At 40.3% G+C, this 72,089-nt stretch overlaps 2 protein-coding genes across 2 annotated transcripts; one reads left to right on the top strand and one right to left on the bottom strand.

Annotated features, from left to right (window-relative positions):
- The first annotated feature begins 5,811 nt into the window (after positions 1-5,811).
- LOC141910099 (tetratricopeptide repeat protein 39C-like) lies at positions 5,812-15,290 on the top strand. The gene is made up of 13 exons (XM_074800813.1): positions 5,812-6,085; positions 6,837-6,885; positions 7,293-7,421; positions 8,092-8,795; positions 9,196-9,266; positions 9,339-9,436; positions 10,394-10,595; positions 11,209-11,318; positions 11,703-11,826; positions 12,656-12,858; positions 13,609-13,647; positions 13,806-13,914; positions 15,152-15,290. Coding segments are annotated over exons 1-13 (2,016 nt in total). The 5' UTR covers positions 5,812-5,909; the 3' UTR covers positions 15,154-15,290.
- A 7,254-nt stretch (positions 15,291-22,544) lies between these two features.
- LOC141909621 (uncharacterized) lies at positions 22,545-27,189 on the bottom strand. The gene is made up of 4 exons (XM_074800135.1): positions 27,053-27,189; positions 26,676-26,833; positions 25,939-26,369; positions 22,545-24,931 (listed from the first exon to the last, which is right to left on the bottom strand). Exons 2-4 carry the CDS (start codon positions 26,818-26,820, stop codon positions 22,547-22,549), a joined length of 2,961 nt encoding a protein of 986 aa, XP_074656236.1. The 5' UTR covers positions 26,821-26,833; positions 27,053-27,189; the 3' UTR covers positions 22,545-22,546.
- Positions 27,190-72,089: the final 44,900 nt, after the last annotated feature.

The following is a 72,089-nucleotide window of genomic DNA, read 5'->3' on the forward strand; positions in this document are numbered from 1 at the left end:
TTCGCTATAAACTGTCGGTTCATACCAAATTCTCTCCAATCGCAAGTTCGCTTTCAGCGCTTTTTCGTTGAGGACATCCATAAATCCAACATGGTTTCCGTAACTAAAAACAGCCCTCCCGCCCGGGCGCAGGTGGCCGTGTGCTTCGGTTATGAAACGACAGATAGCCTCGTAACCGGGATCAGTAATACTACGGTCCAGTATGTTCAACTGTCCAGCCTTTTCGATTGGTTGATAAAGATTAGGAGTATGCCAGAAAATCAAATCAAACTTTTCATCTTCGCGAATATTTTCGTAAACGTCGGAATATCGCACGTCTCCCGGGACGGCGTAACGCTCAAAATTCACTTTAGTATTCTCTAAAGCTTGTCGGTTGATGTCGGTCGCCAACACGTAACTGAGCTTCGATTTATTGCGTAAATAATGTACGACGCTCATGCAACCAGTTCCGCATCCGATTTCTAACATTCTAGCGCCCTCTACTGTCTCTTGCGGTAGATTCAGCGCCATCGAATTTACACCGCTGCGATGGTACACGTTTTGAAAATTAACGAATTTCTCACCACAATATTCAAACTCACGTCGACCTCCGTTGTCTGCAATCAACTTCTGTTTCGATTCTTGCAGACGCTTGTATTCTGCGAAAATCGTGTTAGTTTTGTCCAATTTTTCTTGACCCGAAGGAGTCGCCATTTTCTTCGTCAACAATTTCTCTCAGCAGCGAATTGCACTATCATAGACGGTATGCACGCTATTAGAGAAAAGACCACGAAACACAGAAAAAAAACTTTTAGAGGATTTTGACGACGTTTCAGATCAAATGTTACATATAAGCCGTTACAATTGCTATAAGCCGTTACAATTGCTATAAGCCGTTACAATTGCTACATATAAGCCGTTACAATTGCTATAAGCCGTTACAATTGATACAAGCCGTTACAATTGCTACACATAACCATTTATTAATGACGTGTTACTAAGTAACGAATGATGCAGGGTCAATTACTGGACCCGATTCAACTTGCTGTCCCGTGAGGGAACCCGGTTCAAGATGCTGTCCCGTGATAGGACCCGATTCAACTTACTGCCCCTTAAGAGTACCCGATTTTAAATACTTTGAGAGGACCTAATTTTAAATACTTTGAGAAGACCTGATTTTTAACACTGTCTCGTGAGAGGACCCAATTTTTAATACTGTCCCGTGAGAGGCTATCGGTATGACTCTCCTCAAAGCATAAACAAATCGTATATTATGTGAAATGATGTTCAGTTATTTATTTATCAAAATCTGTAAACCATATTACATTCGAAGACTATTATTCATATTTGAACATAAACAAGATACGTTGGAATTCGAAATTATTAATTGAGCATTTTAGATTACTAAATCTTTGTCACCAAACTAAAATATTACCTATCATTTGATTATTAATTATCACTTTACACGGTAAAAAAGGTTATCATCTTTCAACTCTTTCATATTTCCCCTTTTACACTTCTGCAGTATTACAATGTCAATCCAATGATGTATATGTTGAACATTAAGGATCAATAAAGTTATTTTGAATTTGAGTATAATCTTTGAACCAAAAATTATCGATTTCCTATTGGATGACAGAAAACGCCTTGTCTGTAAAGACACTTTAGAAAAAAAAAACATTTAACACGGAGTAATGGACATACACAAGATAAGACACCGACAACAAACACAGGTAGATAAAACGATCCACTAATCGACTACAATTTACAAAACCATCGCGGCCCAGGCTGGGATCTTTCAACCATCATTCATAACGTCTGAAACATCATTGCAAACAACTTCTATAGGCTACTACACACATCTATTAGAATACTGGACAGCATTTCAACTATTCAAACATCCATGTGACAATCTGATTCCGCTAGATTCAGCCACAGCACGAACCCAAGCCGCAATGGTCGTGGCCCACAGGTACATGCGCAGGTTTGCCGCAAGAAATCTTGCCGCAGCGATCAGTTTGCCCGATGAATGATCACCGGTAAAATATAAAACGAAAACCAGAATATTTTGCTATTTCTCGGAAAACCGGTCAGTCCACGTCGATGTCCCACTGCACAGTAGCTACATCTGATAGATCCTCACTTGCCTGCCACGAGTGGAATCATAACTAGCCGCAGTAGCTGATGTCCACATGCACACTAGCTTCATCTGATAGATCCTCACTTGCCACGAGTGGGATCATAACTAGCCGCAGTAGCTGATGTCCACATGCACACTAGCTTCATTTGATAGATCCTCACTTGCCACGAGTGGAATCATTACTTGCCGCAATAGCCGATGTCTAAATGCGCACTAGCTTCATCTGATAGATCCTCACTTGCCACTGGTGGAATCATCACTTGCCGCAATAGCCGATGTCTCCATTCGCACTAGCTTCGTCTGATAGATCCTCACTTGCCACTGGTGGAATCATCACTTGCCGCAATGTCTACATGCACACTAGCTTCGTCTGATAGATCCTCACTTGCCACTGGTGGAATCATCACTTGCCGCAATAGCCGATGTCTACATGCGCACTAGCTTCGTCTGATAGATCCTCACTTGCCACTGGTGGAATCATCACTTGCCGCAATAGCCGATGTCTACATGCGCACTAGCTTCGTCTGATAGATCCTCACTTGCCACTGGTGGAATCATCACTTGCCGCAATAGCCGATGTCTACATGCGCACTAGCTTCATCTGATAGATCCTCACTCGCCACTGGTGGAATCATCACTTGCCGCAATAGCCGATGTCTACATGTACACTAGCTTCATCTGATAGATCCTCACTTGCCACTGGTGGAATCATCACTTGCCGCAATAGCTGATGTCTAAATGCGCACTAGCATCTGATAGATCCTCACTTGCCACTTGTGGAATCATCACTTGCCGCAAAAGCCGATGTCTACATGCACACTAGCTTCGTCTGGAAGATCCTCACTTGCCACTCGAGGGGAATCCTCGATTCAGAATGTTATACGTACCGGCAACCGTTGATCGTACTTCTAACTGTAATACTAGAACAGATATCAAACAGACACATAAAATCTAGAGATATAAACCAAACTTTTAGAAATATCAAACTTTCATATTCCAACGCTCGTGATTGTTAAGGGCCTTTATACCTCGGGGTAAAACAAAATATACACTAGCGCGCAGTCGCTTTACAAATCACTACCTGCTACTGAAAATTGGTGTGTGCTGACGCCGGGAGGTTTAGGCGGATGATATTTCAGAGTCGAGTTGAATTGGGCGTGAGGAGCCGCTAGACGAATGATGAACGATTCAAACACTTCGACCGTTCTGTCAACTACTGTTACTACCACCACAAAACCAGTCTATCATGGAGTTTGCGATTGGGCCAAGGCCAACATGCCGATCCGCTGGGAATATAAAATCAGCGTTTATCTGTACATTTTCTTTTACGGACCCGTCACGATATTGGGCATCACTTTGAATGTCATCACGATTTTAGTCTTGAAAAAGATGAACAAAGATGTTTACTATTTACTCAAAGTTCTCGCTATTTTCGACATATGTTATTCAATAAGTGTGTTCGCCATGTACCCTCTACGCGCCATTCACCTCTTTGTACATTTAGGGGAAACAGTCTTGCGTATGGATGACTGGTATTTTGGCTGGGAATTTATAGTTGTCGCGATAGGACCGTTTTACATGTTTCAACAGACCAGAAACTGGTGCGTTGTTCTTATCAGTTTAGAAAGACTCGTAATTACAATTTTCCCGTTAAAATCGAGATTGTTCTGGACGCGAAAAGTAGTGAATTGTATCATATTATTGTTAAATGTTTTCAGTTTTTTATTTTTCCTTCCGATATTCATTCCGGACCGAGCTCTTGTTCCGACAAGATGTTCGCTCAACTACTCTCCGACTTTTGAACGAGGCAGGGCATTTGGTCTCATAGGGCCAATTCTCTCTCATTGGAAGGGTCTCGCAGACGGCTGGGAGAGCACTGTATTAAGTGTCGTCGCTCCTATGATCGCGCTGTTTGTCGTGAACGTCATTTTGATTTTGGCGTTGATTGTGATCAAATTTTCACGAATTGGTAAAAGTCGTTCAGCAATAAAGAATCAAACTTCCAACACGTTAGAGTTACGCGCATTGAGAATGTCGTTTGCTCTTGTTGCTGTTTTCATCGGGTGTGAATCATTGATATTCATAGAAAGGATGCAGCGAGCTGGATTTCCTATTCCAGTCACTCTTATAGGTAATTTAAACCATTATGAGACGCGGATGGTTCAGCGAAAGATCGCTATCGGTTTAACTGTAGTTGATTCGTGTATGAACTTTTTAGTCTATTGTTTGTCAAACAGTAAATTCAGACTCGCTGTTGTTCAAGTGAGCACACAGAAATGCAAACCCTGCCAGAAACGAACATTCGGCGAATAATAATAGGAAAGCACATCTTTACGATTCATCGTATGATCGTATGGTCGTTATCTATAATCGCATGATATTTTCGTATCATCGTAAAGTTGTGCTGTGGCATCCGGCACCGATTTCATCGCAACATCGCAACATCGCAACATCGCAACAAATCAAACAAGTTTGATATATTCATGCGAAAATTAAACGTGCGCGGACTATACGCTGCGGATATTCTGAACGAAAATTTTCAGTGGCTAGGATGAAACAGCCATTTCAGACATGAACTATCTGAAGATGCAACCGAACTTTTGATGGTGATATAAGGTGGCGTCGCTGAATAAACCGCCATTTTCATCCATATCCCGTCCTTGCTCGTTCTGAAAACTATAATTGTTTGATTCGGATTTACAGTTGTTGATGTGATGTCACACATGCACAGACTAGCGGCACCTAGATGGATACTCACTTGCCACGAGTCGGAATCCTCATCTGATACTACTGAAAATGGGAATGTACCCCACTTACCCACTGGTCATGCCACTGGTTCAAATACACACTAACTGTTATGACCGGCGACCCACGTAACGTGGTCAAATATCAAATTTATGAATATTTACTTTTTCATTTCAAATATTTCTTTCATTCAGTGTCATTGCCGAAGCAAGTGACAGTTCCTTGGCGGATATTCAATTACTGGCCGATTTATCAGGTAAACCTGAAGTGGTCAATTTGGCCGCTGGGCACCAAAGACAAACTCATAAAAAGCTAAAAACCCACTATCTACAGATTAAATGAATTTAAAAACACAAGGATTTATTTATTCAATCTAAAATGTATAGAATACTCGACGTTTCAATCTATCATCGCAGTGTCACGGGCGCGGGATATATTTTACATTTCGCATATTTTATTTGCAAATATTCTCTATTCCTATGTTATCCATTATAAAAGCGATTTTAAATGTATGTCCACTCTTTTACTGTTTTCCTTGTCTTTTGATGTTAATATTTTATTGCATGTCATTTCCTATTGAACTTGTGTATTATATGGAGCAATAAAATTAAAGTTCAAGTTCAAGGTTGCCTCGATGTGGATATTATCGGAGCTACCCATTTCTCGTATATTAGCGTCCCTGGCAATCGAAGACAAATCTCGTTGGTCAAACTGTATAGAAATTTATCCAAAAAAAATTGTAAAAACTCCTTGAATAAATCTTTAAAAAAATTAAAGTGATCTTTAAATTAAATGTTATTTTAAGATATTTCATGTGTTTAGTTTTCAAATGAAATAGTAGAGACAGTTTCTAATAATACGATATAAAAATATTTAATATAGTGAGATATATTGCTATATTGAGACCAATTATTCCAATATGGAGTCAGTTTGACATATTTTTTGACATAGACATGTACTTTCTTGTTGTGAATTAATCTCTAGTTCTCAGCCACGAATCGTCCACAATCGATCAGAAAACTTTAAAACAGCAAAAAGGGATAAAATGTCATCAGCTGCAACCGCTTCGAAATCGGCATCTTTTACATCTTCATCGTGTGAAGAGGATGAAGAGATGACGATGATAGCGGGTGAAGATGCCAGTCAGTTGGCGTTCACTGCGATTAGTATGATGCTCAATAATAACATGAATGAAGCAGAAAAACTGTTCGAAAAATACAAGTAAGTTTAGAAATGGATTAGCCATATTTTTGATGTCACAATTAGATAGTGCGTTTGAGAGTAGTTAGTTACCTAATCGTTGGTGGTAAGCTTTTTATTTAGTTAGTTACCTAATCGTTGGTGGTGGTAAGCTTTTTATAATCGGATGGGCTTATACCAACGTGGTTTGTGAAAATATCCGATCGTGAAACTAAACCACAGACAGGTTACTGACTAGTTTGAGAGGGGCCCGAAATGGAGGTATCGTCGGGCGGTTGGGCCGGGGCGGGGTCCATCGATCAGCGGGCTGCTTTCTTGAGAAATAAATTTGGGTAAAAGTGCAGATCCGCACCTCTCGTGATTGAAGCAATCTGCTACTACAATCTTTCTACTCTCTCTAGTGAAGATAGCTTAAAATTAGCCAATGGCAATGTACTGAATTGCTGATGAAATTTTGAATCTGAAACAATGATATTTAATGTAATTGATTGAACCGTTTACGCGGAGAAGTGCGGATCTGCACTTTTACCTAAATTTGAACTTCAACTCGAACCTCCTCCTCGAACCTCCTCTACTAGCCAGGGCTATTATGGGTCCAGAGAGCATAACCCTTTCAATGCTGACAAACTAATACCCAAAAGTTCTGGAGTTACTGAATTTTAGGCATTACCCCAGCATGGTGTATCATTAGTAACTAATGATTTTAACCGTGTTTGGTTGGTGCTGCCATCTTTCATTAGAGATGAAAACAAATTGTTTGTTTCGCTTTCAGAGATAAAAGTCCTCTGATGAGCGCTGGTAGCAGTTTCGTCGCTTTCATGGTAAGAAATGGCGCCATCTCTCCTCCTACTCTTTATTTCCCTTCCTCTCTACTTCCCTTGTACCATCATAGTTCTAATTGTGGGCTGCGTTGCCGCTTATGAGGACCAAGAAAGTAGAGAACACGTCTTTACTCATCATTCAGCATCACCTAACTTCATTTTCTCATGAACTACACTTAATGGGAGTCAAAACATGATAATTACACAGATCCATCGTCTTGACAGCTACAATTAAGAAAAATACTTCTGGGCCCAGTTTCACGAAAAAGTTTAAGCCTAAAACGGTTAAGTTTGAATTGCTGTCCTCATTGAAAACATGAAGTTACCAATGGCATTTTTATTCTGGGCCCAGCTGTTGCCGACACGAATGCATATTTTCAGAAAAAAATTCATTTTGATTTTTCTAGCAAGCGGTGATGTCGTTCGAGGACGAGAAACTCGCCGAGGCGATGCTGCGCTTACAAGAGACTGAAAACCGTTGCAGCAGCAAGGGAGGATGGTTTAAATCATTTAAAACTAAATTCAAACGCAAAGAGGTTTGTATTAAACTAGTGACACCTGGTGGATCCTCACTCGCCACATATGGAATCCTATATTGCCGCAGTAGTTGATATCCTACTGCACACTAGTGACACCTGGTGGATCCTCACTTGACACAAGTGGAATCCTCTATTGCCGCAGTAGCTGATGTCCTACTGCACACTAGCAACACTGTTGGATCCTCTCTTGCCACTAGTGGGATGCTCTTTTGCCACAGTAGTTGATGTCCTACTGCACACTAGCGACACCTGGTGGATCCTCACTCGCCACAAGTGGAATCCTCTGTTGTTGCAGTTGATGTCCTACTTCATACTAGGGACACCAGGTGAATCCTCACTTGCCAGTGGACTCCTCTATTGACGCAGTATTTATAATCCTATGCACAAGCGACACCTGGTGGATGCTCACTTGCCACATAAGCATCGGTGTATCCACATATTGTAAAATCCCTGGACCCAGTTCCACAGTCATGAGTTAGAGTTAACTCTGAGTTAAAGTTGGTTCATTTTCAATGAGGCTCAGAGATAAATCTTAACTCAGAACTGTGGAACTGGGTCCTTAGTTCTAGATAACTCTTGGGTTAGAGTTAGTTCATTTTCAATGAGTTAACTCCGAGTCAAATCTTAACTCACAACTGTGGAACTGGACCCTGATTTTTAATTTCAGAATTGTGATGAGAATTTAGAACAGAGACTTCAATGTCAGATAATTGTAGCCGACAGTCAGTTGTATCAGGCGGTTCTAACGTTTATCAATCAGGATGTCGCTAGTTATATTAAAGGCGGTTGGATTCTACGCAAGGCGTGGAAAATCTACGATAAAACGTACCACGAAATCAAACAGCTTTACGACAACATCGTCCATGACAACCAGTCGACTAATGGTCGACGTAAGTCGTCGACCGGTTTGAAACCGGTCGACGCGACCGTTAACTCGAACCGCGGTTCGCAATCTTTGAACGATATTAAGAATTTCGATGGTAATTCCGTCTGTTCGGACTACGGCGCGGACGCGATGACCGGCAGACGAGATTCGGACTACGGCAGACGCGATTCGAACGTGAGTTTAAATTCGCAATCGTCGACCGATTCTCAACCGAGGCGATTACCGAGGATAAACTCGTTGCCGCACGGCGACGACCTGCCGGTGATTGTTGATGAACTCGGTAACGCTCTGACGGAAGATACGGTCGCTAGGTTGATGGGAGCGGTTAGTTTCGGTTACGGTACGTTTCAGCTGTGTTTGTCGCTGATTCCGCCGAAGATTCTACGCATTATTGAATTTCTCGGGTTCGAAGGCGATCGAGATATCGGACTGCGAGCGATGGAATTCTCCAGTCACAGCAAGGATATGAAAGCTCCTTTATCCACGTAAGAGATTTATTATAGATTTATTTTCTCACCTTTTACAGGGTCCCTACGACTTCTTGATTCTTTAAAAACTCCTAAACAAGAAACATTTTGAAGGTCCTTTGAAACTCCTTTAAAAACTCCTTCAGTTTATAAGAAATTGAGAATTTGAATTACCTGTAGTTGTACATTAAGCTATGCCTAAATCGATTAGAAACTAAGTTTAGTAAAGACTGAGATAAACAGTACCGATTTAGGAGAAGTCTACAGCTATTGCGGTATGAAAGTTCACGCTTTAAAGAAATTTTGAATTTTCTCCTTGAAAACTCCTTATATCCAAGGATGACCGATCTGTTTTAGTGTTATAGAGGTTTTTGAAAAAAAATCTCTATCAATATTTTCTTTATTTTTCTATCGATAGTTTGGGATTGTTATGGTATCATACAGTGATACGACCATTTTTCTCAATAGATGGCGACGCTGTAGATGCGGGTAAGATTCGAACCGCGACATCGATGATATTCGGGGTTTGAACCCTCTCTCATCTCTCGCTCTATTTTATAGGTGTTTCTGCTGCCGACGCTATTATCAAACGATGTGAAAGGGAATACCCAGACAGCGCCCTCTTTCTTTTCTTTAAAGGACGATCGCAGAGACTACAGGTAAAAATATTGTTAGATTCGAATCCTGGATAATTAGGGAGGTCAGAGGATGGGACTACTACGAACGGGGCACAGGGACTCATTTTTTTGTGAAAAGTGCCAAGAAGAGAGATACCAGTTATTCTGATCCATGGCGCCACTAACCAGGAAGACCTGGAAAACTCAGGGAAAACTGCGGGAATTCTGAAAAAAATAACTAGGAAACTCTTTATCAATACGTGATTCTATGAAAAATGAATGAAATGTATCGAGAAATTTCTCTGATTCACTCGGGGAATGTTGTGCAATCACATCGAAAAATCTGCCAGGGAAGTAGTAAATTGGCTGAAAGTGGCGACACTGTGTGTTTAACCCTTTCACTGCTGACTAATTAATACCCTATAGTGCTGAAGATAATTTGAAAATTCTGAAAAGTTCCACCCTAGTGTGTTGAATAACGGGAATACCACTACAGTGCGTCTACACCGCGGTGCAGTCTACCGTTAGTTACTGATATTTCACTATGTTTGACAGGTGCTGCCATCTTTCAATAGAGATAATTGCTAATTACACCAATACACCGTGGTGCGGTGTACTAGTAAAATCCATCACTGATTTTTACCCCGAAATGCGGTGTAGACGCTCTGAATGGGTTAAAGAAGTTGTTTCGTAATATTTTTGTTCTCAGACTCACATCGAGGAATCATTAGTAATGTACGAATGCGCCGCGGTGCGGTGTACTAGCAAAATCCATCACTGATTTTTACCCCGAAATGCGGTGTAGACGCACTGAAAGGGTTAAAGAAGTTGTTTTGTAATATTTTCATTCTCAGACTCACATCGAGGAATCATTAGTAACGTACGAATGCGCCGCGGTGCGGTGTACTAGCAAAATCCATCACTGATTTTTACCCCGAAATGCGGTGTAGAGGCACTGAAAGGGTTAAAGAAGTTGTTTTGTAATATTTTCATTCTCAGACTCACATCGAGGAATCATTAGTAACGTACGAATGCGCTCTGGAAGCGTCGCACGAACAACGAGAGATTCAACTGATTTGTTTATACGAGATCGGCTGGAGTAACATGATTAAACTTAACTGGAAATCATCGGCGGAATGTTTCCTCAGATTGAAGGAAGAGTCTCGCTGGTCGAAGGCTTACTACGCTTATCTTACTGCACGTTAGTGTTCATAGATTGATCACTTCTAGTTTATGATTGATACAGCCTGCAATCACCCCTCGCCAGCCTGGAACCTGCTGCACCCATTTAGACAATCTGCATCCTGTAACCTGCAGCCCTTCAGACAATCTACAGCCTGTAACCTGCACCCCTTCAGATAATCTGCAGCCTGTAACCTGCAGCCCTTCAGATAATCTGCAGCCTGTAACCAGCAGCCCTTCAGATAATCTGCAGCCTGTAACCTGCAGCCCTTCAGATAATCTGCAGCCTGTAACCAGCAGCCCTTCAGATAATCTGCAGCCTGTAACCAGCAGCCCTTCAGATAATCTGCAGCCTGTATCCTGCAGCCCTTCAGATAATCTGAAGCCTGTAACCTGCAGCCCTTCAGACAATCTGCAGCCTGTAACCAGCAGCCCTTCAGATAATCTGCAGCCTGTAATCTGCACCCCTTCAGATTATCTGCAGCCTGTAACCAGCAGCCCTTCAGGTAATCTGCAGCCTGTAACCTGCAGCCCTTCAGATTGTCTGCAGCCCGTAACCTGCACCCCTTCAGTCAATCTATAGGGGGTGATGTTACTACTGCATCTAACATGTATATTGTACTGTGTTATAGTGTGTTTCGGAGCGAATGGAGACCTGAATGAATCGTACAATTTAATGAAACAAGTTCCCGGTTTAGTGAAACGCAAAAACAATCAAATTGAAGCTTTCGTCGCGCGTCGGGTGAGTAGAACCTTGACCTTTCAAACAGTTTAACGAGTCTCAGTTGAAGTAAGACCGATAAATGGTCTCTCATTGTTACTAGGGTGATTGTCACCTGAATTGACTTCTAGGGATACAATGGTCTATGAAACCAGGCCCAGGTTACGGATTTACCCCTAAGGGTAACTTAAATACCCGGTCTATAAAACCAGGCCCAGGTTACGGATTTACCCCTAAGGGTAACTTAAATACGTGGTACCCGGTCTATAAAACCAAACCCAGGTTTAGGATTTATCCCTAGGGGTAACTTTGACACTAAGTTTATGGAACCGGGCCTAGATTGAGCATTACCCCCCCCCCGGTAGTTAAATCTTCTAAATCACTGCGTGTTTTCTTCTTTAAAAGGCGGAAAAGTTTCGAAAAGTTGAACCGACTCAGGATCAGTTGGTGATACACGTGTTGGAAGTTTTATATTTGTGGAACACACTACCGTCGTGTAAAACAGAACACATCACAGCCATGCAGAAAGGTATCATCCTCCCCCGGCAGGGATTCGAACCTGATGGCATCGAGATTGCCACGGCACGAAACCCTGCCATAATCGACTGTGTGCGCAGATACATGCGCAGTTCAGATGATGTGATTTTTAGCCAATCAGAAATCCCGTTTTATTTTATCCCGGGTTTTCCCATTTATAGTTCTTCCTTGAAATTTGCCTCAACGATTATACAACGAGCAATCTGATTGGTGCCGCCAGTTTTCGTTCGGAAAGCTGCGCATGTACCTGCGCACCCGGTCTACTGATGCAGGGGTTCGTGCCGTGGCTGAGTGTTGCGATGCCATCAGGTTCGAGTCCCTGCAGAGGGAGGATGAAAGGTATATTCAATTGTAAACTGGGATCTTTGTTAAAACCGTTGGAGACAAATACTTATGTCATTTTAATGGGATACCGGCAACACCAGATGGCGCAGCAACAAAACACCCGGGTTATTCGTAGTGAAAATCAGTTCAATTTTTCGATGAAATTTGAACTTGATTTTGCTTTTAGAAGTACAGTGGACTTAAGTCATAGGTCAATGTCGGGTGGAATTTTTCACGTGTGATTTTCCAAAAGGGTACTTGGTCAGAAAAGGGGGGAGGGGTTCCGCAACTGGATCCGCAACTGGGTGGGTATATTGGTTGCCGGTAACACCAGATGGCACAACAAAACACTGGGTTATTCGTAGTGAAAATCAGTTAAATGAAATTTGAACTTGATTTTTATGCGTCCAAATCCAAAAATTAGCAGTTAAGCCAAATTTAAGGACACGTTTATTTTCATGTATCTCGTATTTCAAAGATTTCATTCCGTTTTGCAGAATGTGAATCGTTGAACGATCGAAGTTTGTTTCATCTGCGTAGTCTAATCGAAGGCGCCCTCTGGCGTGAAGCGGGTGAAGTAGATTTAGCGATCCAGTGTTTCGAGGAAGCTATTGCTCGTCACAGTGGATGCAAAGATGATCAACACGTTCCGGCTTATGCTTCATTCGAACTCGGTACCATATATGCTAAACATCCTGAGGTGAGTTCATGTTCTAGCCACTTGGGGGCGTTGGATGAGTTTTATGTTTAGGGACGTGGGGTTAGTGTGTGTACTAGCCACTGATAATCACCTTAATTTCCAGTAAGGCCTCTTACACGCATTGTAAAAGACTAATTCCTAAACACACATTCCATGCACACGCGCAACCGAGCTCGGTATCCCTTCCCTGTACCATCAATTTTTTCTAACCCCAAAAAGTCCAAGTCCACATATCTAACAGCCATTTGGGGGCGTCGGATGAGTTTTATGTTTATACGTTAAGGGACGTGGGGTTAGTGTGTGTACTAGCCACTTGGGGGCGTCGGATGAGTTTTAAGTTTATACGTTAAGGGACGTGGGATTAGTGTGTGTACTAGCCACTTGGGGGCGTTGGATGAGTTTTATGTTTATAGGGTAAAGGGACGTGGGGTTAGTGTGTGTACTAGCCACTTGGGGGCGTCGGATGAGTTTTAAGTTTATACGTTAAGGGACGTGGGATTAGTGTTTGTACTAGCCACTAGGGGGTGTTAGGTTAGTTTTGATATTCTATCAACGTGGGGACATTGACTCCATATGGTTTTATGTGCTCGGTGACCTGCTGACCTGCTTACATTGTGCGGGTAACACTTGAAACGCTGCGGTCCTATCGTGTGGTTAAATGAACAATCAAATAAAGATCTGAACAACTTAAAGCAAGATAAACTAGAAGACTTTCTACCGGCTAGTTGTATGTTTCATTTCATTTTTTAGACGAGAACGAAAGGTAAAGAATTGTTGAACAAGGCTAAGGTAAGAATGATTAGATACCTCTTTAACTCTCTCTCTCTCGCTCTCAACTCAAATTAACATGTTTCCACTCTTAATAACTGTAACCCACACGTGCTATTAGCATTAGAGCCGGCTGTGGCAGGTGAGTCTAACTGACGAATGCTTTTTCTCCGCTACAGGATCTTTACGAAGGTTACGATTTCGAAAATCGTCTGCACGCGCGGATAATGTCACGGCAACGGCTTTACTTCAAACACCCGACTGCAGCTAACAATACCAATAACAAATGTACGTTAATAATTAAACTATCTGTCGTCTATAACTCGATCCAGTTTTGTAGATTTGTGACGTGCAGGGGCAACATATTTACAGTTAAATATTCAAAAAATTTGTCAGAAATAACCATAGTGTCTCTTACCAGGTAGTTCTGGACTTAGTTCCAGACTTTTGGACTCAGTTCCACAGTTCAGGATCCAGTCCCACAGTTTTGGACTCAGTTCCATAGTGCTGGACTCAGTTCCACAGTTCTGGACTCAGTTCCACACTTCTGAATCCAGTTCCACAGTTCAGGATCCAGTCCCACAGTTCTGGACTCAGTTCCATAGTGCTGGACTCAGTTCCACAGTTCTGGACTCAGTTCCACACTTCTGAATCCAGTTCCACAGTTCAGGATCCAGTCCCACAGTTCTAGACTCAGTTCCATAGTGCTGGACTCAGTTCCACAGTTCTGGACTCAGTTCCACACTTCTGAATCCAGTTCCACAGTTCAGGATCCAGTCCCACAGTTCTAGACTCAGTTCCATAGTGCTGGACTCAGTTCCACAGTTCTGGACTCAGTTCCACACTTCTGAATCCAGTCCCATGGTTCTGGACTCAGTTACACAGTTCTGGACTCAGTTCCGCAGTTCTGGACTCAGTTCCACTGGACTCTTTGAGCGGCAACTATGAAACCAGATCCTGCAGGGTAGGGTCTACACTGCTGGTAACTTTGATCTGCTGTCTATACAACTGCCCCAGTTACCCCAGTGTTTATATCTTTTCTATAGAACCAGATCCCGCAGTTTTCTGTCTCATGATTTTTTCCTTTTTCCTTATAGACTAGAAAATGATACTGATGTTTTTTGTATGGAATCATTCATTTATTAGATACACTTGAATTTTTCAACTCCCTCCCCTGTACACAAAATCAGCCATTGTTTCATATACATTACTTGCACTTAACCCTCCCCCCTCCTCTAATGCGTACGTAATAAATGAATGACCCCTATCCTTAATATTCATATAGATCTATTTTCTGTATGGGGTCGTTAGTTTCTTACATCACGGGAAGTGAAGGGGTTAGTGCAATTGCGTGGTATCGAGTCCAGGAAAAAAATACCCGATTTTGCGTACAAGAGGGGCACGGGAAATTGAAAGAATTCAAATTTTGTGTACGATATCCGAACGGGATTTAGAGTGAATCAAATTTGGTTTTTTCGCTTGTCGCGACACGAGTTTGAAAATGGTTTACGATTTTACTTTCCAGGATCGCTACAAAGATTGTAATTTCGACAATCGGTTGAACATACGTATACGTACGTACAAGCAATATCTAACGATGCTAGATGGCGCCACCGGTAGGAATAATGCGACGACGACGACGACGACTTATCGTTATGTTCCCCCGGATTACATCGAAGCAAACGGATCTTCAATTCAAATCTGAAAAATTGTTATACGATAATATTTACATAGCTCAAGGTCACTCTTTGCAAGGTCACCTCCAGGTTATCGAAGCGAGCTTCTTAAGAGGTCACTTAAAGGTCACGTTAGAGTTAACTCGAGCTCCGCAGTTGTGAGTTAAGAGTAAACTCTTGATTTAAATCGGTTTAATACGTGAAGTCATAATTCTTTTGAGTCGATCTTAACTCATGATTGTGGAACCAGCTCCTTAGTGATAATCACTTATATAGGTCACCTTATGAAGGTCGTTTAATATGGTGACCTCGTAGACGTCATTAAGGCAAAGGGCTTTTTTGACGTGGGAGGGAATTTTCGGGGCTCATTTCTTTAATGTTCTCTTCATCTCTGGGTTCATTAGATCCTCCCCGGCAGGTTCATTATATTGATGCTGATTTAAGTGCCTACAATACAACCAAAGAACCATATATAATGCTGTAAACAATATGTATATTTATTATATTATTTATTATATTATATGTTATTTATTTTTTGTTGAATTTATTCTAACCAGGGACCCCCCGCATGCAGTTCCACAGTTGTGAGATACAGTTGAAATCGCTTCACTTTCGAGTCAAATCTCAACTCGCGCAACTGCGGAATGTGGTTCGTGGGTACCGGGTATATGTTGTCTGTTGACCGGAGATTAGCGCCCCCTAGTGACATTATACGTTGTACTTATCATGACGATTTATAATCGAGTTTTTTACAAATTCACGTGCTGTCGTAAATTGTTCGTAGAATAATTAGAATGCCTATCTAACATATACTCGCACCTACCGTACATATCAGCTACATCCGGGAAACCGACCGTCCGGTAGTGGTCGGATAACATATTGTATTACGTTGGAACCACGTTACAACGAAGCTCAGTCCCGAGTTATATGGATTAACCGAGGTTGACTGTAGTTCTATATATAGCGGAACCTCGTTACGACGAACTTCAGGGCATCGGAAAATCTGTTAGTTATAACTGATAGTTCTATATACAGCGGAACCTCTTTACAACGAACTTCAGAAAACCAAAAAATCTGTTAGTTATAACTGATAGTTCTATATACAGCGGAACCTCGTTACAACGAACTTCAGAAAACCAAAAAATCTGTTAGTTATAACTGATAGTTCTATATACAGCGGAAGCTCGTTACAACGAACTTCAGGACACTAAAAAATCTGTTCGTTATAACCGATAGTTCTATATACAGTGGAACCTTGTTACAACGAACTTCAGGGGATCAGAAAATCTGTTAGTTATAACCGATAGTTCTATATACAGCGGAACCTCGTTACAAGGAACTTCAGGGCATCGGAAAATCTGTTAATACCGATAGTTTGTTATATCCAGTATAAAATCATCGAAATTGTCTTATTTGTAACGAAATTCTTGATTCGTAATAACCAATAATAAATCGTCACGAGGTTTTATTGTAAAACATTGGAAATGATGTGATTTTAACTTTAGGTTGAGGTCTAACTTTACTGAGAACTGCTAGAACTAGATCCAGCAAACTCGAACATAATGTTATCAAGTCTTCGTAATTCTGAAACGTGATCAAGTAAACATTTGGAGATCATGCGAACAGCGATTTGTGTAAAATGATATTTCTAAAGCGGGGTCTAAAAGATGCAGGCATCCATTGGGTAAAGCAGTCATGTCAAAGCCCACTAGTGAGGTAGTGGAACCTTGTTATAGCGTCCTCAGATATAACCATTTGTCAGTTATTTCAAACCTAGAATTTTGTCCCACTTTCATACTGGGATATAAAGAACGATGGGTTACAACGAACATATTTTCTGGTCCGTGAAGTTTGTTGTAACGAGGTTCCACTGTATATAACTATACCATCTATGTAGGTTTAGATATAAGGTACAATCCGAGAGGATGAATGTCAAATTTATAGGTTTTGATCTTGGTCTTGACATAAAGGGCAACCTTGATAGGAATGCAGGGGTAAGCATCTGCGAATCCACCCAATTGTATGATCTTGCCCTATTGATCAAAATCGCGATCATTTTGAATCATAATGACCTCGAAACTTTCTCCACAATTCATGGATTGTGATTTTATTTACTATTTATTGACGAATAAAAAATAAATTTTATATGAAAGTTATAAATAAAATCATTTATTTTTTTTCTCTTTATTGTCTTCGGTTTCACCAGACACCACAGTCGTGTAAGGTTTGAAATCCTCCTCTAAATGACAGTAGGGCATCATACCGATCCTCAAATCCATGAGCCCATGAGGGTAGGGGAGTGCCTACGTACAGATAGTGATACAGACCCAATGTGCAGGGATGGATCCAGACGCGTGTCATTTTCCCAAAATGAAGCGAGGCTCTAGAGGTCAACGTTTCGATTTTTCCACCATTTTGAAAATCCACAATTTTTCCTCTAACATCCGGTCATTTTCCATTGCGAAAACAATCCACGCGAAGATCTGAACATTCCAATAATTTCATGATAGTTTATTGTTTAGTATAATGCATAATACCATCAATTCACATTTCAAGTTTTTTTTACAGAAATTCCTATGATACAAAGATATCATCATAGTCTCAGTTCTTAGATAAATATAGTTAACAAAATCATGCATGACTCCGATGAAAGTGACTCTAAGAGTCATTATCAGTCCTTATGTAGCTGTTTAGCCTTATACTATGGAGCATAAATAGTGAGAATAAAATAATTCTGGCTTAAATCCTAACAACTATGGCAGTGACTCTGGAATCTTGAGAAGTCATATAATGATACAGTGGAGTCATAAATTGTGACTAAGTGACCAACCATTTAATACGTACGCACAATAGGGGGGAGGGGAGGCCTGAAAATGCTTATATTATAAGCGTACGTGGCTCTGTGGCGTAGAGGGGATGGAGGGAGGGAGGGGGTGGGTACATGGCTCTGTGGCGTAGAGGGGATGGAGGGAGGGAGGGGGTGGGTACGTGGCTCTGTGGCGTAGAGGGGATGGAGGGAGGGAGGGGGTGGGTACGTGGCTCTGTGGCGTAGAGGGGATGGAGGGAGGGAGGGGGTGGGTATGTGGCTCTATGGCGTACAGGGGATGGAGGGAGGGGGGAGGTACGTGGCTCTGTGGCGTACAGGGGATGGATGGAGGAAGGGGGTGGGTACGTGGCTCTGTGGCGTACAGGGGATGGAGGGAGGGGGGAGGTACGTGGCTCTGTGGCGTACAGGGGATGGAGGGAGGGAGGGGGTGGGTACGTGGCTCTGAGGCGTACAGGGGATTGAGGGGGATTGAGGGAAGGGTAACACACCTAATAATCATTTTGCACTCTATTATTGACCATTCATTTTATTGAGTTTTGCGTACAGACTAAATGGAGGTCCCTAAAGAGTCTCGAGGAACCAGGTCTAATATTGATAGTTGTGTTGTTTACTGAGCGGTGGAGTAGGTGACCGAACGACCATCATCTGCTGCTGCTGCTGCTGTTGATTTTGCTCGTCGAGATTCCGTCTCAAACGTCCCGTTAAATTCAACAGATCGATTGTCGCCGAGTGACTCTCCACGATTTCCATCGTCAACAAATCATCGACGGTCGTCGTCGTGGTTACCGTTTCCATGCCGATATCGGTGTCGTTGTAAGCGATGTTGTTGTACCCGTCGTTTGGTTGTTTTCCGACGTCTAAACGATAGTTGCTATTGACGAGATATTGACTGTGTTGTTCGCGGCAGTGTTTGCGCACGAGACCCTCGGTGTCGAACGAGACGAGACGCCCGGTGAGCTGGTAACACACGCAGCACGAGAACAGCTGCGTCGCGTGGTGCGTCGAGATGTGTCGAACCATCGCCGTCTGCGAGTTACACGAGAACGGCATCTCCAGATTCTCGTTAATACACAACGTGCATAGCAACGGTTCCTCCTGGTTGCTAACCGCGTACAATCTAATTTCGGCGGGCGTCGTATCGGGGACGTGTATCTCCGTGGCGACATCCTCGACGGCGGCCACCTCCGACGGCGTAGTGGCCGTCTCGGGATGAACGGCGACCGCCGGCGTCGTGATCACGTGAGCGGCTGCCGATTCGATGATTCGTTTGCGATTCTTACTGCGATCGCGACACGAACGTATACGCGTGCGTAATTGTTGCTTCGTCATGGCGATACCGGTGTAATTGTTACGTTTCATCAGATGCGCGTATTTCTTATAAATCTGTTTCGACGAAGCGGCCTGCGACACGACCAGCCGGTCGAGGTCGTCTTTAAACGACTGCGACAGACGTTTAGTCGGCTGCACCGCCTCCTCCTGGTGGTAGTTCGCGTTATTAACGCCCTCGTACATCTTCCATTTTTTCATGTCGCTGAAATCGATAATGAGAAACATCGACCAGGCACATTCGAAATGCTCGTGGTAGAAATTCACTTTCATTTTTTTCGTTTTCTCCATATACGCCGGACGTTGGCGCTTGTATTTACAGTAGTAGTTATGACACGAATTGCAGACTTTGTGCCCGAATAATTTATACCAGTGTCGCGTGTTCGTCGCGCGGCAGTTCGTACACGCTACGTCACCGCGTTGAAGATCGAGCCCGCAGCCCGAACAGTTCTGCACGTCTAAACTACGATCGATATCTTTGATCAGATTGAGACATTTAAAATTAAATCCTAACAACTATGGCAGTGACTCTGGAATCTTGAGAAGTCATATAATGATACAGTGGAGTCATAAATTGTGACTAAGTGACCAACCATTTAATACGTACGCACAATAGGGGGGAGGGGAGGCCTGAAAATGCTTATATTATAAGCGTACGTGGCTCTGTGGCGTAGAGGGGATGGAGGGAGGGAGGGGGTGGGTACATGGCTCTGTGGCGTAGAGGGGATGGAGGGAGGGAGGGGGTGGGTACGTGGCTCTGTGGCGTAGAGGGGATGGAGGGAGGGAGGGGGTGGGTACGTGGCTCTGTGGCGTAGAGGGGATGGAGGGAGGGAGGGGGTGGGTATGTGGCTCTATGGCGTACAGGGGATGGAGGGAGGGGGGAGGTACGTGGCTCTGTGGCGTACAGGGGATGGATGGAGGAAGGGGGTGGGTACGTGGCTCTGTGGCGTACAGGGGATGGAGGGAGGGGGGAGGTACGTGGCTCTGTGGCGTACAGGGGATGGAGGGAGGGAGGGGGTGGGTACGTGGCTCTGAGGCGTACAGGGGATTGAGGGGGATTGAGGGAAGGGTAACACACCTAATAATCATTTTGCACTCTATTATTGACCATTCATTTTATTGAGTTTTGCGTACAGACTAAATGGAGGTCCCTAAAGAGTCTCGAGGAACCAGGTCTAATATTGATAGTTGTGTTGTTTACTGAGCGGTGGAGTAGGTGACCGAACGACCATCATCTGCTGCTGCTGCTGCTGTTGATTTTGCTCGTCGAGATTCCGTCTCAAACGTCCCGTTAAATTCAACAGATCGATTGTCGCCGAGTGACTCTCCACGATTTCCATCGTCAACAAATCATCGACGGTCGTCGTCGTGGTTACCGTTTCCATGCCGATATCGGTGTCGTTGTAAGCGATGTTGTTGTACCCGTCGTTTGGTTGTTTTCCGACGTCTAAACGATAGTTGCTATTGACGAGATATTGACTGTGTTGTTCGCGGCAGTGTTTGCGCACGAGACCCTCGGTGTCGAACGAGACGAGACGCCCGGTGAGCTGGTAACACACGCAGCACGAGAACAGCTGCGTCGCGTGGTGCGTCGAGATGTGTCGAACCATCGCCGTCTGCGAGTTACACGAGAACGGCATCTCCAGATTCTCGTTAATACACAACGTGCATAGCAACGGTTCCTCCTGGTTGCTAACCGCGTACAATCTAATTTCGGCGGGCGTCGTATCGGGGACGTGTATCTCCGTGGCGACATCCTCGACGGCGGCCACCTCCGACGGCGTAGTGGCCGTCTCGGGATGAACGGCGACCGCCGGCGTCGTGATCACGTGAGCGGCTGCCGATTCGATGATTCGTTTGCGATTCTTACTGCGATCGCGACACGAACGTATACGCGTGCGTAATTGTTGCTTCGTCATGGCGATACCGGTGTAATTGTTACGTTTCATCAGATGCGCGTATTTCTTATAAATCTGTTTCGACGAAGCGGCCTGCGACACGACCAGCCGGTCGAGGTCGTCTTTAAACGACTGCGACAGACGTTTAGTCGGCTGCACCGCCTCCTCCTGGTGGTAGTTCGCGTTATTAACGCCCTCGTACATCTTCCATTTTTTCATGTCGCTGAAATCGATAATGAGAAACATCGACCAGGCACATTCGAAATGCTCGTGGTAGAAATTCACTTTCATTTTTTTCGTTTTCTCCATATACGCCGGACGTTGGCGCTTGTATTTACAGTAGTAGTTATGACACGAATTGCAGACTTTGTGCCCGAATAATTTATACCAGTGTCGCGTGTTCGTCGCGCGGCAGTTCGTACACGCTACGTCACCGCGTTGAAGATCGAGCCCGCAGCCCGAACAGTTCTGCACGTCTAAACTACGATCGATATCTTTGATCAGATTGAGACATTTAAAATTAAATCCTAACAACTATGGCAGTGACTCTGGAATCTTGAGAAGTCATATAATGATACAGTGGAGTCATAAATTGTGACTAAGTGACCAACCATTTAATACGTACGCACAATAGGGGGGAGGGGAGGCCTGAAAATGCTTATATTATAAGCGTACGTGGCTCTGTGGCGTAGAGGGGATGGAGGGAGGGAGGGGGTGGGTACATGGCTCTGTGGCGTAGAGGGGATGGAGGGAGGGAGGGGGTGGGTACGTGGCTCTGTGGCGTAGAGGGGATGGAGGGAGGGAGGGGGTGGGTACGTGGCTCTGTGGCGTAGAGGGGATGGAGGGAGGGAGGGGGTGGGTATGTGGCTCTATGGCGTACAGGGGATGGAGGGAGGGGGGAGGTACGTGGCTCTGTGGCGTACAGGGGATGGATGGAGGAAGGGGGTGGGTACGTGGCTCTGTGGCGTACAGGGGATGGAGGGAGGGGGGAGGTACGTGGCTCTGTGGCGTACAGGGGATGGAGGGAGGGAGGGGGTGGGTACGTGGCTCTGAGGCGTACAGGGGATTGAGGGGGATTGAGGGAAGGGTAACACACCTAATAATCATTTTGCACTCTATTATTGACCATTCATTTTATTGAGTTTTGCGTACAGACTAAATGGAGGTCCCTAAAGAGTCTCGAGGAACCAGGTCTAATATTGATAGTTGTGTTGTTTACTGAGCGGTGGAGTAGGTGACCGAACGACCATCATCTGCTGCTGCTGCTGCTGTTGATTTTGCTCGTCGAGATTCCGTCTCAAACGTCCCGTTAAATTCAACAGATCGATTGTCGCCGAGTGACTCTCCACGATTTCCATCGTCAACAAATCATCGACGGTCGTCGTCGTGGTTACCGTTTCCATGCCGATATCGGTGTCGTTGTAAGCGATGTTGTTGTACCCGTCGTTTGGTTGTTTTCCGACGTCTAAACGATAGTTGCTATTGACGAGATATTGACTGTGTTGTTCGCGGCAGTGTTTGCGCACGAGACCCTCGGTGTCGAACGAGACGAGACGCCCGGTGAGCTGGTAACACACGCAGCACGAGAACAGCTGCGTCGCGTGGTGCGTCGAGATGTGTCGAACCATCGCCGTCTGCGAGTTACACGAGAACGGCATCTCCAGATTCTCGTTAATACACAACGTGCATAGCAACGGTTCCTCCTGGTTGCTAACCGCGTACAATCTAATTTCGGCGGGCGTCGTATCGGGGACGTGTATCTCCGTGGCGACATCCTCGACGGCGGCCACCTCCGACGGCGTAGTGGCCGTCTCGGGATGAACGGCGACCGCCGGCGTCGTGATCACGTGAGCGGCTGCCGATTCGATGATTCGTTTGCGATTCTTACTGCGATCGCGACACGAACGTATACGCGTGCGTAATTGTTGCTTCGTCATGGCGATACCGGTGTAATTGTTACGTTTCATCAGATGCGCGTATTTCTTATAAATCTGTTTCGACGAAGCGGCCTGCGACACGACCAGCCGGTCGAGGTCGTCTTTAAACGACTGCGACAGACGTTTAGTCGGCTGCACCGCCTCCTCCTGGTGGTAGTTCGCGTTATTAACGCCCTCGTACATCTTCCATTTTTTCATGTCGCTGAAATCGATAATGAGAAACATCGACCAGGCACATTCGAAATGCTCGTGGTAGAAATTCACTTTCATTTTTTTCGTTTTCTCCATATACGCCGGACGTTGGCGCTTGTATTTACAGTAGTAGTTATGACACGAATTGCAGACTTTGTGCCCGAATAATTTATACCAGTGTCGCGTGTTCGTCGCGCGGCAGTTCGTACACGCTACGTCACCGCGTTGAAGATCGAGCCCGCAGCCCGAACAGTTCTGCACGTCTAAACTACGATCGATATCTTTGATCAGATTGAGACATTTCGCGCGACATTGATCGGACTTTCCGGCGCAGGTTATCTGTAACGTGACGGCGCGTCCTTTACGCGTTGTAGTGTCACCCGCGTCGTCCTGTAACGCGTAGACGTCGTCGAATCGATGGCTGCGACCCCAGTTTTTATTGTAATACGTCGATATTCCGGCCTGCAGATTATCGGGGCTGATCGCGACGATGCCTTTTTCGAAATTATAACGCTTTTTAAAATCGAAACGAAACCCGTCGAAATACCACTTAGTCGGAGCGCCGACCTCCAGTTCGCCGATGTAGCGCCATCTTTTATTAAATCTATCGATTTTCGACTCGGTCTCAGTCGTCGTCGCCGACTTGGACTTTGTTTTCGCGACGTTATCTTTCGTCGCTGGTATTTTGTAACAATCGCGGAGCCACTGAACGGCTTCGTCCGAAGCGATGAATTGATTAATATCGTCCATGGCGACCGGATCGTCTGAACCGTTCGCCGACGCAAACTTCTTATGAACGACTCGTTTATTGTGCAACATGAATTCGACGCTTAAATGATCCGATTTCGCGCGAACCGCCGGTTTCCGTAGCAACAACGAATCAACGGTCATGCACTTGTCGACGTCGATATCCAGTCCGGGAAGGTCGTTTTTAGCTTTAACCGCCTGCAGGCAGTCGTCGCTGCCGAGATACGCGTTGATTTTCGCCATGGCGTTTTTGTCGTCGCGACCTGCTCGACTACACGGAAACCACCGAACCAACGTCTCGTAATTATTCTTCATATGCAGCGTCAGTCCGAGCGTACTCCGACGCGACGTCGTCCTCATCCGTACCAACGGCAGTCGTCGTAGCAACGCGCGTAACTCCGGCGGTACGATCAATTCCGACTGATAACTCTTCAACACGCCGCTAGATGGCGCCGGTTTATTGACGACCGTAGCGGACGGACTGGGCGCTTTACGACACTCGACCGTCAGGACTTTTTCTCCGTTTTTTAGCGGTACGACCTCGATGCACAAGTGATCGGTGCCGGGTTCTATTTCGATGCGTTGTTCTCCGATTACGAGGTGGTCGTTGTCGAACGAGATCCCGCCCGACGATTTCAACAACTCCTGCAACTCTTCCGGATCGCTGTGCGTTTTTACCGTCATCGTTTTATCATCGATCACCTGTCATAATTAGAATAACATCAGCGTTCAATAATCAAACCACGGAACAATATATACTATACACTAATGTACAAGAATGTACTGGATTGGTAACAGAAGCTGGGTAATGATTGAGTGACAGCGCTTTGAGCATTCATTGGAAAGGCGCTATATAAGCACTAATTATCATTATTATTACACTACGTTTATGAGGGTCAACCCACGATATACCGTCCACATCTCGGTGCAGAATTATTTTGGCGGTATAGAGAGTATGGTGGTATATCGGGGGTGTTTTACTATGTATTTGAATAGAGATGTACATTGAGAAAACTTGGCTGTAGGCGGGGGTGGCGGTAAATGGGAGGGCGGTATATCGAGGGTGTTTTACTATGTATTTGAATAGAGATGTACATTGAGAAAACTTGGCTGTAGGCGGGGGTGGCGGTAAATGGGAGGGCGGTATATCGAGGGTGTTTTACTATGTATTTGAATAGAGATGTACATTGAGAAAACCTGGCGGTAGGCGGGGGTGGTGGTATATGGGAGGGTGGTATATCGGGGGTGTTTTACTATGTATTTGTGTAGAGATGTACATTGAGAAAACCTGGTGGTAGGCGGGAGTGGCGGTAAATGGGAGGGTGGTATATTGGGGGTGTTTTACTGTGTATTTGAATAGAGATGTACATGACGATGATGTACAGAAAACTTGGCAGTAGGCGGGGGTGTCGGTATATCGGGGGTTGACTGTAGAATGTTGCTGCTGAATACAACTGATGCATCAGGCGGAATGCCCGAGCGTACGTCGACCCGTTAATGAAGGCAGAGAATGATTGAATAGTCATTATCTTAAACTATAGCGGTGTATAAAAAACATGTTAATCAATCTCTTGAAATTTTCAAATTATCTCCAGCACTTTGCAGGTATTATCAAAAATACGTACTTTTGGTATTATGGGAATGAAAGTCAGCATTGAAAGGGTATTCAAGGCAAAATTTATTAAACAACGATATCAATTAATCATTACCTCTTCGGTTTCCTCCTCTCTCTCTATTACATATTTCACCTCCTGTTGCTCCGGTGCAGCTGCCAATTGTTTGCTCGCGCTCATTTCAATCGACGGCCATTTATACTTGCTTTTACCAGCTCCGCCACCAGTGGCGCCCTCGTCGTCGTCTTGTGGCGCGAAATCGCTATCGATATTCTGTTTAATCTCGTCCGCTAACTGGTGAAATTTTCGTTTCTTGGAAACGACGATTTTGTTTTTCGACGACGTGGTTTTGCCACCGCCGCGTTTGGAAGAAGATTTTGAAACGACCGAACAGTCGGGAGTCTTCGAGCTGAGCATCGGAATTGATGAGGACGGCTCCTGCGTCGGAGCATTCCCGGATATACGCGCTACGGCCCGTTGTATCGAGTTTTCTATCGCCGCAGTCGCTTGCTGCTGCTGTGCGGGCACTGTCGTAGGAAAAAAATTAAATACATTATTCAGGGCTTCATGTAAGCACTCAAAGGGGGGGGGTACATGATCACCCAGAATCTAGGCCGAGCGCTTGGTTTACAGTAAGGCTAATTATTAAGACTCAGCTAAACGAGAAACTTATGACACACACCAGATGGCGCAACAATACACAGTTAATTTTGTACAGGTTCCCTGATCGACGCGATTTGAGGTGTTTTAAAGATTAGCCTAAGCGAAATATCCCCAAAAATTTCATGTCACATGAAATCGATAAATAGACTGATTAGTCATGTTTTGCTTACCGGGGGTAATTTTCAACGTGCCCTTTTTAATCATCTCTTCGAACTGTTTGACGGTCAGCGAGGTTTTCAAAACCTTAACGCCGGTGATCGGCAGATTAGCAGTCGTCGGGTTGACGACAGTCGATGGCGGTTTAGTCTCGGCCATCGTTGTATTTACCCTGAAAAAACATGGATTAAATTCAGCAAATTTTTTATCAGAAAATATTTTTGAAAAAATTCAATGTCGATTGCGAATAGAGGGTTAAAACATAGTCGGCGCATGCGCACTGAACAAAACGAAGTTAGTTGCATGAATGCGAAGTGAAAAATGGCGAATGTAAAAATTTTTGCGAAATTGAACGCGCGTTTGACTGATTGCAACGGGCGGCATTCCTCACCTTTATCCTAAATCGATAACCGTTAATTCAAATACCGATAATCTCTTCATAAATCGTCGCTAAACAGACTAAAAAGTCGATTAATTGCGTTAAAATCGCCGAGATACAGTTCCACAAGTGCGTCGCCTCGGAAATCACCGACTACTTCCGAGTACCACTTCGGAAAACTCCGGAAGCTTCCGAGCTTGGATTCGGGGATTTCCGGTTGCCTGACTCCCGAGCGTCGATTCGGAAATCACGAACATTGCCGAACATCGCGATGATGACGTTCGATCGCGCACGCTTTTGTTTCGTTCAACTGTCACGTATTGTCGTATGTTTTCAAATATTGCACGCGGTTAGAATCGTAATCGAAACGTCGAATTACCACTTATAAACTCAACAGATATTGATGATGAATACAACTGACACTTCCCTAGAGCCTGTCAAGTAAAGTCGGCCAAAGAAAATTGCGAACCAAACCCACACCATCTCAGACATCACCGACGAACCACACCACGTCCACGGCATCAAAAAACCTCTGCCTCTGGCTTCATAAATTTGTACCCGGTAATCTCTTTATCAGAATGGAGAATCCGTCTACCTTCAATCATACTTTGGAGAGTCTGAAACCTACGGGCACGGCGCTCAGGGGCGGATTGAGACCGGACACGGTCGGACTTTTAAAGTGCCTTTTTATTTTTTCCCTTGTAACCACCTGAGATACACAATAGATATTTTTCCTAAATATATAACTTTTGTTTCTTGACTAAATGCCTCTCAGGAGAGCTCTAAAATTTTGATGATATGCCTTTCCACCCTAAATTAAGAATATATGTCCTTTTTATGGGTCGACGTGGTCACAACATGCCCCTGGACCCGCCATTGCAAACTAGGCCTACTGGGTCTGGGCGGGCGCGGCGGGGCTTAGACTTTCAGCTCTGGTGGTTCCTACCACGTCTTTAATCTAGATTTATTTTCAGCACAGCTCCGGTCCAAAGCTGCCAATTATTCCTGAAGAAGGTCCCTGAAGATGCCTCACTGCCCTACCCCCTTCTGTCTGGTGTATTTTTTATGCTATTGAAAATATATTGGTCCCCGCAACAATTTTCTATTGTCCTCCTAAAAATTGTTTAAATTCTTCGTTATTCTGTATTGTATCCTTGAGAATGTATTCCTGGTATTATTTTTAGTCAGGTGACAGCGGTAGCGTGGGTTGTTGGATGCGACAATAGTAACTAGAGAGGATGGTAGACCATTTATTAGGATACTGGGTTGGACCAACACTGTGAGATGCAGGACCATCACCAGAAATTGCTTGACTATCACTGGAAAATGCTGGGCCATCACCAGAAATTGCTGTATCATCACCAGAAATTGCTGGGCCATCACCAGAAATTGCTGGGCCATCACCAGAAATTGCTGGACCATCACCAGAAAATGTTGGATCATCACTGGAAAATGCTGGACCATCACTGGAAACCAGTGTTAGAAGTAAGAGTGCACTGACCAGTCATGATTCATATAGGTGCCCCAGGGGCGGATCCAGCTGGTAAATATGACCATATTTCTAAAAATTACTGCTCAATTATCTACCGGCGACAAAAGGGATAAAAGGGGATTTGATATCCTCCCGCAAGAAAAATATGAAAAATCACTCGTATTCCTTGTATCTAAAGGCATTCCGGACCTGATCAGACCTGATCAGATTAGGTTCTTCTAGAGAGTATGTTATTCACACTTTTCTGACTATATTCTGGAATACAGTGGAATATAGCTTGGATCCAACCCTGTGCCCTATCGTCGATAACAGGCCTAAATTAATTGACTTCTATTTCAGGGGTCTTCAAATGATAGTTCAACGTTCTACTGATAGATGGCGTACATCGGATTCGTCGTAGTTAGATATTTTACAGATAGGCGGCGTAAAGGTAGAGTAAAACCTTTAGTAGATGAATCTTACAGATCATCGTCGTAGATATGAGCAAATTTTTAAATGACTACCAGTAAGTCCAAGCCTGTTGCCTTGTCAAAGCCCCCCATACCCGGGCCCACTCTCGAATCTAACCCCTTCCCTAGTCAGGATTTGAATTTGGCACCTCCTGCACTCTAGATGAGCATATTCTAAACACCAGAGTCGTCTGGAAGTTTGTTTTAAATGAGATCGGTGTCCAGTCAGGCGTGGGGATTGGATGTCAATTGCTCTAACTTTAACCAACTCTTGAGTTTCGATCAATGCCACAAACATAACAGCTCTATTCTACCCACAGAAACATGGCTCTAGAGATAGATACAAACTCCTCCATTATCAGTATCTCGCCCTTGTCAAAGTTTGGTGCTATCCTAGTTTGATACTATCCCAGTTTGGTACTATCCCAGTCTGGTGCTATCCCAGTTTGATACTATCCCAGTTTGATACTATCCTAATCTGGTGCTATCCCAGTTTGATGCTATCCCAGTTTGATACTATCCCAGTTTGGTGCTATCCCAGTCTGGTGCTATCCCAGTTTGGTTCTATCCCAGTTAGATGCTATCCCAGTTTGGTACTATCCCAGTCTGGTGCTATCCCAGTTTGGTGCTATCCCAGTTTGGTGCTATCCCAGTATGATGCTATCCCAGTTTGGTACTATCCCAGTCTGGTGCTATCCCAGTTTGATGCTATCCCAGTCTTGTGCTATCCTAATCTGGTGCTATCCCAGTTTGGTGCTATCCCAGTTTGATACTATCCCAGTCTGGTGCTATCCCAGTTTGATACTATCCCAGTCTGGTGCTATCCCAGTTTGATACTATCCCAGTCTGGTGCTATCCTAATCCGGTGCTATCCCAGTTTGGTGCTATCCCAGTTTGATACTATCCCAGTTTGGTGCTATCCCAGTTTGATACTATCCCAGTCTGGTGCTATCCCAGTTTGATACTATCCCAGTCTGGTGCTATCCTAATCCGGTGCTATCCCAGTTTGGTGCTATCCCAGTTTGATGCTATCCCAGTCTTGTGCTATCCTAATCTGGTGCTATCCCAGTTTGATACTATCCCAGTCTGGTGCTATCCTAATCCGGTGCTATCCCAGTTTGGTGCTATCCCAGTTTGATACTATCCCAGTCTGGTGCTATCCCAGTTTGATACTATCCCAGTCTGGTGCTATCCCAGTTTGATACTATCCCAGTCTGGTGCTATCCTAATCCGGTGCTATCCCAGTTTGGTGCTATCCCAGTTTGATGCTATCCCAGTCTTGTGCTATCCTAATCTGGTGCTATCCCAGTTTGGTGCTATCCCAGTTTGATACTATCCCAGTCTGGTGCTATCCCAGTTTGATACTATCCCAGTCTGGTGCTATCCTAATCCGGTGCTATCCCAGTTTTCCCTCAAGTTTCTAATCAATAAAACATAAAAATAAGACCGTATTAGACCTAAATCAAGACAACCTGAATAAGGACTTAAGATAAAAACCCACTATTTAAAAATTAAATGAAAACTAAAATCGAGAATTATTTATTGAAACAATCTAAAATATAAGAAGAACACAACGTTTCTTCTGAATAAGGACTTGTTTTGGGCACAAAAAGCTTGAGTTTCAATTCCATAAACCGTCGTTTCCGAGGGTCTAGTGTACTAATCAGCCATATCCTCATAGATATTAAAATTCTTGGAATCTCGCAGTGGTAATTGACGTAGGCGTTTTCATCAAACGGCATCCTGGAAAATGAATTAATCCTACTTCGGACGTCGGTTTGTGAATTAATTAAGTGTTAAAAGCTACGATTTTATTCCTGTTTCCAGTTAGTAGTCGATTATGAATGACTCATGTGATAAGGGATTTGTTTAAGATCGGTATACGCTTTCCTTATAAGGGCATCGTTTTAATGGAATACTGTCAAGTCAGCCGTAGACTTTTGAAACTAATGAGTTTTGGAGTCAATGTTTTCAATAGAGTTTGGAATTAACTTAATTAATAGTATTTGGATTCACCTCATAGAGTTTGGAGTCAACTTGATAGAGTTTTGTGTGAATTTACCGAGTTGATTCAATTTTCAAGGATTTCAGGATAAATTTTTGTTTTCATGATTTACTTTAAAAAAGAGAAGGTAACAAATGAAGATCCATCCAGAAATAAGTCCGGTTTGAGATGATTAAAGTCCGATACTGATTTTCCTCTTATCTCGTGTAACGCGCGGCTATCCGACGGAAATTGACCGGTATTAAGAACCTAATATTTTAATTCCGATTAAACCCTGTTGTTGCCGCCGGCGACGATATTGGCAGACGCGATATTTTCTTTAAACGAGGAAATTGACGATGATCGTCGTCATTGACAACTGTGATTTTAATGCATAAACTCTAAACTCTGGACTTATTGCAGTTCCATATTTTTGAAGTAATTTGGTCCAATGGCCCAGTTTCACGAACATTAACTGGGGTTAACTTCGAATTAGGTGATATTTCAAATTAAAAATGCTTTATTCGTATTTTTTTGTTAATTTGATGATTTAATTACAAACGCAAATTAGCGAAAAAGAATTTATTCGAATTATCTCCGAACTTTATTCGGAATCAGTTTCCTGACAAATAAAATTTTACAATTTTCAATGAACTTACTTCTGAAAGTGAAACTCGAACTGTTTTGAGTTTGAACGATGCTGATAAACCTGTGAGTGTCATTAGAGAGAGAGAGATATATATATATATACTGGTACTGAGCCTTTTAACAGGAAGAGTTTTAAGAAGATTAAAGGATTTGTGTAGTTCGATCCCTCCCCTCTCTCCTATCTCCTACTCTTGTGTTTATCCTACGTGCATTTGAAACCGTTGCCGTTTCACGAATAAAAGCAAAGTTCATTGAAATCGAATGTGAACCTTTGACAGATAATATGCATTGTATTGGCCCGAAGCATTGATAAAAATTCTATTGTTTTTAGCCTCAGTAGCTCAGCGGGATGAGGCGTCACTATCAGTGCTGAGCGCCAAGTGGGTTTGAGTCTTTTCTACTGGCTATTTATAATGTGCGGGCAATATTCGAAAGACTGTGGTTCTGTTGAGAGGTTAAATGAACAATCCTCCACTAGGGTTCAGTTCGGGGGGGGGGGGGACAAGAACAGAGTGACAAGCAGGTTCGAGTCCTGCTGGCTGCTTACAGTGTTGGGTGACAAGCAGGTTTGAGTCCTGCTGGCTGCTTATAGTGTTGGGTGACAAGCAGGTTTGAGTCCTGCTGGCTGTTTACATTGGCAACGCTTCAAACATTTCAAAGTTAAACGAACAATCAAATAGGGCTAACCTTGGAAAAGCCTAGATTTGTATGACAAACAAAAAATTGCAGTGTCTCGGCCTAAGAGGCTCATTTAAACGCATAGTTACGTCGATCTAGCCTTATTGCGTTAGTAGATGAATATTTTCACTTGAGGCTAAAATAGCTGAATTGACAGATGATAATTGGAGGTATGGATAGTTTCTCAGGGCGTGGTCGGTCACTGATATATTTCTGTATCGCTGCTGATATTTTCAACGATTTTCACGCCGTAGTTTTATGATGTCACAAGGGCGTATTGTGAAAATCCTGCTCACCCCTGGCTGTGAGTAATTCTTGTCAATATGTGATATCAAAGTTATGGTTTTCCACATGGTTGTTTTACTGCTGTTATATAATTTGATATTATCTCACAAAAAAGATTTTCATATGATTTATTTCGACGGTTTTGTAAATTATGAATTTCTAGAAAGGATGATTTACTTTTGTTATGAGAATAAAGCACGGCCGTCGAGGAATTAGAAAAATCCTAGGGGATTTGTCTGGTCGAATCCTCATAGATCTTATTCTCAATCCCCTATCCCCCTGGTTTTGCTGTCCCTAAATCTTAAAATAAATGCTGTCATGAATTTATGGTTCGTCCTTGACTGTGATTATAGATTCCCGGATAAATAAGTATTTTCTATTTTTACTAATTGAATATGAGATAATGATTTCTCTTGGTCTCACCAAATATTAAATATTTAGTTTTTTTCTTTTTAAAAGACTACTTGACCGCTGGTTCTTCTGCATACACGCTTGGCTACTTAAGTACATCGTTCACCGCTTTCAGCTTGTGCTGCCACCTTGTAACGTAATGACTAACTATATCAGACTAAGTAATGATCGAAAAAATAGTAAAAGGGAATAATGTTAAAAATCCTGAACTCTTTCTCTTGTGCTAATGATATATTCAACTATATCCAAATATTCATCTTCAGGAATACTATTACTAGTGTTACAATGAAAAAATCTATGAGATATCTATACAATCCAGAACAAAAAGACTAATCCATAAAAACATGTGATACAAACTGTAAAGATATAACACATAACTCGGTATTCCTGAAGATGACTATTAGAATTCGCTCATGATTACGTTCTCATGTTTGAGATAAATTCAACAATTGAAATTGATTGCAATGGGCTCCGTAGTCGGCAAAATTATATATATTTATTTCTATATTTATTTCCGTTACGTTGAACCTCACGGTAACAAACTTCAACCTATTGTTGCATTTGAACGAGCCCCGATCGAAAAATTTTTATTAGGCTAAACAAAAATGATACCCTGTTTCTCCGCAGCGGCCGGGTCATTTTTGTAAAATATGATAAAATTCATAAACAGTTCATTTCTATAGCGGCCGGGTCTGTTTTGGTGAAATTGATCACGATTTTAAAAAAAGTAATGTATAGGGTAGATAGGCGACCGGCCGGGTCAACATTTAAGCTCAGCAGCGCGGAGAAACAAGGTATCAATTTTTTTTAGCCTTATAGGCGAAAATAGAAAATTTTATTCGCGGACAATATGGCCGCCTCGGGGCTTCGGAGACGGAGGATGAGATATCGGGAATAAAAGAACCCGATGACACCATAAAACGAAAGCAAGCGGATGAGAAAGATTTCATAGTCAAATAAAACTGAAGCCACCTGTCCCTTCTCTTTAAACATATAGTTCATCTTCAATTTGAAAATACTTCCACACAAAGGATCCCAGGCTTCTATCACAGATGGATGATCGGGCTATTGTATTGTGTGGCTATATTTAGGTGTATTGCGTAATGATTTGAGTAGTTTTACTACTCAATAATGGCAGGCGGGGCACCCGGGGACTCACTGAGTCTTTATGATAACATTTGTTCAGAAAGCATATATCACCACTGACTGTGTCACTACTGAGATTATCATTCAAGTAAATTTATCTAAATTATTTGTTTTTCTGGTCACAGATTTGATCGTGTAAACGGATCCTGGTTTGTCTTCCTGTCCTTCGAGAAGATTTCAAGAAGTTCATGTTCGTCGATATCGTGTTGACAATTTAACGTAATACTCCATTTTATTCTGATGAATTTTTCGGAATCTCTTTGTTAATTACTTTGCAAACCCCATGCCTCGACCCCCTCAGCCCCCCTCCCTCTCCGCCTCGCTACCGATATGCGCGGTGCTCTTGGAAGAGACTCCAAATAGTTGATAGATTACTCTTTGTCACGTGGACCCAGTTTCACAAAAAATTTTAACTTTTAAATCGATTTCATTTCTTCATTAATTCAGTTTATCGTTAGGCCTTAATCCTTTTCGTGAAACTGGGCCCTGTACACAAACTCGGGTTAAATCGTCATTTGGATTAAGTCGTCACATTACTGAAGTCATCTAGTCTATTTTTGAGTTCTGAAGTAGTTTTCATCTTTGAGGAGTCCTAATTTCTATTTCCAATTCAATTTACTAAGTCATCATTTGGATAAGTCGTCACATTACTGAAGTCATCTTGATTTTTTAGTCTCAATTTGTATTTCTAATCAAGTTACTTAGTATAAGTCGTCAATTTAATAATATACAAGACGACGATGGTCTCAACTACAACTTTGTAAAGTCATATTGAATATATGCTTGAAGTCAATTTTAAAACGCTGATCTTTTTCCATTTTGAAGATTTTCTAAGTTAAATACATTTTAGAACAGTCATGCAAGGAGATATTTATCTAATTGTAGACTGTTATCAATATGTTGATGCGGGCTCCACATTCGGCGCTTGGAAATACATCCGGAATCATTTCTAACATTTTTCTCCCGGAGAAAAATTACCCGCGCGATATTCTGAACGTGGAATGACCTCCGGCGTCGAGTCCGGTAAAAGCTAAATCTGTTCCGGATAATAATCCATTATCCGACGATTAGTGAAAACATTTCCACTATTTTCTTCGACTAATTTCTTTCTTTAGAGACGCGGTAATTCTCGAGTCGTAGCTGACCACCGGTCAACAAACAACCGCTGACCGCTCAAACAATGGTCAGATTGTCGTAATTCTTTCATCAATTATTGCGAATATTTGTTTGATGTCGACTGATTTGACCGGTAGTCGACTGATTCGACCGGTAGTCGACTGACTCGACGGGATCAGCCGGTAATGTTTTATCCAGGCGATGAGTTTTATGCGTCGTCACGGAAATAATCGCATGAAATACGAGATATCATTTATTAAGAAAATCATTCTTTACCGCCTGGGTTCGAACCCGGGTCATCTTTACTTTATTGATGATATGAGGGCTATTTATCTAAATACTTTGATTTTTTAAAAGATAAGCTGTTTCTCAGAATGATGAAAGAACTCACTATTGGTCATTTTACCAATGGGATAGTACCACTGGTCATTTTACAGGTGGAAGAGTTGACCACTAATCATTTACTGGTGGAATAGTTGACCACTGGTCATTTTATCAGTGAAAGAGGTGACCAGTGGTCATTTTGTCGGTGGAAGAGCTGACCACTGGTCATTTAACCAGTCGAGTTGACCAATGGTCATTTTATCAGTGGAAGAGGTGACCAGTGGTCATTTTATCGGTGGAAGAGCTGACCACTGGTCATTTAACCAGTGGAGTTGACCACTGGTCATTTTATCAGTGGAAGAGGTGACCACTGATCATTTTATCAGTGGAAGAGTTGACCACTGGTCATTTTATCGGTGGAAGAAGTGTCCAATTGTAGTTTTACTGGCAGAAGACCTGACCAGTGGTCATTTTATCAGTGGGAGAGCTGACCAGTTGTCATTTTACTGGCGGGATAGCTGACCAGTGGCCATTTTATCAGTGAGAGAGCATGTTAATTTACTGGTTATGTTGTTGTTGTTCGATGTAATTTTGCCGGCTCTGAGTAATTATTGATAAAGTGACAAAGTCAGATATAGTTCACGCACACGCACGCAGCGCAGTTACCCGTTTCAGTTGAGACCGTCGTCGTCGGTCGATCCGTCGTCCGCCTCCATCATCGTTAATTAAATTTCTCTCTAATGTTCTTATTCTCTGGTTGTCGTTGGCGATCGATAGCTGTGTTGAGCCGCGAGAGAGGATGTAAAATAGACGCAGGAAATTATGTTTGATCACGAGATTTTATATAACGAACGGATGATGGCGGTGGCGGCCATTTTATTGATTTAAACACAGAGTCTATCAGTATAAATATACTCGACACTGCCCAACTATAAATCAATGACGGTTTTCTTATTTGATTCCGACTTATTTTATCTTCGAAAGTCTGAAAACTTGCGGTCATATTTTTGAAAAGACGATGTGGGTTGATTTTTTTTCGGAATATAGGTGTTTAATGAGTTAGAATTTTAAAAATTCTTGAAAAAATATCTGGGAAGAATTTTTCCAGTAGGTTTCTCGATGAATAGCCTTTTCAGTTGTCTACGTTATTTAAATTTTTAAAGTTAAATCTAGTTCCTTTTGCTGAAAAGAATTTTGATAAAATCTTCAGAGGATATTTGCTGATGATAAACAACATGGGCTAGATTGATATGAAAAAAAAGTTTAAAAAAATGAAGAATATGCGAAAAATATGAAAATTCAGGTAAAAGCCAAAAATAAGGATTTGGAAAATGGAGAAAAATCCATAGTTTATCAATCTGAACCTGAAACAATGAAAAATAGTTCTTGCCCCATTTACCCAACACCGCCCCCCCCCCCAAATAGTCCTCGCCCCCTTTACCCAACCCCCCCTGTACTCTACACAGCTTTCCCCTATTCTATTGATTCTTTATACAAGTCATCAAGTTTCTGTAGGAGTCGATTTTCAAATATCATCTCAACAATCAAAACTGTTACGTATAAATATCGACTGACCGTTGATTTGAATCGGTTCTATTCGTTGGTTCAATTCATTTCATTTTCTTTCCATTCGTTTCCACGACGACAATGACAACAATGACTTATTATCGGATGTATCGATGATAATTATAATGGTTATCTTCCTCTTCCTCGTCGTTGTGTGTCATCATCGACGTATTTTATGGAAAGTGAATTTTGAATCTCGAGAATTAACGGTTATTTCTGTTGTAATCGATCGAACTGCCTAGCGACAGTTGCTAAGAACTTTAACTACGCACTATCGCCGTCGACGACGACGACGATGACCGCTGATTATTGTAGATGTAACAAATCGTCGTCGATATATATTCGTTACGGTCGGGTGGGTTAATTTAGCGGCTACGGACTGATCGTTTGGTTGTCGGATATCGTTGATGGTATCGAGCGGATGAACAGACGGCCTCCGCACGGGTTCGGCCCTGAATCAGCGACATCATCATCTTTACTGCGTTAATGAGATTAGAGAAAATTTGCATGACTCACTCGCAATCACTCACTCGCCAGCCACTCACTCCCCGGCCACTGCTTTAGGCATTAATGACTATTTTATGACTCAATATTCTCCGTACCTCATCAAAATATTATTATCAATTTTAACCCTTTGTTCTCTGCAGCGTGTGTACGTGAATGATTAATGCGTTCTTGTGTTTGTAGGGAAAAATAGTAATGGCTGCCACCCTGCCCCGTTTACAGAATCCAGTTGTGTATAGTTCAACGACGTTTCGCCAATCAATAAACAAAGAGAATATCGACATAAAATGTTTTATAAAAATTGATCTTATTTTTACTCTTGGAATTCAACTTCTTCGCGTGGAACTGGATCCTAATGACATTGCATAATTTCAAAAATGCATATGAATTTTTGATAATTTTCATGACTATTCCGTATGTGATTCCCCGATTAGTAGTTTAAATGTATAGCCTTCACAAAAATGTATGACTTAAATTCTTGGTTGAATTGCGTTCATTGGTTACTTCATATTTTCAATGAGGATAACAATTCAAACGGAACCGTTTTAAGCTTATTATTGTTTCAATAAACCTGCACTTTGCTTAATCATTTGAAAGCTATACATATTATATTTAGTTATGATAAAAGTAGATTCGAGATTTTTTGTGGCTTGTTAGTAATTTTTCAAATTTCACGATGTATTGTTTGATAGATTGGTTACATGTATTATTTGTAATAGGAGATCGCTTGCTATATGCTCAGAGTAATAATTAAACCAACAACTCGCCGACTGATGACAAACTGGTTTCTGATTAAATATTCTTATTCTAATTAAAAGGAAGCCTTTTCTCATGTTTGCTGCTGCTGCTGGGCGGGATGCTGTGCGTGCTTGGTATCGCATGTAATTTTCATCCATTTTGTGTCCAGGGAAATAACGGCGCTCCACAGCAGGCAGTCATCGTTATATCTATCAGACTTATCGTGATGATATACATCGCCAGAGAATACCACACCGATTAAACTAGAAAGATAAACCGCAAAAAGTTTCCTTCAAGCTTATGATTTATTGAGTCAACATTTTGACTATGTCCTTAAGCTAAACAAAAATGATACCTTGTTTCTCGGCAGCGGCCGGGTAATTTTTGTTAAATATAATAATATTTATAAACAGTTCATTTCTATAGCGGCCGGGTCTGTTATGATCACAATTTTAGGAAAGAGGTAATGTACAGGGTAGATAGGCGGCCGGTCGGGTCTAAGTTTTAAGCTCAGCCGAGCGAAGAAACAAGGTATCGATTTTTTTTGCCCTAACTCAAACGTCTGTATAACTGTTGCTATATTTGTACTATGAAGCAAATTTTCATGAAAAAAATCCTTGAATAGAATAAAAATCTTTCGATTTTTTTTTACATTTCATGGAAAACTTTCGCGAGAGTAAAAAAAGAATTTGAAGGGAAATATGAAAAATTTGGCGCGACAAAAAAAGATTCGTTCTTTTTTTTCAACTGCATAAATTCGAGGCTGGATAAAGAAATTAATTTCATGAAAAAAAATACTAAGATATACATTTATTTCGAAAATACTAAAAGTACATCTTGATATATTTTTGAAATACTACTCAATTTGCTCAGTATGTTTAGGTCGACTATGTATTACACATATGATATGAGAATGACCCGCGAATGTATGTAATCTTATACACACGCGCGTAGGGGATATGTTTTTATTGATTTTTGACCAGTGGTTGAATATAATTCTGAGAAATGGCCAACTTATTACCGGTTGAGGTCATGCGTACTTTCAGCTCGCTCGGGAGCAAATAAATTATCCATATAAGGAGATGTTGTTGATAGTTACACAATTTCATTTAATGATGTTTTATATCGAAATTCATTCAACCTTCAATCAATATATATCTGTGATCAATATACCATAGAAGGACTTAATTTCATTCTGCATAGAGTTCCACAGTTGTGCAGGTTTGATTTGATTTTGAACCCAGTTCCACAGTTCTGTGGATTTGATTCAGGACCCAGTTCCACAGTTGTGTGGGTTTAATTTGACTCTGGACCCAGTTCCACAGTTGTGTGGGTTTAATTTGACTCTGGACCCAGTTCCACAGTTGTGTGGGTTTAATTTGACTCTGGACCCAGTTCCACAGTTGTGTGCGTTTAATTTGACTCTGGACCCAGTTTCACAGTTGTGTGGATTTAATTTGATTCTGGACCCAGTTCCACAGTTGTGTGGATTTAATTTGACTCTGTACTCAGTTCCACAGTTGTGTAGGTTTAATTTGACCCTGAATCCAGTTCCACAGTTGTGTGGATTTAATTTGATTCTGGATCCAGTTCCATAGTTGTATGGGTTTAATTTGACTCTGGGCCCAGTTCCACAGTTGTGTGGATTTGATTTGACTCAGGATCCAGTTCCACAGTTGTGTGGATTTGATTCAGGACCCAGTTCCACAGTTGAGTCTTCAGTCCTAAAATGAACGTAATCTGATTCAATTTTCACTAAAAACTGTGGAACTACATTTTCTTATTAATATTGATTTTTTTTTTTGGAAAAAATTTTGAAAAAAAAAACTATTATTTTCTGTGATGGTTATGAGCGTCTGCGATGTCGGTATAGAACATCTTGAACCCAGTGGAATAAATTATGTCACTGATTGTCAGACTCTGAGATTCTCTCAATTCCTCGACGCCTCGGGGTGCGTCGTTCTTCTCCTTGGTTATCGTCGTGGAAGTATATTGTCTGTTGAACCGTGTAGAATTTATCGACCCGGCGCCCGAGATCGCCCGCGGATCACCCGCAGTTCGGGTTATATTGAAATTCATTCGTCGGTCTTGTTTTCCTCTTATAAGAAATTGATTTCGCTCGGAGTTAGATAGAGAGTGCGAAGGTCACGCGGAGCTTATTAATAAAATGTCCCAGTTATTCATTGACGTCTCGCTGGATTATAATCTCATTCTGAATCTTCTGCTCCCGCTATTCTGGGGAGCGCGCGGGGGGGGGGGGGGGATGCAGCTTATAGATAAAATTACACAGTTCCTTCAGATTATGGAGAATTCTGGCTGTTTTCTTGAAAACTCCGGGAATTTGAATTTTTATGTCTTGTTGTTCTTGCTGGTGACGAGTGACACAAGGAACCTCTTGATAAAAAACAGCCCTCACTGAGGATATCTTATAATTTAATCAGGGAAATTTGAATTTTTTTGTGTCTTGTTGTTCTTGTTGGTGACGAGTGACACAAGGAACCTCTTGATAAAAAACAGCCCTCACTGAGGATATCTTATAAGTTAATCAGGGAATTTGAATTTTTGATGTCTTGTTGTTCTTGTTGGTGACGAGTGACATGAGGAACCTCTTGATAAAGAAACAGCCCTCACTGAGTGTATCTTATAAGTTAATCAGGGAATTTGAATTTTTTGTTGTCTTGTTGTTCTTGCTGGTGACGAGTTACACAAGGAACCTCTTGATAAAAAACAGCCCTCACTGAGGATATCTTATAAGTTAATCAGGGAATTTGAATTTTTGATGTCTTGTTGTTCTTGTTGGTGACGAGTGACATGAGGAACCTCTTGATAAGAAACAGCCCTCACTGAGGATATCTTATAATTTAATCAGGGAATTTTTGGCCAAAGGTCAGGGAAATATGAAGCATTTATGGATTCCGTGATCTGTAAGAATCCTGAAATGAACATCACCACATCGAATGATATGATTTACGACATAGTTTGTGCTGTCATGGCGGCGGAATTTTGAAAATAGATTTGCGCCAATGATAAAACAGAGACGGTCAAAAGCATTTGCATAAAATAGATTTATTCAAAATCAAATTATTCAAATCAGGAATGATACATACACGTGGTGAATTAATAATCATGCTTCGTGTTTGATAAGTTTTATGTTGAAAATGACGAATATTCAAATCGGGCGAATTACGCTTTAAATTTTTCGGATTATGTTAAAACTGAGAAATTATACCAGCCATATTTGAATAATGATAATGATGATAATAATAATATGTCTAATAGCGCTAAATCCAGTTAAGCCGCTTTATATTTTTGGTATTTGGTACCCGAGCCATACGATTGTCTAAAGTGTATCGGTCGTCCGTTTATACTAGGTAGATGTCCGTGATTGATCTCATCCCTGATGACGCTTTCCATAGAATTAGAATAACAAGTGTTTATGATTCGGTTTAGAATACCGGTTTGTGGAGGTGCGACCAAACTGAATAAAATATACACGTGTCCTTCAAAACATCGAAAGCAATATTGAAAATCTGTTACTACAAATTGATATTAAACCCGTATTGAAAAATCCTATTGAGTATGCAAGGTACTCTGGTTGGTTACTGATCTGCAAAACGGCCCGGAAGCAGAAAAATCTAGAAAATATCTCGGGGGGGGGGGGGGGGAAATTCGGGGGAATTCGACAAATTTTGTAAACAAAAAAAAGACCTGGCCGAATCTGGATATCTTTTTAACCGAGCGTTTTTTTTTTAATCAGTAGTGATTCGTAAAAATTATTGAATTCTAAGCCTAGAAATTTCTCTTAAGTTCATTGAAGGAATTTCGTGTTTTAACATCGAAATATCAGGGAAGACTCAGGGAATTTGTAGAGGTAGTTCTCGGCACCTTTCTCTAACAATCGCTAAAACCCCCCCCCCCCCCAAAAAAAAAAATCTAACTTCCGACCCTAGTTTTCTCATAACTCATGAATTCACAAGATTATTCATAGATCTCGTGAAATAATGAGTTATTGAAATATGGCGCGTGGCGTGGCGTGGCATGGCGCGGTGCGGCGCGGTAGAGTTTTAATATCGCGTAGTCATTATGCAGAAATAATTATTCAATGCAGATTTTTACCACTGACAGATGAATCGAGCGCGGCGCATCATGTAATATTGTTACGACCATTGATTTGTTTCCCCGTCCGCTGTCCAACGATCCATCAATAGTTCATTATATAAAGAATTATTCATCCGCTATCTGCCGCTGGATTTGTCCTTTGTATTTATTGAATGAGTTCTTCTTCCTGATTCTTGTCTCGAGAGGGAAAAATAATAGCATATGGACTCATGGTCAGCGGCGTCGATGGTGCACACGCAGGCCGCCGATAATAGATTTTCTATGTAGAACATATAATATTGATTGTTTATCAGCGGAGAGAGAGATGACGTCCAGAGCCAATAGAAAATATTATATCTGCTGATAGCTGTTCTAGTATTGCCCGGAACAAAAAATTCGTAAAGACTTTGCCGGAACTCGTTAAAAAATACCTCCCTCCCTCTTTCCACTCCTTCCATTCTCTCCCCTCTCCTTCTAGTCATTGTCACCCAGATCCATTTTGCCTTTCTCTGTCTTTCGTCCCCCTTTTCAGTCGTTTAACTCTTTCCCCATCCCTCTCTCTCTACTCTCTCCCCATCTCTCTCTCTCTCCCTCTCCCCATCCCTCTCTTTCTCCTCTCCCCATCCCCCTCTCTCCCTCTCTCTCCCCATCCCTCTCCCTCTCTCTCCCCTTTGAATTGTCAATGAAAGACAACTCTGGTCGTAATCGTCAAAACTCTCTTATTCGATGTCAAAATGTTATTGCGCGATGCGTGTATCGAATTCTTACCTATTTACACCCTGTCTGTGAGTAGCAAAATATTAATCATTAAAACATCCGGCGCTCTCTAATTAGGCACCGGCCAAATTTGGCCCGAACCTGATCGGTGCCAATTTGGCGCGGGCCAAATCGTCTGCGTGTGATCGCGGCTTAATATTGATTGCGGTTGTAAATTTTTCTTTAAAAGTAAGTTTTCAAATCTTTCGTAAAACATCGAGCTGATGATGGATATTGTCCGATATCGCGATGAAATAATTTGTTGCCTTTTCGCACTGATTAGAAATATATTATTTGAGATATTTGCGAATTCCATTTCATTACGAATCATCGCGTGTGTACCCGGTTAATGAAGGACTGGTGCTCGTATCCCGTAGCAACCGAGTGGTCATCGGGAAATAACGGAATAAAAATGCTAATGACGTTGGTTTTATGTAGATAGTGTGTGTGTGAAAGGAGCCTGCGGCGAGTGAGTAGTGATGTTTATTGCGCGGTAGCCGCGGTGATAAACCGAGCGGAATGGTCTCGTCGCAGACGATAAATCCCGCAAAATCCATCGTCGTAATTAACTAGTTTGATTCGCTATCACGCTCTGCAGCAGCTCCAGGGGAACGGGGAGGGGGGATGAACGGTGACCAGTGTCATTAACTCTCTCTCCAAATCGATTTTAACAGTTTTTATTTCCGTGTCGTTGAGATTTTTATTTTCGCGAATTTAATTTTTCGTCGACGTAGAAAAAAAAAATTTTCGATAATTCCATCGTTTTTTGAAACCGTCTCGTAACATTAAAATTGTTCGCATTGTTGTAATTTAAATATGCGTTTCCGCGGCGATAAGGTTACGGCGGTGAAAATAAGATTTCGCCGAATCATTAAATGTCATTTGGTTTTGCTCGGCGCGCTCGCTGGTGCGGCAGGGAAAAGTCTCTCAGCGGAATATTATAGTACATTGTGTGTGTGTGTTACTCATGTTTAACATAAAACAATCATCATAAAAGCCTGTTCTGTTTGTCCCCCTCCCCCCTCCCCCTCATCATTAAATATTTACGTTCGACTGAAAATTGATGGTGAGGAAATTAATTTCTCGTTTTCATTGTCAGTCGACGAACAAACGTCCGTTAGTGCGAATATTACAAGGTTAGAATGAATTAGAATAGACTCTAAAACGTACAAAGAGTACATGAATAAATTCAGCAGCTGAAAATAATATTCAGCATCAGAGCAGAAAATATCAGGGCTTCGGCCCGGATCAGGCCTGAGCCAATTCAGCCCGTGCTTAATTAGTCGAGTCGATACTAAACAATGCTTGATTAAAATAAAGTGAAACGAGTCAATTTTAGCCGTGCTGAAATCGGCTCGGACCTGGACGGGCTGAAAAACGCTTTGTGTGATCGTGGTGAGGATTTACTAGTGTCGTTATTCCACTGTACTGAATATCGTCTTAGAATAATTTGGAAATTATCTTTCTTTTTTTTTAATGATTTTTTTTTCAATTCACTCCTTACACTGCTCGACATGAACCGCGCACGTTAAAACCTCTGTTCAATGTAGTAGTTTAGTATAGTAATAAAGGCAGTTATAGTAAAGAATCCATCGAGTACATATTATCGTCACTTCGTCGGCTCTTCCCAAGCTTCATTCCTGGGTCATCAATTCAACTGATATTCGTATTATTTTCAACGTACTACGCTTCAAATTGGAAATACAAATTCAGACTAGAAAATAGAAGTGATCTCGGCGAGTGATGTGAAAATTGTCCGATGATGAATTAACCGAGAACGTTATTCTAGGAACAACAATTTGATTTAACGATTATTGCTTCGTCTAATATTATTGTCAGAAATATGAATTCAATTTCGTAATCTTTACGGGGAAAACAATAGAATTATGATTTTACAATCCGAGGCATGACATCTGTGAATGTACTCCGGGTTAAATAGATGTCTTTGATGTTTGAGACTATAGCTCTATCAATCCTTTGTTTACCGATCAGATGTTGGTTCCTGGTGCACGGCGCGCGCGCGAGTTCAAGCTTCGGCGCTTCTATTGAAAACGCAGTAAAATCACAAGAGAACACAGAATAGTTATATCAGTTATATCATCGTTCATTGTCATACCTTTGATTTTAAAGGGAGAACCTGAAAAGAGAAATTGATATTCAAACGATCATTTATTCAGCGTTTACCTACCCCTCTCCGCTGCTGGGGAATATTTCCAGAATAAAGAATTCCACAATTCCGTATTTAAAAGCATCCTGCAATTCGCTTATTCCACAATTGCTTAAAACAATAGAGATATGACTTATCGCAATTTTCGCCACAAAAAGATATAAAAATTATCCACCGTCTAAATCCGAAGATATATCCTCGAAAAAAAAAAATTTCCCGCGGAAGAATTCCACATTTTGATATTTAATTTCCACAATTGGTTGGAAAAAAAACACAACATTTCGATATTTCAAAACGTATTCGACAAATCTCGATAGCGTTATACAGCTGATGCTGAAGCTCTCGCTCGCTTGTCGCAGCTTCTCAATTCGGTCCATCCGAGATCTCTGAATCTCTTTGTTCCGATCGAGTCTTTTATATCGATATCCGCATCATTTTTATTCATGACCATCGTGATATCCGCATCATTTTTATTCATGACCATCGTCGTCGTCGTATAGAAGAAGTGGGCGGAGCCGACATAAAAAATGAGCCGGATTGATTGACAGGTCATTATCGTATACGCATGAAAAAACTACTCATCATTCAAAAGTGGGCGGAGTCGGCGTAAAAAGCGTCGGATCAAGTGAATTATTTTATCGCGAACGATCTCGATATTTTTGTAGGCGGAGTCTGTTTAGAATAAGCGTGATTGACGGCTGTAAAAAATTGTATTTCCTGTTGATAAAAGGCGTTAAGATGAAAAAGAAAATATCGGGCTTAAGGTGTATTTATTTTCATTGTAAACGGGCTTTAAAAACTTTTTGAACCATTTTGAATGCAAAAAAGATTAGATGTGTTTCGTGGTGAATTTTTCGTAACAAAAAATCATTTAGTAATTTTTCGGAAATTTATGGAAATCTTTTAACTATTTGAAGAAAAAAAAAAGTTTTGTTTTTTTTTCAAACTTTTTTCGATGATTGCAAAATATCGTTATTTGCAAATCTGTAGTCAGAGAAATGTGGAATGATAAGAATCGATCCCCCCAGCTCCCGGTGTTCCACCCTGCTTCCCGCTCCCCGCAGCACTCTGATGTCATGTTTTGTCAATACAGTAATAGTAGATTATTGTGTATCGATCCCCCTCACTTGCTGCAGCCTGCAGCTATCGGTATCTCCTACATTACGTAACTTAGAGAATAAGAATTCATGCAATTTCTATCTTTGATGACGAACCTCTTCTCATCATCTCTTTCCTCGTCATCTCTCCTCGTCGTCGTCCTCTCAGTGGAAAGGTTAACAGAGAAATGTACTCTGTCGGTTGCCTTGACGATCGATATTGTAGAGACTAATTTAACCAGCTTCTGCAGCAGCAGCGAGAGATGATGACTCCAGTCGCCGACGACAACAGTGACAACGGGAATTTGTGATGGAATTTTAAACCGCGGCCGTCAATATTTCATAATTAATTCTTGGTCTATATTTATGTATTTATTAATATATATATAGATTTTTCTCGTTTTACATGCGAGGGGGGCAATGACCTGGAAGTCCTTAAAAAAAAAGACTTGCAAAAGAATCTTGAAACAAATCATGGAAAACTCGGGAAGTTTATTGACAAATTTTGCCAAAAAGTTGGAAAATTCTGGGAATTCGGATATTGTTTATAAATGAGCAGAAAGTGGCACCACCCAGTTTTTAGGGGAACAGGACCGAGTTCTACAGTTGTGAACAGTCTTACAACTGTAGAATTAGATCCTGAGTTCAGAGTTAACTCTAACTCACAACCTGTGGAACTGGATCCTGAGTTCACGGTCAACTCTTAACCATAACTGTGGACCTGAGTCCAGGGTTTACTCTTAAAACTTACAACCGTAGAACTGGGTCCTGAGTTCAAAGTTATCTCTTAACTCACAAACTGTGGAACTGGATCCTGAGTTCACAGTTAACTCTTAACTCACAACTGTGATACTATACTCAGTTTTTGAAATACAATACCACAAAAATTGATTTTTTTAAGTTCTCAAAAAAACATTTCCAATCTTTCTTTTTTTTAGTTTTTTTTATTCAACTTCGTATTCAAAATTCCTGTTTTCGTAAAAGAAATGATGACAAATTTTCTGCGCCTAATCTCGTCGTCATCGTCAACAGACCATTGATTAACAATCGTTGTTGTGGTCAGTATCTCGGCGGTGCGTTAATGACCAGTTGAACTCCACGTGACCTTCTGTCCTGTCAACAAGGTCACCAGTTTCTCAGTCGATGCTGTTAATGTATTCGATAAAACGCAATCGGAAAAATGAAATTCGAGAATTAAGATTTTCAGTGAAAATAAGAATTTAATAATAATAGTAATAATAATAATAATGATAATAATAATAATAATAATAATCTTTATTTACATTGAAATAATAACATGATATAACACTCAGTTTTATAGATACATAATTAAATAGATTTTTGATTTTTGATATACTCGATATCGATTGTAGGATATGTTTTGACGTGCGGGGGTCAAGTTTTTGAATTGTGTACTTTAAGAACGTTCTTAAGGCGGAAAAAGACGTGTTTGGCCTTGAAAACATGTCGTATTGCCGTCCGTTTTGTAAATCTATTGAAAAACCATTTACTTATAGAACGCCTCCTCGATAAGGCCGGAGATGGGAATTTTTCATTTTACACCAACTGTTGATGCTTCGAGATTCAAAACTTAAATGTGTTAACTTTTTCTAGCTTTAACTGTTTTAATTGTTTTTGCCTTTTGCACTTGATTCGGCCTTATCTAAAGCTGTATAAACTTCACATGAAAATCTTTAGCCCTCTCTTGCGAATGCGTATATGTGAAACTATGATTGAATTCATTTGGCCTGAATGTTTGACCTGTGTCCAGTTTAATGGTTTCTATTGTTGTAGTTTATTTCGCATTCAGAAAAACAGTGAATTAATTTCCCTCTGGATTGACACACTGACCCGCTCCCCTACCCCCCTCTATTGTTTGTATTCAGCTGTTTTGTGCACGAATGAATTTTAAAGGATTAAGACTTGTTTTGATTTTATTAATTTCTCCAATAGGTCCATACCATTAAAGCTGTAAATAGTGATTCCGGGAAGAGAATTGTCGTAAAATCTTAAACGCTGAACTTTAGAATATTCTAGTGGAGGATATTTTTATCTATCGAAATGTTTCGTTAACGTCAAAACTCAAAAAGCGGTTTGCATATTATTTTCATAGAGAGACGAATTTTTGATTTGTATTTGCCATCCATTTATTAAACTCAGTACCTGCCGGTGCCTGTCGTTCTTTGCTGTTGCAGACTGGCTCGGGTTCTGTTGCTCGAAGGCAGCTTCTGGTCAGGTACTCGTACCGCATCTGTCTGGACCGGTACTGGAGACCTGTAGCTGACTGAGCATTAAACGCTGCATTTGACTAGACGGCTACTGGTTACTGGAAGACCACGGGATTAATGTTAAATAAAGAGGTTATTAGAGTTGTTTAAGGCGTGGTCACTTTTACCTCAAACCGTGTTTGATATTTGAAACTGATATAAGAGAAGTATCAATTAGCCACATTTTCATTGCTTTGTCTAATCCCACATATGAGACGAGAATAAAATCTGAGTTTCTCAGGATAATGATATTGATGATGATAATGATATGTCATATCAATGACTGATCTATAACAATCCGTTATAAATAAATAGCTGTTATGAAAGTTTCCGATGTGAGATACAGCGCCCAGTTACGCAGTCGTAACTTCACCCCAAAAGTGGCCTTAAATATTTCAAAGATCTGTTTTAAGTCGTTATCTTAGTCAGTCTTAGACTGGTCTTAAAAAACCAAGCAATGACTGCGCAACTGGCATCATCGAGACTTTCTATTGGTCAATGATTCTCGTAAAAAGTTCCGACTCTATTGGTTTCAACTGTCTACAATTCATTTGATAAAGAAAAACTCCCGAATTACATAGAAAACCTAAGGGGCTCAATTAATAAACTTTGAAAATGTTCTTGCGCTCTGATATTTGATAGTATTTTAGTTATCTTATTCCTTTCGTTTCAGACAGCCGTTAGTGGACAGCAATGGATGCTGGAGAAAATGATGAAAATGAGGATGAAGATGATAATACGATGATGATTGACGATGATGATGGGAATGATACAAACTAGTAAAGAGTTGTTTTGTATGATGTAAGTACCACCAGTAGCAGTCACCATTGGGAGAAAGATGCAATACCCAGTTCCACAGTTCCACAGTTCCACAGTATTGGACCCAGTTCCACGGTTCATGGGTTTATTTTGAAATGTTTTAATCGTGGAAACATTTTGAGAACTGTGGAACTGGATCCACAGAACTGTGGAACTGGATCCACAGAACTGTGGAACTGGATCCACAGAACTGTGGAACTGGATACACAGAACTGTGGAACTGGATACACAGAACTGTGGAACTGGATTCTGAACTAAGTATCTGGATCCTGAACTGCGGAACTGAGTCCTGAACTGCGGAACTCAGTCCTGAACTGTGGAACTGGATCTGAAACTGTGGAACTGGATACACAGAACTGTGAAATGTAGACAAATTTTGTAAGATATACAAATTTACTTATAAAAATGATCATTGATCAATTTGTTTGTTCTGGTGAATGATTAACTAATGGTTTTCATCAGCAGGGAGCCTAGAAAATAAATAAACTACCCCATTGACCCTTCCATCACTCCCCTTCCCTTTGACTACCAGGTATTTCATTTATGGGGGGGGGGTATTTTTTTAAGTTAATCCCCTTGCTTCGCGTGATGTAATGTTTTTGGGGATTAAAAGAGATTAACAGAGGGATTAACTCATTAGATAATCCCTTCACAGCTGAGTTCATGTAAACCCTTGAAACGCTATAAAGATGTGTACAGGTATTATAGTGTTTTCCCGAACAGTTTGTTAAGGGAGAAAGTTCATTCTGGGGTCAGAACATTAAGTCTTACGTAAACGCGTATTTTTGATAGAATGGGGCCCTGGTAAGCGATGATAAAGGTCAAGCTTGTGTTCTTGATTGTTGTTAGGTGATAAAATAATTCCCGTTGGCCGCGCGTTTTTGGGGGGAGAGGGTCCAGGGGGGTCAGGTGCTTTAGATATCGAGTTGCTTGTGTTGTTGATGAAGTTAACCGTTGAGAAAGTAAACTGTTGTATTGGTCATCGGCCAATAAATACCTAACCCTGATCTCTACGAACCATGCTCGCAAACAATGTGAAAAATTCACTGATAATGATATATAACACTATAAACGCTTAGAGTTCATCGTATGAGCAAATGATTAGAAAACAAAAACAACGCCAGGTAAAAAGTTGATCTTAATTTGATAAAAGTCATTCATTGTTCTTTAGACAATCGTTCGTTGAAGCTTATAGTGATTTAAGATACTGAAACGTGATATAAGTTTTCCGAGTACCTACTTTATACCTGGTCACTCACGTGAGGGTGAAAATTTAGTTATAGACCTTTTTTGTATTGGGAAAGAATAGTTATTCTCAAACATGTATTTGTAAATTATGTTTAATTAGTGGTTTTAAATGTTAAATAAAAGTTCTTCCAAGAATTGTCTCAACATCTAGCAGTGATGGAGGTTTGAAAGGTTAAAGACGTTCAGAGTTGTGAGGATGAGTGGATGAGGGACCGACATGTTGTGAGGTACTGAGAGGCTGTGAGGATGGAATGTTTTGCGATCTGAGAGGCCGATGAGACTGAGGATGGAAATATTGTGAGGTTCTGAGAGGCTGTGAGGATGAAATGTTGTGAGGCTGTGATGAGAATAAAGAATAGTAAATGTACTTGAGAAGTTGATCAATCGAAGCCCATCCCATATTTCTGAGTGAGAGATAGTTCTAAAATACATACCTCACAGAAATGTGAGCTGATAATATATCATCACTAGTAGGGCACTAGGATTTACAACTACATACACTATACACGCGGGTTCACGTGTACTTTTATAAATAACACCCGGAGAAAACTATGTATCAAAGAGGATATATGAGTTCCCTCTCAACTCTCTCTCTCCTATCGATATCTCGATGATAAAATATCGATGGGTTCTACGGTCAGGTTCGAACTGCTTGTTCAAGGTATGTGCACGTTTATTTCAATTGTCTATCTACAAAGTTAAGAAAATGATTTTTTAAGCTAAAAATAGGGGTCTTTTCGGAATCGACCAACGACGCCTCGTAATCTTAGACAATTTCAGTCTTATTTTCTGACGAAGTTTTTAATGCAAGAATGCAGTCGTATGAGTTCATATCCGATTAGATTTTTGAACATGCGTATGAGTAATTCTATGTGAAGAAAGTTGATTTTTGGACCTACCGGTAGCTTAAATTATCAAATGCTAAAATTGATAAGCTAGAAAAGCTGGATGGATTTTGGGAAATGCTGGTCAAATATATATTATATATTATAATACAAGCCTACAGTGATTGATAAAAACCAACGTCTATCAAATCAGACTGTATTAGTGAACAATCGATCAATTCGTTATCTGTTAATGTGTATTTTGGTCAGTAAGATTATAACCCCCCTCCCCCCCCCCCTGAAGGGAGGACTCCCTCATCAGCTGGTCAACTCTCAAAACGTTATCTTATCAAAAGCATGAAAATATATCAGATAAAACAAATAAAATTTGCTAATCTTTTATAAACAGAGTTTGAGTTGAGATAAACTTATATATATATATATATATATATATATATATATATATATATATATATATATATATCTCTCTCTCAGAGAAACAATGGTGTTTTCTGATATATCGCGATCATTTTCTGATATATCGCGATCGACGCATAGATATATCAAATTAATATCGGTCATTTTTGTGACCGTTCTCTCCAGCGCGGACCTGCGGTAGGTGATGTTACGAGCGTGATTTTAAAAATCTTTCAATTTTATAAATTTTTCTCTAATGGAGAAGTGAATCTGCCCGCGGGCGACGACGGTAGCCCGCGGGCGACGATGATGATGGGTTATTATTTTCTATTTGAGATTCATGAACACGCCCGGACAGTCTCTCCGATAATTGTCAAATATCGTTTTACTCGCCGAGTGTATGGGACGCGTCAAGCCGGGGTTTTATTCAATTTGAAAAAATACGAACACGCATTTTCAACCGCGTGAAATCAAGATTTACAAATCGACTCCTTGATAGATGTAGAATAAATCGAAAAAGAAAATTAAAAATACCTAATCAATTAAGAGTTAAATTTCTTTTGCGAAACTGGCGCCCGAACTTATTCAATAAATACGTGTATGAAGTGTCAAAACCGGCAATGAAAAAATTGAAACTTAAATAAATTTCTCATCTATATACATGTGTATTATATACATGTATAGGTACATGTATATATGTATAGGTACATGTATATATGTATAGGTACATGTATATATGTATAGGTACATGTGTATATGTATAGGTACATGTATATATGTATATGTACATGTATATATGTATATGTACATGTAAATATGTATAGGTACATGTATATATGTATAGGTATATGTATATATGTATAGGTATATGTATAGGTACATGTATATATGTATATATGTATATGTACATGTATATATGTATAGGTACATGTATATATGTAAATGTACATGTATATATGTATAGGTACATGTATATATGTATATGTACATGTATATATGTACATGTATATATGTAAATGTACATGTATTTTTGTATAGGTATGTGCAGTGATGTCGCAACAATAATGAAAAACATAGAGATTTCAAAAATTGTATGTATTTCCGGAATCTCTTGTTTAGCGTTTGTTCAGTTTAACGAGTATGGACTGCAAGAAACGGTCCAAACAACTAATTTAGTACCAATTCCGTTTTTAGAATTCACACAAAAATGGATACCTCTTTATTTCATAGAGGAGGGCTTAGAAGAAACGCCATGTATATATATGCCTTTAATTTTCATAAATGAAAGATACTTACCCCGCGTAAAGAATTGGGATCGGTTTTAATGCCGTTTGTATTTATCTCATAAACCTGTGATTTAAACTGGGATTAGTAACAAATATATTCAATTGAGCGTGCCCAACCTCCGCTTGCCGGCCCACACCTGTCGTCATGGCCCTCGTAAATTGTTGCATGGATTAAACTATAAACGCAAGCTGCTGTATTTGACTTAGTGACCCTGGACTCTGCTGCTGTTTTAAAATGTTTTAGATTTCAACGTTTGTTAACATCTACTTAAATTGTATTTCATGCGATAGATCTGTTTTGTGTAAGTTTGAATACTGATTGTAAAAATGAATATCGAGTGGTCACTCGTCTGGCGGTGCGGGTGTGGGTTTTTCTCGGACCTGCTGGTAGGTGTGGGTTAATGTTGGTAACATATTGTCCGTGGTCCCTATTAACACGCAGGCCTCGGATTTTTAAGGAAAAAAAGGTATTTTTCCAATGGATATGAACGTATTTTCGGTAAAACTTGTATATTAAAAAAAAAATTGAAAGTACTGCTCTCAGTAAATAAAGCCCTAGCTCAAAGCCATTCCCCTTGTCAAACCCTGTAGCATCGCGATATATCTTTGCCATAACCCTTATGGTATATCTCCCGCCTCACCGGGATTTGAACCTGGGCCCTCCCGACTCAAACCCAAAGTCCTACCACTAGACCATAGAACTGTAGTGTACGGAAGTTTGCGTGGTCAGTGAGGTGACCATTTAGTTGTGGTGACTGATGACCAGTCAGGTGTGGTGACTGATGACCAGTCAGACGTGGTGACTGATGACCAGTCAGACGTGGTGACTGATGACCAGTCAGGCGTGGTGATTGGTGATCAGGACAAGTTGTGTGGGAGGTAGCAAAAATAATTCACCATGACCTGGTCAGTTGTTTCTAGTGACTTCACCACTGGTCAGTTGTTTCTAGTGACTTGACCACTGATCATTTGTTTCTAGTTAGTGATGTGCTATTCATTTAATTCGGTGCTAATTCAGTTACAATGAAAAGCGTTTTCTCTGTATTTTACTGAATCTTATTTCCTGAGACTGAATTTCTATGAAATTATTTTACGCGGCTGTTAATGATATTTTGTATCCACCCTAGAAACATGAGTTTCGTGATTTGTAAATGATTGAAGCTCTCCGATGTCTTTGACGTATTCTGTTTGTCTCGGTTGTTCGTGACTTCTGAAAATTTGATATATTATTTGATGTATCTACCGATTAGAAAATTAAGAACATTTTCACTTCTCGTGAAATATTGACAAATGAGATAATAAGAGTGGTATAAAAAGTCTTACATTTCTATCAGCTGGACTTAAGTAATCTACCCCTTCAACCCTTCACCCTCTCGATCAAGGTTTGAGTTTAAATTGAACCGTTAGAATATTCTTTCCACTTTGTTTATAACTAATACATTTAGGTAAACATTAATATTGGGAATGAAAATATTGTTAAAACTCAAATATGTGTTTTCTATAGATGAGATCCATATAGTCTAATAATAGACAAGTCATCTGTATCTATAGTGTGCGAATATAGGCTTTCTTTTACGGGCGAGATTTCAAACTATTTTTAGGGTTTAGAGAGAATTTACTATAGAGCCCATTTTTCAATGGTCTGAATTTTACACTCAATTTAAATGTCGAATTAAATAAACTATTCAAATAAACTATCAGTGGCGATTCACAATATCCTGTGTTTTATTGTCAGAAGCACATCCTCCCTCCCCTCTCTCTCTCTCTCTCTACCTCCCTGGGTCTCGACTCAACAACAAGAATATAATGTTTGGCATGTGTTACATAACACAAAGCAGAGCTCGGGTTTTAATTCTATATGAAATGTTATTTTTAGCCTCACGCAGGGAACCAGCTGACCAATGGCTATTCGATTTGTATATTTTCTTTAAACATGGTTAGTTTTATTAGAAGAACAGCATCACCTGGTTAACCAGGTACCCCCAACCTTCTCTCTCTGTCTCTATCAGTCGCAAGAGTTGAAACAGTTCTGACCTGTATTTTATTTCGAAATCTCTAGGATTTAAACAAACGGTTGAAGAAAACAAGCGTCAGTCAGAAATATCGGTGGTGAGTGCATTTTCATTTCAATCCATATTCACTTGTATTTTACAACGTGCTGCAACTTTTCAAAGAGATTTTTTGCCGATAAAAAAGAATCAAATTTCTTATGATAACTGAATGAATTTTAGGGGCAGACGTACTTACAAGTAATCTGTGCGAATTCCTGGTTTATTGGCAACATTTTCTTAGTTGAATATTTTGTTTTTTTGGTTATAGATTTTTAAGGTAATTTGCAAGATGATGACTATGGGCAAATTCAACAAAGGTCCCTCTGAGTTGCTGGTCCCCTCCCCTCCTGAGTTGCTGGACTAGTCCCGAGTTGCCGGACTAGTCCCAAGTTCCAAGGAGAAAGTTAATGTCTGAAGAAATTGAATGAATGAATTCATTTTCTCAAATATGTGAACATGGGTATAAAAATTTTGTTTAAAAATAAAAATAAAAATCACTACATATTAATTGAAAATTTACATATATGAGGGGGACATCCCCGAGCCGTTAGATGAGGGGGACATCCCCGAGCCGTTAGAGCTTTATGTCTGGTATTTACTTATTGCATCTGGCTAAATTTCTGACAATTTTTAGATTCAAGAAAAGGCTGTCGTTCATATTGATAGTAACCTTCCTACTCCTACCCTCTACCCTCTACCCCCCTCAAGAGCAGGGATAATTAGAAAAATATTTCGTATAGGTTACGCAGACTTGGGTAAAATTCAACTTACCGGAATGAACGGTCGTAAAAGTGTCGAATTAACATCGAAATACTCGATCACACTTTGAAAATAGATAGATACCGGCGAGGGTTTGAGGATAAGAGCTTTCGATAAGAGGGTTAGAAGAAAATGAGCGTTATATAATTTGATAAGTAATGATGAACTAGCAGTGGTCAGTACCGGTCAGTCAGATAGAGATTCAAATCAACCGCAGCTGTTTTTGAGAAAGATCAGAGAGTTATTGGAGATATTTAAAAATAGTAACTCATTGCTCAAACTAACTGTCAATACTTTCTCTCTCTTTCGCTGTATCCTCCCTTCGGCATTTTAGTTACATAATAAGACTCACTTGCCACAGCTTCGGGGAGTGATTGACTGCATATTTTGGAGATGGTTTTGGAAAAACCTTTCAGGAACAACGAGAATATCTTATGTATTTGCGTTTGAAATGGGCTTTACCGAAACAAATAGAGAATTGTTGGGCCTTTTATAGAAGACGACTCAATATTTTCAGTAGAAATACATTTTTTTCAAAAGTTGCTTCTACATAATTGAAAGGACATTCCTTAGCCTAAAGGCTGTACCAAAAAATGGGGGATTCCCTGGAGATGAAAAAAAAACAAAATCCACCGCCACCAATCACGGAAACGACGAAACAATAATGTTTTTATAAGAACCAGGAATAGAATATTCAGCAAATCTTTTTGATGAATTAAACATTTCAAACTTGTTTACGGGTTCGTTATTCTGACATGTCTAAAAATAAGACTCTCCTCGAGAGATTGAGCTGCCAATAGACTGAGCTGCTGCCGGCTGGTAAGATTATCTAATCAAACTCCCATCTCATCAAATCTATTTTCATAAAAACCTCCACTCGCTCCGTACAGACTCACATGCAGCTGTCTGTTTTCACAACTCGCTGACCACTCATTAGAAATTCTTTTACTTATATAAGGACTTTATTCTATGAGCCAATTTCAATACTGTCTCATTGAATTACAGGATATCGATATAAAAATCAGACCGAAGGAGTGAGTGATTAAAATGTTAAAAGGAGAATACAGATTTTAAGTCGAAAGTTTGAGACGAAAAACTGGGTAACAATAGACCTTTGGTTATTCTGTGAAATCTATTTGAAAATGAGCTGAATTTGACGGGAGACCGCGGAGCATCCACGGGAGCATCGGAGTTAAATCTGTTTTCATGTTTATAGACTACATGCTCGACTGTCTCCTGAATATAAATTGAATTTGCGTGTATTGAGTGAGTGAGATGAGCATCTATTTTGGCAGATATCCACTTCATTAGTCATCAATTTCGCTGTCATCTTCACCGGCGGCGGCCGTCTACGTCGTCATTCTTCTTCTCCTCCTCGTCGTGTTCATTCGTTCAAATTGTAAAAGGAATTAGGGAATTAGACGATCAATATTCAGACTCTCTCTCTCTCTTCACTCCACTCTTTATCTCTCCATCACAAAGTGACACAATGTAATTATTTGAAAGATTACGACTAACAAAGTATTACTTGAAACGACGAAGTAGAAACATTTTTGAAAAAAAGTAACAAATGTTTAAAAAGATTTTAAAAAAAATTCAAAAAAAACATTCTAACATTTTTAAGACATTTTAAGATTTTAAAAAAGGCATTGTAACATTTAACAAGATAGTGTAACATTTTTTAAAGACAGTTGATTTTTAAAGAAGATTGTAAATATCATTTTAAAAGGTAATGTTGAATTGAAAAAAAAAATTGTAAAATTTGTCGATACATTGTTACATTTGTTAAGACGTTGTTGGACTTTCTTAAAACAGAAACATTCTTGCATTTCAAATACATCTTATTAAAGAAATGCAGGGTTCAGTCACTGAAGTTCTTTAGAGTTAACCAGTAGATAGTTGACTGGACATAGTGATAGTAAAAAAGGCTCATTGTGTATATGGCATTTATCCGTCGGTTATCACTTATTATCTGTCGGTTATCACAAATTAACTTTTTAGTAACTGCAGCTACTGTATTTTAACTATTAAAGAAGCAATTATTTTATTGCTGTAAATACCATAGATCGGGATGGGAAAGTGATCGTTATTTGGTTACCTTGATAGGTGGTGATGGATTTTGTTTTTTGTTTTCATTTCTAGGGCATTCCCCTTTTTGGTACAGCCTCTAGGCTTAGGGATGTGCTTTAAATTATGTAGGACCAGTGTACATTAAAGCAACATTTATTAAAAATCTTGTACATATATTGATAAACAAAGTATTATTATAGTTGATGCAGAGGTGTTTGAGTAGATCTGCGAGACCGATCACACTCTTAACCTCCATAGAACACGATATGATATTTTGAATTACCGGTGATCAGCGATCAACGAGTCGTCGTCGTATATTAAATTTCTGTAAGTATTAATTTCGGTTGATTGCCGAGGGGTCGAGCGGGCTCCGACGGACGCCGCGGTTTTAAAAGTCTTCGTAATTCAATAACGTCGGCGAGATAGAAACTATTTCGATTGAGACGAGGCTTTCTCCGTTACCTCGAGGGAACGAAACGCAATAAATTTTCAAATATCATTCTCTCTCTCTCGTGAACATCTGAAATATCATTACGATTATTGGACTGGAATATTAGCCTGAATGTATGATTACCTTTACCGTCGTCGGCGGCGACGGATAAAAGCACTTCACCGTACGGCGCTGCGGCTACTGTGTCCTCCGGGGGCGAAATTCCTTTCTAAAACGGATAGAAATTCCGTCGGTAATTTACATATCTCTTAAGTAGCGGAGATTATTATTATAATTGAATGACCGCGTCGTCTCGGGATACGAACGAACGCGCATTGTTGCGTAACACACTGACCGACGACGACGACGGTCACTTTCTATTAGTAACGTTATCAATTTTCATAAACCATCGCAGCATCATCATCATCATCCGGTCGCTATCGGTTACCGCTTCAATCGCATCTTTATTCGGTTCTTTTTGATCGGAAAAATGATCTGAATTTAAAAAATTGTTTTTTTTTTGTGATAATAAATGATTTCTTCTCCGGAGAAATCAGAATGAAATCAAGTTCGCCAGAATTTTTTTTCACTTTCATAATTTTCCAAAAATTTGTTTAGAAATTTTCTCTTCGATTTTTAGATGATATCTCTCTCAAGTATTTTTCACTCAGTTCAATGTGAATGATGAATACTTGCCACTGGTATTGAATTACCTCTCTTGAGTCCGGTATAGATTTCCTACTGTTCACAAATATGAATATTGTGTCATATACATGTGACAGTCATTGGTTTAGTTGGTTAGTAAATGCACGCAAGATGGGGGCTCATAGGGAGGGATAGGGAGGTGGGTGATAGAATCTTACTGTTTAAATACATTACATCATCAGTTGTGTCATAAACTGCAGATGATTGAGAATGAATTCTCCTGCAGCGAGTGATGAGCGATGAGAGATGAGGCTCACTGATTGTCCCTTCTCTCTGTCTCCCTTTTTCCACTGATCACCAACTCAGTGCACGTGACTTCCACAGTCACCTGCATTACAGTGTAGTCTCCCACTGATTCTATGATGGAGTGACTCATGAGTTATAGTATTACCGTCTTAAGTGACTCCAGATATTAGTTCTCAATGACTCCAATACCTAGTGACTCCAATACTTAGTGACTCCCAGCTATGAGCAACTATGTTGAGATAATTGCTCGTAGCTCCCAGTTACTCCAGTACCTAGTGGCTCCAGTAACTAAAATGGCTTCAATACGTAGTCATTCCAGTACCCGTGACTCCAGTAACCAATGATTCCAGTAACTATTGACTCCAGTAACTAATGACTCCTGTAACTAATGACTCCAGTACCTAGTGGCTCCAGTAACTAAAATGGCTTCAATACGTAGTCATTCCAGTACCCGTGACTCCAGTAACCAATGATTCCAGTAACTATTAACTCCAGTAACTAATGACTCCTGTAACTAATGACTCCAGTACCTAGTGACTCCAGTAACTAATCACTCCAGTAACTAGTTATTCCAGTAACTAATCACTCCAATAACCAATGACTCCAGTACCTAGTGACTCCAGTAACTAATGACTCCAGTTACTAGTGACTCCGGTGACTAATGACTCCAGTAACCAATGACTCCAGTACCTAGTGACTCCAGTATCTGGTAGGAGTGACTGATGTAGTGTGAGTTCACTGCAATAACGACTCACTCACTGGTAAACGCGCGCGCTGCACACAAACTGTTATTGCGATTTTTCTTGTCAGGAAAATGTAGTTTTTATGGCCGTAGCCTTGAGTCAGATGAATCTTTTCTCCGGGAAATTGGTGCATAAAAATGCATATTGCTTTTCTTTAGGTCCCATAACTCTCATTACCATGGTTACGGGATGATAAATTTAGCGGTTTACCGTCGTTTAGACCTAAAAAGAGCGACGATCGATTTTTCTGAATTTTAGAAACCTTTTCAAAAATACGAGACCGATTAAACTGCGTAACTGTTGTCGTCCCGGGTTCGAGCCCGCTTTATATCGAGCTATGAATTGTCGGCGTGAGAATGTTTTCGAGGTCGTTTAGTGCGTTGTGTCATCAGTAATAACAGTTTCATCATGTCGTTCATCACTGAAGCTCGGTTTTTATCCGAGTGCAGCTGATTTTATGAGCTGTTTTTTTTAATGTCGTACTAAGATCTGATGTTGTTGGTTTTTGCTCTGTCTGTGATGAAGGAATCAATCTCTCTATGGTGTCTGTCCGTCTGTCCGTCTGTCTGTGTTTACTGCTCACTTCAGGTAAATTAAACAAACTTTTTGTTCCAAATTTTGAAAGTGTTTTTTTAAACTTTTAAAAGTTCAAATCATATGTGAATTTGGGATTTATTGATTTTAGGTGTACATTTATATATTTGGGGTGTACATTTATTGATTTTTGGTGTACAATTATTGATTTTTGGTGTACATTTATTGATTTTTGGTGTACATTTATTGATTTTTGGTATACATTTATTGATTTCTGATCTACATTTATTGATTTGCTCATGAATTTATGATTTTTATATACCCTTATAAATTGGCCATCTACATTTCTTGATGATTTCCATCAGCTAGATTCTTATGGCTGTTAACCGCTTAAACAACCCGTTACTGCACTGCCCCGCCACCTATGTTCACATCTAGAACTAAAGGCCTATAGGGTGTACGCCGCGGGGCAATAGTACTCGATTGACCTTCAAAAGACGTGAGGTGTGTGTTGTTTGACTAATTGTTGGCAGGAAAAAGTTTATCTTCGTATTGTCGTCAGTGGTATAATAGAACAGACAATCGGTCTCTCAACGGAATGTACTCTAACTGAATAATACTCGCACATTCGTGATAGATGGATAAAAAATAACGACTACAGAAAGATGACTATGACTATCCTCGTTCTCTTTATCAGACTCGTTAAAGTACATTACTATGGATCCTCTCGCTCCGCCCCAACGTTCCTCTATCCTGTTCCCAATCCACCTTTAAATCTCATCAAATTTATTCTCATAAAAACTTCCCCGCTGTACAGAGTCTCACAGACAGTTGTCTATTTTCATAACTGATGTTTTGTCCTTGTAATTTTGTGTTTTTTTGTGTGTGAATTCTCTAGTTCATAATATTTCAGATTAATTGTGAGAAAACCTCAGAGTAGGGGCAGATTTTGGTCCATGACCCTCGAATATTTTGTTATGCGCTTTTCTGAATATACTCGCACAGAGTCTGATAAACTTCTCTGCAATTATTCAATTCAAATGTCCTTTATTGCCGCGTAACGTTGCTATACATTATAAGATTATGTTCGAAAGACAAAAATTGAGATAAAATGAAGCTTTCTAAAGAAAATAGTCGTATATATGATAATTGGGAAATGCTGCAAAAAGCTATCCACAGATTTTCAAAGGCAGGACTTCTTGATTGTTGATTCATCTCAAAATATTACTTACAGTGATTGAAAATATTGTGTCACGAGACCTTGTGTCCATCCCTAGAGAGTGTCAATAGTATCAAATCTGTTTTCACAGTGGTTGTAAGTATGTGAAAGTTGGGCGGCGCGTTGTATTCTTATTAAAGTACAAATTTAATATTTTTCGCGGATGTGTTTCTGGTAGAATGGAGATTAATGTTAGCCGCGGATGCGTTACATCTATTCACCGCGCATAAACGGTTGTAAAATGATGTTTCGAAGCGGCTGCGGTTTTTCACGTCAGAACGGAGACTTTCATCGCGTTTAATTGAGTCGAAAATTTGTCTCTAAAACATAAAATTCCGCTGTATTCAGAGAACATTAAGCGACTTAACATAAACGGGCTGACCAATGAATTCTATCGCTACTATAGGTGTCATGCTTCCTCTCTCCTCACCCCTCCCCTTATAAAAAACTCAAACCTGTTAATGATGCCCTGAATGGTTGAGGGGAACCTGTTTGTGCAGCCCTGAGTGGAGCTCAGCAGGTTCAGGGGAACCTGCTAATAAAACCCCAGCAGGTTTAGGGGAACCTGCTAATAAAACCATGAGTGGAGCTTAGCAGGTTGAGGGGAACCTGCTTATAAAATCCCGGAGAGGCGCTCAGCAGGTTGAGGGGAACCTAAAATCCTGAGTGGAGCTCAGCAGGTTGAGGGGAACCTAAAACCCTGAGTGGAGCTCAGCAGGTTGAGGGGAACCTAAAACCCTGAGTGGAGCTCAGCAGGTTGAGGGGAACCTGCTTATAAAATCCCGGAGAGGCGCTCAGCAGGTTGAGGGGAACCTAAAATCCTGAGTGGAGCTCAGCAGGTTGAGGGGAACCTAAAACCCTGAGTGGAGCTCAGCAGGTTGAGGGGAACCTGCTTATAAAATCCCGGAGAGGAGCTCAGCAGGTTGAGGGGAACCTAATTGAAAATCAGGCTGACCCCCCTTAATCATAGCCCCTAAATAGTAGGCTTATCTTAACTCTGAATTTTTGGGGGAATGTTGTGACCGCGCATAGATCGTGTGTGTAAAATATTTGCTTATATCAATCTATCTTTTGTGAACTCCTTATTGACCGCAACCATTAGTCAAAAACAATATAGTATCGTAACATGGACCGAGTTATTTAGAAAAATGTTGTCCCCGGGGTAAACAAACTCCGTTTGAACTATAGACATATTTTTGTATGCGATATAAAAGCAAATATCGTCAATAGCCGCGTCCGTCCGACAAACAATGTATATATATATATATATATATATAGTCGTTGTTTTCGTATTGTCCAGTCGGCTGTTGCCGTCGACGACGTAAGTAAAACGAGTCGTGACGGAAAAAAATTCGTTAAACGATAAACAATAATGACAGTCGTCGTCGTCGTTGATCGGTTGCCGTTAGCGATGATTTCTACGACGACGACGACGAGACTGATAAATAATCGGTCCACTTTTGACCCGTCGGTCGATCGCTGGTCGACGGGTGGTCGATTATTAGAAATATGGTCAACAAAAAAATATAAACCAGTTTGAACGCGTTATCGGGGCTTTTTACTATCTGTAAGATGTCGACCATTTTTAAAATGACCCCGGAATGAAATATCGTTTTCTCGTCGTAAAACGTCGTCTGGCGTTCGATATTTCGACAAAACATGTTTTTCGCTATTTTATTGCTCGCTATTTTCGACCTTGTCTCAAAACCAGTTTAGACTCGTCGTCGCAGCCGGGCACGCAGCGGGTGTGGGATTTGAGACAAAGCGATGAAATGTTTTTATGTAAGACTTGTTTTTAGTGTCTCGTCTCCACGGAGGTCGGTATAGTCAGGTGTTTGAGAGGAGTGGGTGGGAGTATTGAGTTCAACGTCAGTTCAAATCTCACATCGAATCTCGGCCGTTCTCGGAATCGCTACAGAATGCAATTTACTTGTAGGAGTAGAAATGACTGTTGTTCTTCCTGAAAATGAGAAATCTATAGGTAAAACACCTCTGCACTAACTGGTGGGCGACTGGGATAGGATAGAGGGTAAGGGGAGGAGAGGAGAGGGAGAGAGAGGGGAGCGCAATGCAAAGGGAAAGAGAAAGAAGAGGGGCAGATATAGGGAAAGAAGAGGTGAGAGGAGAGATAGAAAGAGAGAGGGGAGAGCAATGCAGAGGGAGAGGGAGAAAGAGAGGGAAGGGGTTGAGAGGACAGAGCTCACGAAGAAAAGCAAGAGAAGAGGGGCAGATATAGGGAAAAGAAGAGGTGAGAGGAGAGATAGAAAGAGAGAGGGGAGAACAATGCAGAGGGAGAGGGAGAAAGAGAGGGAAGGGTTGAGAAGACAGAGCTCACGAAGAAAAGCAAGAGAAGAGGGGCAGATATAGGGAAAGAAGAGGTGAGAGGAGAGATAGAAAGAGAGAGGGGAGAACAATGCAGAGGGAGAGGGAGAAAGAGAGGGAAGGGTTGAGAAGACAGAGCTCACGAAGAAAAGCAAGAGAAGAGGGGCAGATATAGGGAAAAGAAGAGGTGAGAGGAGAGGTAAAAAGAGAGGGGAGAGAAGTAAGAAAAGGATCGATACAGTGAAACAGGTCGAAGGAGTGCGTGGGTGTCAAATTCCTCATATGGTAACCACTTTTCCACACCTGCTTCTGCCTGACTCTCACTCATTCTCACTCCCTCTCACTCCCTCTCACTCAGCCAGATAAAGAATAAATGTTGTTGATAACATGTTTTCTGCGTTGTATATCACACAGTACAAAATCATCAATCAATACTTTAACCAACAGATAAAACTAGATAGAAGTAATATCGACTAATAGTACGAGTGAACTGTGAACTTTTCAAACGCGAAACATTTTGTAAAAACACCCGAAAATGAAAAGCTGAAAGATTATTTCAAAAGCAGCAGCAACAGCAACAACAGTGACCGACAGACAGATGTGTCCGATATCTCAAACATTAAAATGCAAAAGTTCATGAGTCACGTAACCAGATGGCAATCTATAGAAATTAAGACCGGATGATTTTTGTGATTGGACAGATTGCTGCTGGATAGATCATATAGGGGTTGACATTGAACTGTTTAATGGACGCATTTATATAGAGTACTCATTACCCCCATCGTACTAGACTGACCACAGAGCACGAGCTATCCCCCCTCTCCCCCACCCTCAAAACAGTTTACTTAACTAAAGAACTTATCAATCAGAATTGATAAACTATTGATAAGTCTGTTTAAAAGCTTATCCTTATGTTACTGGCTGGTGGGTTGGGGGTCGGCCGGATTGAGTGGCTAAGTGTTAGTTGCAATGTTTTTTCCATCTCAAGGGTCACTGCAGTCTTAATCTTTAGTTCTTACATCAGTCATTTGCTTCTAACTCACAAATTACACAGTCTGACCAGTCTAAGCTCATTTTGGTTCTATAACCAATCTAACAACTTAAGACCAGTCTAAGCTCATTTTGGTTCTATAACCAAACTAACAACTTAAGACCAGTCTAAACTAATTTTGGTTCTATAACCGATCTAACAACTTAAGACCAGTCTAAACTCATTTTGGTTCTATAACCGATCTAGCAACTTAAGACCAGTCTAAAGTCATTTTGGTTCTATAACCGATCTAACAACTTAAGACCAGTCTAAGCTCATTTTGGTTCTATAACCAAACTAACAACTTAAGACCAGTCTAAGCTCATTTTGGTTCTATAACCGATCTAACAACTTAAGACCAGTCTAAAGTCATTTTGGTTCTATAACCAAACTAACAACTTAAGACCAGTCTAAGCTCATTTTGGTTCTATAACCAAACTAACAACTTAAGACCAGTCTAAACTAATTTTGGTTCTATAACCGATCTAACAACTTAAGACCAGTCTAAACTCATTTTGGTTCTATAACCGATCTAACAACTTAAGACCAGTCTAAACTCATTTTGGTTCTATAACCGATCTCACAACTTAAGACCAGTCTAAAGTCATTTTGGTTCTATAACCGATCTAGCAACTTAAGACCAGTCTAAAGTCATTTTGGTTCTATAACCGATCTAACAACTTAAGACCAGTCTAAAGTCATTTTGGTTCTATAACCGATCTAACAACTTAAGACCAGTCTAAAGTCATTTTGGTTCTATAACCGATCTAACAACTTAAGACCAGTCTAAAGTCATTTTGGTTCTATAACCAATCTAACAACTTAAGACCAGTCTAAACTCATTTTGTTAACTGGCTTACATTACTTATATCCAGATAAAGATTCAGCACCTGAAGTAAGGGTTTTTATCGGGAACGTCGATAGAGGTCAAACGTACTATAGACAGTGCGGGTTTTCCTTTTTTCTAGTTTATTTGTGAGATGTCATGATCTATCAGAAAACATGTATTGTGTCGAAGGCTAGTTGCTAGGCGAGAGGGATGAGTCCGTTTTTAAAAGTACAATCTTTTTTAGTTTGAGTAAAAAATTCATAAAAAAATATTGGCTGAGTTTCTTTGTGTTGGGACTGGTTGAAACCCATAGCGGTGACTGAATTCCAAAAATGTCCAAAATTGTGATTTCATAATCATATCATAAGATGTCAGATCCGTGAAAAGTTTTAACACAAATTTTTGGTATAGTCGCTAATGGTTACTTCATGTTTTCAATGAGGACAACAATTCAAACTTAACCGTTTTAAGCCTAAATATCCCATGAACTGGACCACACGTCTTAAGACCAAGATCAGATTTCATGGAACGTTTAATTAAGTTCGTTTAATTGATTAAAATTGATTGACTTTGAGAATTAGTTGAGGATCACAATATTCGAGATGTAAAACGATAAGTAAAATCCCGCAATAAATGAATGTAGATAGTTTATTTAGAAAATAAGAAATATTTCGGGTGGTTGCTACTACCCTTCTTCAGATACTACCCTATACTTTAGGTACTACACTTCTACAGTCTAAAATCTCTTGCCTTAATTAACTTTATTTATTTAATTAACTTTACTCATTAGTTAGGTAGGCTATAGACTTTACCGAAGGGTTTTCAATGGCGGATTGATAAAACTATGGAGCCGGTTTGTGTTCGTATATCGTTGAAAGATGTCACACCGATGCCACGTTCGTTCGTGTTCTGTTCGGCGAATATTGAAAAATCCAGTCAGCGTAATTAAACCTTTTGTACGCGCGATGAGAAAAGTGAATAATTTTTCCAGCTGTTGCGGGACTGAGATGGACAATGTGAGATATTGAGAGTGTGGTCATTTTTATTGAACCAATTTTATCGGGTCGATTATGAGACAAATAGTGTTTTGGTAACAGCTGAATTTGAGAGGTTTTATTGTGGCCCGTGTAACCAGTGGTCGCCATACAGTCGCTATCAGAGATGACCCAGGCACCCCAGTCGCCCACCAGTCACCCGATAGCCCTTTTGTTAGGACCTGGGTATACTCACTCAGTTGCCCTATAGCCCTCTGGTAAGGACCCGGGTACCCCCCTCCCCGTTGCCCAATATCCCTGATTAAATAACCCGGGCACCCAATGATCGCCCCTAGTGGTTGTGGATCCTTTCACTCTGTTATCTTATTCTCCGTTATCTCCAAACCTATTTAACCTTCATATATTCTTAGAAATATTATTTCTTTTTAAGAGTTTTTTCTCAAACTATCAAAATATCAGAAATATATTTTTAACTTTATTCTCAATGATATTCGCGATATCTTCTCAAAATATATCAGAAATATATTTTTAACTTTATTCCCAATGATATTCGCGATATCTTCTCAAAATATCAGAAATATATTTTTAACTTTATTCTCAATGATATTCGCGATATCTTCTCAAAATATCAGAAATATATTTTCAACTTTATTCTCAATGATATTCGCAATATCTTCTCAAAATATCAGAAATATATTTTAAACTTAATTCCCAATGATATTCGCGATATGTTCTAAAACTATCAGAAATATATTTCAAACTTTATTCCCAATGATATTCGCGATATCTTCTCAAAATATCAGAAATATATTTTAAACTTTATTCCCAATGATATTCGCGATATCTTCTCAAAATATCAGAAATATATTTTCAACTTTATTCTCAATGATATTCGCGATATCTTCTCAAAATATCAGAAATATATTTTTAACTTTATTCTCAATGATATTCGCGATATCTTCTCAAAATATCAGAAATATATTTTTAACTTTATTCTCAATGATATTCGCGATATCTTCTCAAACTATCAGAAATATATTTCAAACTTTATTCCCAATGATATTCGCGATATCTTCTCAAAATATCAGAAATATATTTTAAACTTTATTCCTAATGATATTCGCGATATCTTCTCAAAATATCAGAAATATATTTTCAACTTTATTCTCAATGATATTCGCAATATCTTCTCAAAATATCAGAAATATATTTTTAACTTTATTCTCAATGATATTCGCGATATATTCTCAAACTATCAGATATACGTTTTAAACTTTATTCCCAATGACATTCGCGATATTTTGAAACTTTATTCCCGATAATATTCGCGATATCTTCTCAAACTGTCAGAAATATATTTTAAACTTTATTCCCGACGATCGCGGTGCATCATTTTCAACCGAAAAAAAGCACGACGTATGTTTTATAGTTTCAAACTCAGACACATTCATCAAATATTAAAGACATTTACGACTCGGTCCATTATGATTTAGTGACAATTGAACTGAAAGGGTCTCGGACTCTCTGAAAGTCTTTATCAATGGTCCGTAATCATTTGTACTTTTTCGCCCGACAATAAACAAAAAATGACGAACAATGTAAACCGAGCTGTCGGTCATCACCGCGCCGTGGACAACTGCGCCTAGCAACACAACACTATAACAGCCACGTATGTATGCGCGACGATGTGTGATTGTTATGAACGTTGACCATTTTTATCTATGTTCAATTTAACGATTTCATCAGAAAATTTGATGAAAATGAAGATATTGCGGAGGATTGGAAAACTATAGATATTTCATTGTTATTTCATACTGTATTTCGCTTGATTCTCAAATTTTCGTCTGTTTTGATAAACTTTAGATATTTCATTGTTATTTCATACTGTATTTCGCTTGATTCTCAAATTTTTGCCTGTTTTGATAAACTTTAGATATTTCATTGTTATTTCATACTGTATTTCGCTTGATTCTCGAATTTTTGCCTGTTTTGATAAACTTTAGATATTTCATTGTTATTTCATACTGTATTTCGCTTGATTCTCAAATTAGATATTTCATTGTTATTTTATATTTCGCGAGATTCTCAAATTTTCGTTTGATTTAATCTTGAAATAGGGTTTTGTTGTCCATTAAAAACCGACCAGTAAAATATAATATATAGGATTTGTTTTCATCATTATGTCATACAAGATTATTGTACAATGTAGGAGCTTACATAGTTTGACCAGTAAAATATAATATATAGGATTTGTTTTCATCATTATGTCGTACAAGAGTATTGTACAATGTAGGACCTTACATAGTTTGACCAGTAAAATATAATATATAGGATTTGTTTTCATCATTATGTCATACAAGAGTATTGTACAATGTAGGAGCTTACATAGTTTGACCAGTAAAATATAATATATAGGATTTGTTTTCATCATTATGTCGTACAAGAGTATTGTACAATGTAGGAGCTTACATAGTTTGACCAGTAAAATATAATATATAGGATTTGTTTTCATCATTATGTCATACAAGATTATTGTACAATGTAGGAGCTTACATAGTTTGACCAGTAAAATATAATATATAGGATTTGTTTTCATCATTATGTCATACAAGAGTATTGTACAATGTAGGACCTTACATAGTTTGACCAGTAAAATATAATATATAGGATTTGTTTTCATCATTATGTCATACAAGAGTATTGTACAATGTAGGAGCTTACATAGTTTGACCAGTAAAATATAATATATAGGATTTGTTTTCATCATTATGTCATACAAGAGTATTGTACAATGTAGGAGCTTACATAGTTTGACCAGTAAAATATAATATATAGGATTTGTTTTCATCATTATGTCATACAAGAGTATTGTACAATGTAGGAGCTTACATAGTTTGACCAGTAAAATATAATATATAGGATTTGTTTTCATCATTATGTCATACAAGATTATTGTACAATGTAGGAGCTTACATACTTTTTACAAACGTGAGATGAAGGGCACAGACATACCAGACAGGACCGAAACTGGCGTTTGATTTTGAAATCGGAGAGGAGAGCGAAAAATTAAAAAACAAAAATTTCTCCTCTAAGGAAAATATTTATTTTCAAGAAGTAAAATATTTTTGGACGCATAGTTTATTTCTGAGTGTAGGAGTTTCGATATCGTAGAAACAACTTTCGATAATAACGCCTTTGGAATATCGAAAAGTTTTACGAGACCTAAAAACCCTGATTTGTTAAGTAAATTTAATGACTAGTTGTATATGAATTAGCTGACAGGAATCCGATAGCCCTGGAGCTGACATTGTCTATTAGAATTACGCGAACATATGCTGAAAATAGCGATCGAGAAAAACCTATGCGTTATAGGCGGGAGAGACATATGTGGGCATTAGATTCTATTATTGATGTCTCTATGGAATATAGATTGATTAAATACGACATGTGTTTGTAATGTTTCCCTGATAAAATATATATGTATGATTAATGTTTTGAGTTGTACGGTCGAGTGGACAAGTGGACATGCGGGGCACATGTGGACAATCGTCACATCTGGTGCCGTGTAAATTGCGTTCACTGATTTTGAAAATTAAGACGATAAAACCGTTACAAATACAACTGATTTCGCTATGAATTTTTATTCCCCATATTTTTCTACGTCCCATTGCGCGTGACATTTTTATAAAAAGTTGAGAAAAATCGAAATATTTGTAAATATTTTCAATCCTAGCCACAGCCTCATCGGGATTTGAACCTGGGCTAACTAGACTCAAACCCCGAGTCCTACCTCTAGTCCATAGAGCTGTAGTGATTGACATAGTTTGTGAGTTTGTCTGGTCAGAGTGGTGACCATTTATCTGTCACTGACCAGTCAGGTGTGGTGACTGGTGACCAGTCATGTGTGGTGCCAGTCAGGTGTGGTGACTGGTGACCAGTCATGTGTGGTGTCGGTCAGGTGTGGTGACTGATGACCAGTCAGGTGTGAGGGCAAAAGTAGAAAATGAAAAAGTTATGTATCCTAAACATAGAAGAGTATTTATCTATCTATATTTTTCATATAGTATTTGATTCACAAATAATGAAATTATCGATGCAATTTTTAATGCTGACCAGAAAGAGGGTAATCGAGATTTTTAGGGGTTGCCGCAAAGAGTGATTGTATATTGGTTAAAGTACATTGCACTTTTCTGCTGCTGCTGCTGCTACTGCTGCTGTTGTCGGTGGCGTCATCTCCATCCTCTTTGCCGCATCCAATCGGCTTCAGTAACACATTGAATGTTTATATAAACATTAACTCTTAATAATAGGCAAACCATAAAATGAATCCCCAACACAACACGACTGAACGAACTGAGAGAGTCTCTCCGGAGAACGTCGCACGACAATCCGACCACAATTTAATGAGTATTTTCTCGTTGCCGTTGACAACTGCATCCCCATCGATATGATGAATAAATACCGGTTGAATTTTATACGTTGTATGTTTGTATAAACGAGGGGCTGTGTGCACACTGAACGAACCAACCAACCAACCAGTAAAGAGACAAGAACACGAGAGAGAGAAAATAAGAATTGATTAATAAAATGCCTGCTGTTCATTCGTACAGTGAATAATATATCGATATCGATATATCGTATTGCATGGTATTTTATTGTATTGTATCGCGATATAGCGATATATACGTCGTCGCGAGCCATTAGAATAAAACATAGCAAACTGCCTTGTGTATGTGTTTAAATTATCCTTTAACTGTGAAAACAACAGTCCCCTGTCTCCTCTATTTCATCCCTTT

This window comes from Tubulanus polymorphus, chromosome 8 (assembly GCF_964204645.1).
Source record: "Tubulanus polymorphus chromosome 8, tnTubPoly1.2, whole genome shotgun sequence".
In the NCBI taxonomy this organism is placed as follows: domain Eukaryota; kingdom Metazoa; phylum Nemertea; class Palaeonemertea; order Tubulaniformes; family Tubulanidae; genus Tubulanus; species Tubulanus polymorphus.

Excerpts from the sequence above, each read along its gene's own strand:
- LOC141910099 (XM_074800813.1), top strand. The coding sequence starts at position 5,910 with ATGTCATCAGCTGCAACCGCTTCGAAATCGGCATCTTTTACATCTTCA. Across the intron at positions 12,859-13,608 it reads TATATGCTAAACATCCTGAG|ACGAGAACGAAAGGTAAAGA; the intron begins GTGAGTTCATGT and ends TTCATTTTTTAG. Across the intron at positions 13,648-13,805 it reads AATTGTTGAACAAGGCTAAG|GATCTTTACGAAGGTTACGA; the intron begins GTAAGAATGATT and ends TCTCCGCTACAG.
- LOC141909621 (XM_074800135.1), bottom strand. The coding sequence starts at position 26,820 with ATGGCCGAGACTAAACCGCCATCGACTGTCGTCAACCCGACGACTGCT. Across the intron at positions 26,370-26,675 it reads CACGTTGAAAATTACCCCCG|TGCCCGCACAGCAGCAGCAA; the intron begins GTAAGCAAAACA and ends TTCCTACGACAG. Across the intron at positions 24,932-25,938 it reads GAGAGGAGGAAACCGAAGAG|GTGATCGATGATAAAACGAT; the intron begins GTAATGATTAAT and ends TAATTATGACAG.